The following is a 71333-nucleotide window of genomic DNA, read 5'->3' on the forward strand; positions in this document are numbered from 1 at the left end:
CAGCTCCAGGGGGATGCAAGTCTAACCGAGGCTACAATTAACAATTATTTTCATTACAAAGTTATTTGCAGATAAGTTTCTTGATGAATCATTTGGCCTATAGATTGTCAGAAAACAGTAATCTCAATAATGTCCTAAGGCTCAAGGTGACGTCAGCCAACTGCATGATGTTTAATTTGTGGCAGAAAAAAAGAAAGAAGATCCTCACTTTCGGTCTTGAAAAAGGATTTAAACAATCACTTAACAGAACATTTGCCAGTTATTGCTCTGTCGATTGACTAATTAATCCGAATTGAGATAATAAATAAGACAAAGTATAAAACTACCACAGAAAGCTGAAATAGTGAGAACCACTGCGGTTCTCGACATATTATAGTTATACATAAGTGGACTTACAGACTAAACTATCACACTCTGTCCTGAAGTCAACAAATGTTGCTGCAAGTCCAGCTCTGACTATGTTCTTGTAATGCCAGAGGCAGGCTCTGAAATCCACAAAGGCTGAGGAGGAGTGTCAGCCTGACGCAGTGCACTGAACAGACAGGTGAAAAAGATAAACAGATGCGAGACCGGTCTCTGGGGTGTTGGGTTCATTTGTTACCTAGCGAGGACAGACATATTCCTGTCAGACAAGCCGTGGCTGCACCAGATGCGAGGTCATTCTGGTTACGGAGAGAAAATCTTGGGTTAAGGACAAAGATTCTCACTTCACACGAGGGATGGCCGTGAGGTTTTATTTCCCCTGTGGTCATCTAGGATAAATGCTCATTCCACATTTAGCTCAGAGGAGCCAGAAAGTTGTAAGCTTATCTGTCATCGTTTGTCGTCTGTTTTAGTTTGGATTCTAGATGGATTCTTCCTCTCAAAAGAAAACCAGTTTCTCAACAATTAGAGACAGTGACAAGAGAATGTTTAAAATGTTACCACACCTTAATGCTTTTGTAAGTCAGAAATGTTTGTGAGCTTGTTGTTCAGAGCACCATTCTCTGTTTAATATATATGCCTCACACTGTGCAGGACAGACAGCACGGAAGTCTCTCATTGAGGATATGGGAAGGTACTTGAGACACACTGGCTCCTCACCAGAACAACTGGCGTCTCTCCTCCGCAGATGGACACACAGGTGGGCTCACAGGTGGAGAAGGAAGAAGGGGAGCGCTCTGCCAGTTTTGTGTCCTGCTTGGTGTGCGTGTGTGTGTGTGCAACATCTGGACGACGGTCCAGTGACATGCCAGCTAAAGTGTTCATCGGTGAAGCTACACTGCACCCTTCAGGATATCTGTAGAACAGCATGAACAAGCAGACACTGAACGTTCCTATTACCCTTATGAACAAAAGGTAAATATGTAGTTTCTTTTTCACATTTGAATAAATACATCTGTACATTGTGGAATCAGTAAGTATGTGTCCCCCTGCATGTTGAACTAGGTGATAATATGAAGGATCAAGCAGCTATTGTTTTGGCATATAACCATCTTCACGTGTCTCTTTCACTCCTTCTCTCAGAAATCTCCCCGATCCTCCTAAAGCCTCTAAAGATCTTACATAAATTATTTGTTCACATGAAAAAGATGGGCAGAACCAAACAATATGATTGCAGAAGGCACACAGACAAATAATATTGATCCCAGCAACAGAGAGACAGCTAATCAATGAATGTATGTCCTCCCCGCACAGGCTGCAAGTCTAGATCAATTTTGAAGACAGATGAGACATTGGCAAATAAAGTAAAGCAGTTCTGACGCATATCCTGCTGCTGCTGCTGCTGCGAAATGGAATAAATTCCCCAAACACGTGAAAGATTGACTTTAGCTCTGAGGCATGGAGATGCCGGGCCACCTGAACCTCAGAAAGGACAAACACGTTTATTGCCGTAATTGTAATAAATATTGCTGCTACTGTCTCCTGCTGTAGTAAGTTTATCTTTATTCTTGATGCCTGGCCGTGCACTTTTATATCACTCGCTCTTTGGCCTCACATCATGAACCGCCAGATGATTTATTGATCGGAACACAGCCTCCAAATAACCCGCGCAATTGTTTCATCACCTTGTCATTATTGCCCCGTGATGAGCCAGGTATCAAAAAAGTTGTCTAAGTCCCTCAAGTGTGCCTCTTTCAATACCGAACTGATTGGCGCATTAGTTTTCATGTGCCGCAGACTCATAAGAGGTTATAGGTTGTAACTGGCTCCCTGATTGCATGGTCTGCTTACTGACCTATTTCACATCCATTTCTCTTTAAAACTTTTTTTATTTATTTTTGTTGTGTGCAAAAAGCAGAAGTTACAGTGATCTTGGAGGATTTCAAATCACTTGTCGGCTTGTAGCAAATGTACAGGTTTTATAAAACGAAGATTACTGAGTAATGCAAATTATTAGGCACTGCAAAAATGATCACAAGCAAAGTCAGACTTCGTTTCTTTTAACACGTTCATCTACAAAGCGAAATCAAATATGGACTTTGAAATGCATCGTAGCTTATGATAGCAAATAGCACATACCGGGTCAAAGGAGACAAAAAAACAAAAAAACAAATAAGTCCAAGATTCAACCTCTCCATCTTGTCATAAAGCAAGACAGCCTGGGACAGAAATAGCCTTAGAGATTGGCCTGGCCCAGATGCTAAGTGAGAACTGCTATAAATAGGTAGTGTTGTTGTGATGAATCTAAGTGAGAACTCACAAATGAAACCCTGAAGCTCAAGGCATGAGTCCACATGAGGCTGCGTAGTGGGTCAAAACCAGAAAACATAAATATTTTTCAAATGGTGAAACTGCACAATTATATCTCAGCCTTACTTACATACTATCTTCTTCATTTTACATGTCATTAGAATCCACCATCATACGTGGATGTAATTTAGATATTTATTAATATGTATGGAGTATCTTTTGGAGGTCAGAAAGATTTTAAAATGCTGCTAAAATTTGCACGACAAACAAGGATGACCCACGTTACTACTATTATTATTGGCTTCTCTATGCATACTGTAATTGAATGTACTTGCTGCTTCAACCCTAATTTGAGAGAAGATCTATATCACCTCTGGATGATTTTCTATGATGTACTCTGACGTAGAAAAGTGGGGGAAAATTCACACATTTGTAGTTAACATTAAATAAAAGCTTACCTTACTCCATATAGAGAAAACCAACCAAACCATCACATAACAATCAATATTAATTGCAAAAAAATTAAATAATGGCAAAACATGGCAGTACTTATCAACAAATGGCACTAAGGCATATCATCACAGTAAAACATTCACATTACCAAAACCCGAACTGACAAAAAAAAACAAAAAAACACTGTACCAGTTAATGTTAGCTATACACCGATCAGGCATAACATTATGACCACCTTACTAATACTGTTGTGACTCATCAGAGAATGGACATGGGCCTTCTGAGGGTGTCCTGTGAATGTTGTTAGTGGGGGCCTTTGGGTCCTATGGGTTGAGGGGAGGGGCCTCTGTGGATCATCCCACAGATACTTGATCAGTTTGGGATCGAGTGAATTTGGAGGCCAGGTCAACACCTTGTGCTGTTCTTCATGTTTTGTGAGTTGTTCCTAAAGCGTTTGTGTGTGTGTCTGTGTCAGGCTGCATCCTGCTGGGGATGGCTGCTGCCATCAAGGAGCGTCATTGCTATGGGGTGGGGGTGCCTGGTCTGGTCTAGGTGGATGCTACATGTCTAAGTAACATCCACAAGTTTCCCAGGACAACAGGACATCACAAGATGATCAAGGTTATTCACTTCTCCTATCAATGGTCATAATGTTGTGACTGATCAGTGTACATTTTTTTTCTCTAAAATTCAAAAGAACAAAAAAGCCACAAAAATGTTTGCTTTTTTGTGAATGTTTTTGGACGTGGTGGTCAATGTATGTATAAGACAGTTTTGTTGCATTCAGAGTCAGCAAAGCATTAAAAATAGTTACCAGACACTTCAAACACACCAGGGCCTGAGAAAGCAGTTACCTGAGCAAGAGCAGGGTGAGTTGACACAAAACGAGAGCACATGCAGTTTGTAATGATTAAGCCTTAAACATTCATCCTGACAAGTCAGGCATAAAAACCGACTTCCTGAACACGTGCCGAGCAGAAAAACAGCCATTAGTGACATAGGAAGGTGGGATATCCCAAGTTTTTATGCTGCCTACTATCTGCTTAATGGCAGTAATGACAAGCTTTCAGTTGTCCTCCCACAGTACCGTCTGTTTGGCTTAAGGTGACATTCGAAGTGCCGTAAGACTCAAAAATATAACAAATTCACGGCAGACACAGGAAACGATACCTTGGTTCACAGTTTGTATAGTATATTCCCTTTGTGTAAATATGCGACTTTAAAGAAAAGCAAAGTAACTTCTAAAAAGCCTGGTATGACCAGCAGCTATGATGACCATTGTTAGCTAATGTCACACAGATACTGCTGTGCAATCAACAATGACTCTTCTCTGCTGTTGTATTACCCTTAAGTAACCCATAATTGTCAGTCAGCACAAGTTATATAGTGTCTCACTTTAAAAGACACTCACCTATGTTTCAATAAAACTGTCAAAAGATACAGAATATGCAGCATTCATTAGCTGAAATGAAATGAAAACTGTAACAAACAATTAAGATGAGGTTTTGAGCGTTACTGGGTGATGAAATGTGTGAAGCGATGTGCTGTTAAAATTTTAATTCCCTTAAAATGTTCTGTATTTTCTTCCAGGACAGTTTTTCTTTGAATAAACCTTTTTGTGTAAGGTTTCTAGTGTCCAAAAAAGAATTATTGTGAAGTGTGTCACACAGGCAATTTGGAGCATAGGTAAGTCTGTCGGTTCATTCTCTCTACACCCAGACAAAGTAGGCGATTTCATCCAGATCCACAGGGTAGTCTGTGAGGTGCAGCGGCTCCTTGATATCAAATCTCTCCCCCTTGTAGCTTTTCCAGTGGCCAGCAGGGAGATAGATGTCGCGTTCTTGCTTTCCAGGCTCTAAAACTGGGGCTACCATGAGGTCATCCCCAATCAGGAACTGGGAGTCAATTTTATAGGCCGTCTCATCACCTGTGGCAATCCACCACAAGGGGCGTATGATTGGGTCCCCTGTGTCCAGCACCTCACCAGCCAGCTCCAGGACCCGTGGTGCCACAATACTTTCATGGAGGGCTGTGTATTTCCGAGCAATTTCAACCACCTCGTTGTCGTACTCCCATGGTGGAATAGAGAACTGCATGGAGGGCATGAAGGCTGACAGCTCCAACCACCGGATATAGAGTTCCCGATCAGGTAGCACGCGATTTCCATCTGTGCGGTTCAGATAGGCATTCCCTCCGATCATGTCTGGTAGAATGAACTGATAGCCCAGAATGCTGATGGTGAGCACTGTGGGAATAAGAGATTTGAGACCCAGTTCATATCCCCACACGGAGTCTCTGTCAATTGGTCTGAAGAAACAAGATATGTTCTGGGACTGGTAACCACTGCGCAGCTCGGCTCTATCATTGTAAGGAATAGCCATTTCCGTGTAACGTCTTGTGAAAAAACTTGGATCCCGAATGGGAGTCTTAGTACTAAATTTCCATGGTAAGTAGTTGGTTTCCCCTGCATCAAATTTAAAAGAGGACACCCCGTACCTGGAGCGCAGAGAACGTAGCTGGGAGGAAAACCAATCACGGGCTTCTGGGTTTGTGAAGTCCAAAATGCCACCGATGCCATTCCACCAACGCACCAAAGCCGGCAGCCGCCCCGTGGGCTCTCTTACGAACAGCCCCCTCTCTACACATGTATGGAAGTTATCTGACTCATAGTTCACAAAAGGATGAATCCAAAGAGACACCAGAAATCCATCTGATTTTAACTTTTGGAACATTTCCGAGGCATTGGGGAACTTTATTGGGTCAAACTCAAAATCCCCGTAGCGGCTGGTGTAGCGATCATCTAGCTCTAAGTGGCTGCAGTTGAAGTTATGTTTGCGGATGTTGGCAGCATACGCCAACAGTTTTTCTTGGTCAATGTCAGTTTTATGTAATGCCCAAGTCGACCAAATAGGATGGCGAAACATGACTTTGGCAGGCACTTTGTTTGGTTTGTTGAAGTATCTGCGGACCATGTACTTGTGCATGGAGGTCACGTCCAAGCCCACACAAACTCTGTAGCTAAGCTCAGCGTATGGTGCCTCTCCTGGGTTTGGCTTAAAGGGACTATCATTGTAACGCGCCTGGAAGTACATGGTCTTTTCCGTGTCATTCCACCCCAGGTGGAAGGGCACAGAATTATTGATCTTAATGGCAGTAGCGTTGGATGAAAGCCAGTAACTCTCCAAAATTCCACCAAATTCATTGCGGTTTGAGTAGATGTCACTAGTGACAAAGGGTTTGGGAGCCTGTTGACCAGAAAGAGAAATAGGCCAGTGCTGAATTGCTGACACTGCACCGCCATACCAGTGTGCAAACTTGTACGTCATGGCATGCTCAACAGGAATGTCAGGAACCAACTCCTCCCAACGCACACGGTAGCATTGCACAGTGTCCTTGGGTCGCACCGTCATAATGAAGAAGTTTAGTTTTCTGTCAGTGGTGCGTCCACAGCTCAGAATCTCCCCTTCTTTAGAGCAGGAATCCAAATCAAGGGTCCCAGACCTGCCAAGATTTGAAAATAATCACATTTCCATTCATGCTCTCAACTTCACAATCCTGTCACATGACAAAAATGTTCAAGAAATGTTTAAAACAAGCATTTGTACATTTTCTTTTTAATTTACCAATGCATGTAAAATCATTATGAAAATGAATTTATCAAATTTCAATGATGACCCAAAAATACCAACCTGAAATCCATTCTGAAAACAATAGACCCTCCTTGGTTGCGGATAATGTAGCCATCTTTATTCAGATCCAGCAGCTGGGTCTTAAGCAGCTCAGCCTTTCGTAGGGAGGCTATGTAATAACACCACGCAGTCACGGCTGCAATCACCAGCACCAGACCGATTACTCCAGCTCCAACCAAGGGTCGAGTGTCCTTGCTGTGTTTCTGCTTGGGGATGACATCTGTAATTGTGCCCCCTGCTCCCCCTGGCACTACTTGGTACATGACTTGTGCTGTTCAGTGGGAAAATCCAATGGTTGATGTTCCACAGATCATCAAGAGGTTTAGCAAGGAGCTTCTCTCGTCGGGACAGTGTCTCGGATGTCACGGCTGTTTTTCCTCGCCTGTCATGAGAATAGGATAACAAACTTTGAATAAGTAGTGTTGAGGTCTCCATACAATATTTGCGTATTGCACATTGATGCAGGATTTAGGAAAAATGTGAATAAAACATAACGATTATCTGAGCTTTTGTACAGAATAATCAGAATATATTATTCTAACAATCCAGGAAAGGCCTGTCTTTCTTGTTTCGCAGTCAGTTTGAAGACTGCATTGCTGAACAAAGTCATGCACAGCAGTGAAAGGTACTCCACTGTCAGGACATACACTCCAAAGATGTGTTTGTGATTTAACCAGTCAAATCCACTGCCAAGTACCCAGTAAAAGGTAAACTGGATGTTCCCAGCAGTAATTCTAACATATGAGTCCAAGTGAAAGAAGACTTATTTGTATGTAAGGAAGTAGAGAAGCAGAAAAAGGGGATTTTGGCCTTAAACCTCTGCCAATGCCAGGATGTTGAGGAAAGAATACTAAACGTTGAGCTCTGTCAAGCCTTACTAACTAAAACTAGAAGTAATCTGGGTCTTTCTATCCCAGTTTGACAACACATTTCTGTTGCACGCTCGCTCCACTGTACCTCCCAGGAAATGGGTAATTGACTGGTTGACGCTAGTTATTGTGGCTTTGACTAATGAGAAAAGATTAGATTAGAGCGCACAGCAGAGCGGGGAGAGTTCAGTCCTCTCCAGCTTTCCCCGTTTGCCGACCAGTCCTCATAGCAACTGACCCTTGTGCTCTGCCCCGGCAGTAAGGGTCGATTATAATAAATAAAAAAAAATAATAAATAAATGCTGGCTATTAATTAGAAGTCTAATTGACTAATTCTGTGTTCAACCACCCTTAGTATAGATTTCCCCCAACAACAGGAGTGATAACATAAGACCACCATTAATTAACAGTGAACTAACTGCTGGTTCCTTAGAGATCGACTCAGTCTGCTGAACTCTGGTAAAGAAGAAACTGACCAGGAAAGTAATAATATGACCTACACTATATTAAATCTATTTCTTTCTTTTTTTAAAAAAATCTTTTTATTTTAAATGGAAAAGAAGCAAAGACAGATTTTGCATTTTTAAATCATTAAAAATTATGCTGCAAATTATTGTTTGTCTTTAAAAAGCCAGAAAATTGTATATTTTCTGATCAACCAACAGTCAAAAACACAGTTATTTCATTTATTAAACAAATATATTCAAGTGCGTAGCCAATGTTTTCTTGCTAAAATTAAAAATTAACAGTTAACCATCTATTTTAGTTCTTTTTACAAAAAACACCAGAAAGAAAAGCCTAACAGTGAGGCAATAACTTACTGTACATTTAATATAGACCAAAAAAAAGTTATTATCCAAATATTTTTCTGCGCCTACTTCAACGGATTACTTGTTTCAGTTCGAATTATAACTCGTTCACACAAATCAAATTAAAGTTGCCTTAGTTTTTAGGGTCTTCTTTCTCACTGAAGGTCGATGGAAAGCAGAAAATTTCGAGAATGATTCACTTCTTTGTTTATGCCGTGATCATGGGAGGGCTTATCTGCCGTTTCAGCCGTTTCACTATCTGTCCTTGCGTTAAAAAAATAAACATAGAAGTGCTGATTCACTCAGGCAGATCAGATCTCTGAGAAAGTCTCACTATCTCCGTAAAAGAGTGTCTGTGCCTGCGTGCGTTTGTGTGCGCGTACGTGGCTTGTTGCAGAGTGCTGATCACAGTTATTTTTTTGGCTCTGACACTTGAATGCACTAGAAATAGCAACAGGGCACAAAGGCAAACACAATTCTAATAACTGTGATTAAAATAATGTATATTTTCAACCACGTCCCCAACGCATGCATGCTGCTGCGATGTATAGAAAACAGTTGTTGTTTTGCGCCTTGGTGGGTGGTGCGAGAAAGTTAACGAAGGAGAAGTAACGCTCACTGCATGTGCGGTTTAATGATCCCTTTTGCACATTTAGTTCTCTCTCTGATTTATAAAAAAACAACAACATTGTTTTCACCTACCGATCAGCAGCGCTGTTCCCTTAGCGGACCAAAGTACAACTTGTTTGCCACAGTTCACAGAAAAGGAGCGAGAGAGGAACCACAGCGTGTTGTTGCGTATCCGCCTTGTCCACGCCCACAAACGCAAGGGAAATGTAGTCCGGTGACAAAAGCATCAAGAACTTTGCAGAAATAGTTCACACGTCACATTGTATAGAGAGAGGTGAATGAGCTATGTGGAGCTGACATCTACCTGTGACATTTAAATGACTTCATATATAACTGTCCACCATAAAGTTGGAATAAAATATTTTGTACTCTTCTCCTGAAATCATTCTGACAATGTGATTTATTCTTGATAGATACTTTACTGATCAATCTCCTCCATACATATAACTGATTACGGAATAAAAAGAGGAATGTGTCTGAAAACAAAATGATTTCAAAATTAGTCTGTGAGTCAAGTTTAATTGCAGTGTTTCTCTTTTAATCTATCAAACGTGCAACCAATCATTCCTTTTATCACATGCGGCGAATGATCTCTCTAACAGTAGATTAAAATTTTAATGTCACAGACGGCACATTGGGGCCTCGTTCAGTTTGATCATCACAAGCCCTCTGTGGAAGGATCTTTGCTGCTGATTTAGTACTAAACTGTAAAAGTTTCTCAAGGCGATAACAGTGGTGAGGATCACATTATTCACTCTTTACACTTTGTCTCACTGGGTTAATTAGCAGAGAATTGAAGAATGCTTAACTATCCCACATTATGCCAGCTTCCTGCAGGTGCCCTCAAGCACCCCCTGCAGGTCTTGGGTCCCTGCTTTGGAAGCCAGTGCTCCTGCAGTCCTAATACAGGCATTCAGACACAAACTCCGGGTGTATGATGTAATGTCCAGCTTGGTAGGGCTTCACCACATGGAAGCAGCTGTAGCAGCCGCTGTTGAGAAACCACAGGAGCAAACATTAGACTTCAAGGAAAGAAGTTACCGATGGCACAGAAATTCACGAGACGTGGAAGTGAATATGAACCTGTAATCCAGAGTGCTGTTGGAACAACACCTCTGATGATGCGTCCGTGAAAAGTGGTGAGGAGGATTGCTAGTTTGAGGTCTTCTTTGAAGGTGAGCACCTGCATGTTGCCTGTCAAAAACAATTCTAATTATGTAAAATCATAATGATAGTCAGTCATAGCTCAGGGGTTACAAGTAGAGGTCAAAGGTCATGCTTACCTGATTTGCTGTGCTGAGAGTGGATGGACATTCCTCTGATAATCCATTCCCCTGCAAAGAGAATCACTCTGTATCTATGTGTATCATAGTTAGCTTTGGACCACAGCGTGAGCTGGTTAATAACTACCTCAGAGGGTTGTCCTGGAGCTGAGCAGGAGGCTCCTTCAGCTGTAGTTTCTGAAGTGTGTCAGCAGAGGGCAGAGCTTGTCGTGCCGACGAGTTGACAGGGGGCATGTGCTGAGGTTTGCCTGCATTCACTGTGTTTAGAGAGTTGTCAGGACAAGTTGCAACAGGACTATGAAATGACAAATGTCTGACAGGGGGGAAAAGAGGACGGCCAGTGTCCACGGGGGGCAAGGGAGGCGGCGGTGCGCGGGTGGACCTGTAGTTGGACTGAAGACTTCGGGGAAACAGAAAGTCCTGGGGAGGCAAGGAAAAAGCGCACACTTCCACTAGATTTCTCTTTAAATGGACTGTATATAGTAGCTCACAGGTAAAGATTGGACAGCAAATGTATTATACAGTAGTTTGTGTCTTTATTCTAATCAACTAGAACTTGTCTGAGACGATTCCTCCCATAATTCGTATTGCACACCAGAATAGTAAGGATTAAAAAATATAAACAAACAACATTATCTCGAATGGCTTTCTCTGTTTTATTATTGTAATACACACAAGAAAAAAAAAAGAAATGTGACAAACTGTTGTGCAACCTGCCAGATTTTGCATCTATTAATGTGTTAATGTCACCTCTTCCCTGCATTAGTGTTTTGTTTTGTTGGTTTTTTTTTTTCTTTACAGCAGGGTGATTACATGCCACTCTTAGCTCTGTTTAATCCTGGATGAATAAACAGGCATTGTGGAAGTAATGAATAATAGATGGCGTATAGCTTTCACCATGCACAGCAAAATGTAAACAACAAGCCGCCAATTAGCATAAGACATCTCAGTATGGCATAATGAAGATCAGTGGACACCAGTCGGTCCTGCCTGAACTTAACTCACCATATATTATATTTTGCACAATTATATGGAGTGAAGGAGTACCACTTCCATATTTGTAGCTTGATTAAAAAAAAAATAAAAAAAAACATTTTTGCACATCATATGTAATTCCTTGGTGCACAATTCTGTGGATCTTACCGGCCGGGGCTGGGGGTTGTTCCTGCGGTGGGCGGAGGTTGGTCGAAGTTGTGCTCGTTTCGCTCGGCCCGGGGAGCCAAACTGCTCCTTGTACATGGTGATGTAGAGCTGGGGAGCCATCTTCACTTACTGCCTTATTGTTTTTCCACTGCTCTCCTCCAGCCTGCCTGAAAGTCGTTCAGCATCCTTCTCCTCCCCTTTTACCTGTTAGCTCCACCCCTCCCTTCATATCAGTGTGTCTCCTGTCTTTTTTCTTTTTGTTTGTTTTTTATTATCCAGCATGTGTTGTGTTTATTGTTGCTGATTTGTGCATGCCACCCATTTCACTGATATATTTTATTCATTCTATTCTTAACGTATCACAACATGGGATTTCTCCTGCATGAGTAGCTATAAATCATGTAGGGATCCTTGTCCGCTGGCAAACGGATACAAATTTGTTTGACCATAAGATATTGTGATGAATCGACTCTGTATTTATATACTTGCTGAAGCAGAACAACCTTTTGTGCTACCTGAGCACTGGGTCACTAATCCTCCTAAGCTACAAGCCCCCTGCAGAGACACACATACCTGGGGTCACTGCCCATGACCTACTTCCCTCCCATAGGTGCTCACAAAGGAGCCAGGAGTGATCTCAAACACTGAGGCTCTGCTCCGGGCTGTTTAGCGGCCTTGTTGCTAAAACGGACTCATTCTTATCAGATGTGCAGAGCTGGAACTAACCAGCGAAGCAATGGGACTTCTAAGAATCTCCCACCGCCACCCACCATCACCTCTACTCACTGTCAGCATGCCACATAAGCATTAATAATTCACCAAGCGCTGTAGGGTGCCTTTGTGTCTCCAGCGCACTCACTGAGTTATCTGTGACAGGAACTGGCTGTTCATCCACTGCAGTGGTTGGCCTTCGTTTGACAGCCGTGTGAAGCCCAGTCAAATCCATGTCAGCCGATGCAGAGCAGAGGACGTGGGGAATCATAGTAATGATGTGGCAGGAATCTCCTTCACAGGTCCTCAAATCAGATCCAAGCTGTGGCTTGTGTACCCGGCTTTGACACAAAGCAAAACTCCTTCCTTTTTTTTTCCCTCTCTTGTTCACAAATAACAAACATTTCTTTTCACAGTGCAGTGACTTTATGTATATCCAAAGGTACAAATATCATGAGACTAATACACATTTCAAAGCAAACACGTACTTTATGGGAGATGCATATCGATCCTTGTGAGAAAATTCATGTTGCATTGCTTTTATGTTCCGCACACCCGATGTAGAAAAAAGGCCAACATGTGCAGACTTCAAAGCGCCTTGCAAATGGACTCAGTGTTCGTAGTCTTGCAGTAGTCTTGCAGTGTTTACTGGTGCTTGGATTTCACTGCTACTTTCAGTTTTGTATAGAGATAGCCAAAATTCTGTGAAAGAGAAAAAACAAGTCTGACATATCAACTTTTTCATTTATAAATGTGGAGGGGTGTTTGCAGTGTCTATGGAAATTATATAAGAGTGCACAAACAAACCTGGATTGCGTAGTAAACAATCCCTAAATAAGCAGCAATGCAGCCACCGAGGAAGAGGTCAAAGGCAGCAGGTTTGACTCTGAAAGAAAATGTGCATCAGTGTCCAAATGTCTTTTGATTTAATTTAACATGTGCACAATCATATGAAAACACAACTGTTTACCTGTACATCACTATCGGTTGGTTCATTTGATCAAAAAAGGTGATGTCAGGATCCCTGTTTGAAGAAATATAATTAATCACTCTTCCTTGTGGGAAGGCTTTGCACAGCATTGTTTGTTTTTTTCTAATTGAACTACTGGTGCATGTGGCACCTCTTGTCCTGTCTGAAGGTGTGCCTGTGGACTTGCTGCAGGTAACGTTTGAATTCGTGCTCCAGTGAGTTGACCAGCAGGATGTGACTGGGTTCTTTATCCAGCAGCTGGGCGGCCCGAGGGACCGACGTCAAAAAGGACATCAAGCTGGAGATGCGGCCATCTTGGAAGTCCTGCAGGAAGGATAGAGATGGGGGGTTTGAAAAGGAGGATGTCATCATATATTTATACTTTATATTATATATATGTTTATACTTTAAACCATTTATGCTCCAAACATGTTTTAATAAATAGTACTTGATTTTTTCTTAAGACACAAACACTGTGTAATGACTATAAATGAACACCAGAGGTCAGCATTTTTCTGTGGATGTTGGTAAAAATCTGCATAAACATACCAGTTGGCCCCTGAAAACCTGGACATCCTTTGGTGAACCCTTGTCAAAAATAACAGAGTTCACACATTATCATGTCATAAAAACAGATCAAATTATGGATGCACAGTTTCGGTCTCCATGAATTTACAGTATATCGTGCTTTCATTTACCTTGTCGGAGAGATTGTACATGTACCGGGCCAGAGCTTCGGCTACGGTGATGCCGTTACGCTTCAGCTTCCTGAGATCCACTTGGGACCTAAGAGGTAAATAAATAAACTTGCCGTTCAAGGAGAACAAACACTTAACATAGCCATAAACAAACTTGAGAACCCACACTGTGTCAAGTATAGAGCCACGCAGCTCGGATTTAGGATCTTCCAGATGAGACAGAGTGAAGCCCTGGATCCTGCGTAAGCTGTAGCGCTCATGCTCCCACGCCACTGTTGACTCCACAAGATTGATCTTCTTGTGAACCAGTCCCACCTTCACCCATGGAAATCTGGAAGAAACCACCTGGAGGACAAACAGAGAAACATAAGCACACAAGGCCTCTGAGACTGACCAGGCATGTTCATATTTGCATACATGTGGTAGCAGTAAAGCCGGTTACCTCCTCCAGCTGTTGAATGAAAGAGTGCATGGGAGTGTCAGGCTTAGGAGGCCGGGACACATGCATGTACAGTTCATCGCCGTTGGCCACCGTGTCCAAACACAGAACAAATGCCACATTGTCGTGGAGCAGGCTGGTCTCTGGAGGGATAATGTTTGGCTTAAACAAAAGTCATATTAGCACACACAGGACACATTCCACACGTTCAGCGGGCCGCATAGCTAAATAGCTCACCAGCATGGTCGAGATTCTCTTCAATCCACCTCTTTGTGCCAAAGAAGTTGTATTTTCCTCCTCCGGTCAAGGAGAACATCAAATGATATCTGAAATGCAGAGAAAACTCTTAGAGCAGTCAAAAATTTTAGCTTCTAGCTCCAGTTAGTTTCATTTTCACTAAGGTAATAACAAAAAAAAAATGTTTGTGTATTCGAATAATTATCTTGCACCGTTGACTTTTCATCCAAAGCCACCCTCACAGAACTTCAAGCTCACATCATTTATTTACAACTCTTCTGTAGGACGACATATAGATCAAGTCATATATGCTTTGGTCTGTTAAAATGATCTAAACTCACTGTGGCCTGGTGCTGGGGTTACTGTAAAGTTTCTGGAAGAGACGTGCCAGCTCCAGCAAGATGACGACTCCACTGCCATTAGAGTCTGCTCCATATGACAGCCACTGTGTTACAAACAAACATACCAGTGCATGAGCGCACAATTATAGTGTAAGTGCTGACATTTTAAGAGGGGAATGGATCAAACACCTTAACGGGTTGGAAGTTTGGAAACTTACACCTCTAAATGAGGCGTATGACTCACCGGGGCCAGCCCATAGGAGTCATAGTGGGCAGTGATGACGATGGTGGGTGCATCCTCTCCCACTCCAGCAAGCACTCCCTGAAATAAACATCACCACACTATCTCATATATGGCGCAACTGAGGAGCAATCACAACTGACATTGTTCAAGGTTTTCACTCTTCTACGCGGCTAGAGAAAGTTTTTAATCCTGCACTCACCTCCAGTGTGACTATAGCATTCTCAGTGATGGCCTTTATAGCGGCGTTGTTGCTCACTAAGATCTGAAAGGCTGTAGCTGTGACCATACTCCGGAGCACTGCCAACACCCAACAGAAAGCTCAGCATTATTTTCTGTCTGTGGTGATCTCTTCACTCGTTAAGTCTTTTCCTCATTCTATGTTCATATTTTTGGTCACAATCATCTGTCATTTTCACTGAAATTATACTTCAACCAGTCCATCCCACTCGCCACACTGTGCAGCCATAAATCACGCTGCACTGTGCCTCTTACCCCGGACGAATATGGATGAGGTCCGCGTGGCTGCAGCCTGCTTGACCTCCTCATACATGTAAAGCAGCTGTTCATCCTCGGGCGCCACGTACACTGGCATGAGGGTCTCCTTCTGGAGGCTCTCGCTCTCAGTCACCATAAAGGACTGAGAGAAAAACAAGTCATTGTCGGAACAACATTCACAAGGTGAATATAAGACTATGTTACTGATTAAAGCCCTTCTACCCTGGAGTTTCCGGCACTGGGACCCAGCCACATCTCTTAGAGGCTGCCTAGTACTGCTGTGACTAAAATGGGTGTAGTCGTTGTTGTAATTTCATTCTGTTGCATCTTATTTGGTAGAGTTCCAGATGAACATTTTTAGAGCAGTCAGTGACTCAGTCTTACAAGGCAGTAAATGAATTCACAGTTTTGATTTAGTGGAAGCAAAGATGTCAGTTTTTCAGATCTAACTCTAGCCTGGAAATAAAGATAATAGAGTGTCTTTTATTTACAGTGCTGTTACAGATTCAATTTTGTGGGATTGTGGTCTTCAGGTGGAAATTTCAAAAATTTGTCAAGGCTGCCTAATATCTTCCTTTCTCATTTCTATTTGTGATGTTCCAAACAGCACTTAGACATAATAGTCTCGGATAGAAGAGAGCTTGTCTTGGAGCCCAAAAATGGTAAGTGATTACCTGTACGGTGTCATGAGGCAGGCCAGAGATATTTTTGGGCAGCAGGATCAGGATGGCAGCAGCGTTTTGTCTCTGGGCCTGCAGGTATTTTTCCGTGGTGAAGTCAGACACCTTCATGATGACGCAGCGGCGGGTCAGCGATGGCTCTTCTGCTGAGCGCGCCTCGGCCACAACGATGGCTCCACGGCAACCTCATCAGAGCAGACAAGGAGAATTAAACAGAAATATGAACTTTTTGAAGGGAAAAAAAAAAGAAAAAAGGAAAACGGAACTGTTGTGCTGCAGCGTTTTATTTCAAACAGAAAACCTTTTTCAAACTGGTCACTTCTCACCGGCAAAGTGAACGGAAACTATCATCAGTCAAGACTGTTCACCTCCTCATGGAGTTTTAAAGATACACAGCAAAATACACTCACTTCTCAGTTCTCTAGTGAAAATGAGTGAATTCAACATTACAGTTCTGCACTGTCAAAATAATAGATATGGCAAGTGAGTGTATTCTGCTTTGAATAATTTGCATTTAACATGGATTTTACAAAGTTGTCCAGCTTTTCAATAAATAGAATCAGCTACCTTTACTTTATTGAAGAATATTGAACAGCAGGGTACCAGACCTCCTGACTGAGTCAAATTAGTCTCCTCTAATGTCTGACTTTGATGGTTCCTAATGTCCAAGTTGCATTTAGAGTCACCATAGGCTTTAGATTTGTTGTGGTGAGAGAAATGCATGTTCTGAACTCAGATATAAGGTGAAGGAGAAACTGCCCTCGTTCTACGGATTCATTTGAAATCTAGCATAAAAAGTCTGAATTTCACAGTTTCATATCCAATCAAGCCACAATAAACAACTGCAGAGGCAATTTGCTCATATTGAACTTAGTTCTGTAGGAGATTTTTCTTCTAATACCATCCTATCCTGAGACTGGCACCTTAAAAACACACGCTATCTGAGCTGGGACTTAATTTCCAGGTCTGTCACGGTACATTTTTCTGGTAAGGAGTCCCAAACTTACCATACTTCTGCTGCGCCAGGTTGTACTGTTGCATCCTATAGGCAGTGAACTCATAGGAGGACACGGCTGGAAGTGCAGAGCTGTGCAGACACTGTACACGCAGCAGCAGCAGCACAACGGTGGCAACGCTCAGCAACATGATGCCACGTCCGGTTGTCTCAGTCTTCAGTCTGGTGAAGGAAGGTTGAGGTTAGACTTCCTACAAGGCCAGTCCACCTTGCCTTTATTAAGGACCCTTACCAGAGCTGGTAAGTTGAGAATTGGTGGCTGAAGATGAGGTATTATTCTCTACTAGAGACTGCTGACGTGGTCAATCATAAGGACACTTCCACTCCTCACGATTATAGTTTTAGTCCATAAGTATGAAGTCAACTACGCACTTAAAGTATCATTTTCATGATGGAAATGTTCCTCACCTGTCCTCCTTCAGTTCTGTCTCATGGGCCTTCTTCCTACGTCTTCCTCGACTTCAGTGTGACTGCTTCCAACGTGGACACACACTACGGTGAACTCCTGGGATTCGAGGCGTCTAGGTAAGCCGCCATTCACCATCTGCTTCCAGGGGATCAGCTCAAGGCTAATCACAAAAACCCAACCCCCTACCCCTCACACTCACTACTTCTCTTATCTATCCATCCCTCGCCATCCTGGCTTTAATGTCATTCACTTCAGCAGGTAATCGCCCATCACCAGCAGCGACTCTGTGTGTGAGGCAGACAAACTGTTTCATCCAGTAGCTATTTGTTTCATCTCCTGCCGGGACAACAGCGTGGGTCTGAAGACGTGTTGGAGTGGGGGAAAAAAAAAATGTATCAGCACCATTTGAAAAATACAAAAACACGCAACACCAATTGAACTTGACATATCTAATATTTATTTATTTTTTTTGATATGCTGCACTATACACAGAACTTTAACAGTTAAAATCTAAATGGAACCAGTTCACAATCGTCATAACAAGCATCGGACAAATTAAAAAGCGTCTGTCTGTATAGGAGTCATTTCCAACACATGGAAATAAATGAAAAAACACACAACTGCAAATAAATAGCTTCTGTTACAACGAATTACTCTAAACTCAAGAAGTCAGTGAAGCGACGCCCCAGTTTATATAACATTAGCCACAAGTATTGCACTCAGTAGAAGACAACCATATAATGACTTGTGTGCAAATCCCTCTGAACGATGTCCAGGAAAAAAATAAAAAATGAAGCACCGCAGTCAATCACAGTCAGTCTCAGTGTTTATGTACACAGCTACTGATCCGACAATCACCTCACCTACAGCTGCGTCTGCGGAATTTGAAATGACCTACTGTGCTGCGTTTATTTTAGCGTTCACCTACATGGCACCGTTATGCAAAAGAAACGTTAATATGTTTTTGAACGTGCTTGGACTTCATCCAATTCTGCAAGGGTGAGGGTTGTGTTCAGTTATAGGGAAAATATGAAATGAGATTAAAATGTAGTTTTCGCCATCCAAGTAGATTTTTAGTAACTTCAGCGCTATCCATAAAGGACCATTCATTATTTTGTTTGACTGTGTGAAGGAAGCAGGGAAGGAAGAAGTAAAGAAGTAAAGAAAGAATGAAAGAAAGAGTCGTCATGGCAACATTATATCTCACTTCTGATGTCATATAAGTTACTTTTGTTCTAGTCTCCATTACGCTCTATAAAACCTTCCAAATCCAAAGATTATCAATAACAGAAGGTTCCCCAAATAACACAGCCACGTGTCTAAAAAGATACTCAGAAGGAGACTGTTTCCTGTAGATGCACACAGTATTTCAAATCCCTTCAACCCCAGTCAACAGAATATTCATGGTATAAGTTCATTACTTACACCACAGTGTACACTCATTTACAACTGCAGCTAAACTAAAAAGCTACTGTATCTTTCCCATAAACTGGAGAGGAGATTATGAAAGGGAACACTTTTGTCAGTGTCTCGTGATCCTGGATGAAACTTCCATCGTCATTTCAGATCCACCCGTTACTGTCTACCAGGACAAAACTAACAGTGAATATCTGTGGGGGCTCTGCAAATATCTTTGCAGAAATGTAAACACAAACAAATATGAAAAATAAACCGTTTACATTCAGTACTTCTAAACTACTTCCTATTTAACTCTATGGCAAACACTGAATGGCAGAAAGCATATGGCAACACAAAGCTGTGTCTGGTGCTACATGTACGCCATGTACGGTTAATGTCCCGAACTCAGACAAATCAGTCATATTGCAGCTCAAAGAGAAATATGCACACATGAAAGCATTTTGACATCCTTCTGCCAAAAAAAGAAATCATCCAAGCAATATGGAATCGCATCATACACATTCTTCTTAAGGCGGTTTAACCAAAACTGCACTACTTTCGCTGGTATCTAAGAGATTTCTCAGCCTTTTATCCATCCCATTCCTTCCTTCGAGTGTATGAACTATGTTGTAACCTTCACTGGTGATGACTGCCTTTGTGAGCATCTTGAACATCCACTCACGTCGGGGCTAACGAGGACAAACACGCACACACAAAGTACACACTAACTCATGAGCTCGGTTCAGCCATTATTAGAATGTTTTTTCTACATCCGATATTAAAGTAGGCGTACCTAAATACGACGAGCTTTATGTTTTCAAAAGCACGCAATGTCTCCTCAAACAAGGATGTGGTTAGGGGTGATAAATTATCTGCACAGGCAGGTCATCAGGACACAGTGTTAACAGGCAACATGCATTTTTTAGCTTCTTTTAACTGAATGTAAAACAACAAAGCAGCGCAATCTCAGCGTAACAAAAAAGTCTGGATTACTACCTTAGTGTTGAGTGTGTACGCATTAGTGTTTTATCAGCAGCTCAATGGTTTAGCACTATTTTCCCGGGCAAAATCAGACACACTCTTTTCATGTTTGATACGTATATACACAGGAAGACAAAGCAGAAATAAGAACGGAGAGAGGAAAAACAATGGCCACTACGAAACTTGCAATCTTGTTTTCTCCCTTTTGTACGACCACGATCGTACAGGTGGAAGTCGTCCGCTCCTTGGATGGTGCACTGACACAGTTACGACACCTTGTCACCGTCACAAGCATGTGGTTGAGTTCCTCTTGGTCGTGTCTCGCCTTCCACGATGTCGCACAATCCTCCATGGCCCTCATAAACGAGAAACTCCACAAGCAGTTAACAAAAGAGAAGCAAAAGGTAACATGTTATCCTTAGAGGTAATGTTTCTGCCATCAGTCGAGTCCCTGCTGAACCAACAATGCAGAAGTAAGATGCACAGATCCTACCATAGGAGGAACATGCACACATACTCAATTCTTTTATTTTTATTTTTTTTTTAAATAAACCCTTGTTTTTCCCTTAGTGTCTTTGCCAGCCGATAGTTTTGCTTCCTTGCTGCCGCTCTGGTCAGTAGTTGGCCTCTCGGTGCAGGTGGCAGGCAGGAGGTTTGAGGGGTGGGAGTGAGTGGGGGGTGCTACTGGATTTGACAGGACGTGGAGGGAGCCGCCTGGCAGCACATGCAGGTGGGGTTGACCGCTTTTGGGGGGATCAGATCCAGGTCCTCATCATCAGGAATCTCATCGAGACGGTAGCCGTCTTTCAGGAGCTGGATGTTCAGGTCCTGGTTGATCTGCTGCAGAAGCCAAAGGAGGAAGATATCAGCAGGACTCCTGGGACTAGGAACGATTTGTTAATATGCTGATTCCAAACATATTAGTTTTCAGATGTTAAAAAAAAAAAAAACATAGTGGTTCAACTTAAATAGAACTGTACAAACAGCAGCAACACATAGGGGGTGTAATGTAATTGATAGCAATGAGTTGAGGCAAAAACGAAACATAATCTGTTGCAACAGGAAGAAATGAAGGACAACAAATCTAGTCACATGGAAATTATGGAGAAGTCGTTACAGGTGACTGGGACTGTGAATGTTTGGAGGATCCGGGATACATTTTTTCAATGGGTGCACATACACCTGGTGTGACAGAGGAACTGGGTGATCACGTGGTGATGTTTGTGGTTCCACCAAATGAAGCTGTGAAGCAATATAATATGTGTATAGATACCTGGTCCCTCAGACATCTCACCTCGGCTGAGGAGTATCCTGATGAGGAGTATCTGGACATGTCGAAGTCATCATCACTGAAAGACAGGAGACATCAGCAGTTAGGTGCTAGTAATGCGTGACATTAAAGAGGGGTTGCCAAACTGTTTGGTATCCAGCGCGAGATGAAAAACAAAATGGTCAAAATCAAAGCAGTACAGGTTGAGGTATCCTGTGGTGATGCATGAGTACGAGCAGGTTTTTAACATCTGCAATGTCTTGTATCAAAGCCAATCTGCACCACCAAACCCCAAGTCATACTATGACTTAATAAACCACCTAAATGCAACAGAATTGCAGAATTCTACGATTCCATGTTATATAGGAGTCTACTTCCTTATCTCTCTGCTACAATTAATTATTTTAATGTATATTAAAGAAGAGAATAAAAGTACCTTAAAATTTGATGAAGCGAACTGAGCTTATTGAGACAGACATATTATGTAGAACTTCAGCAGCTGAGAGCGGTGTGGCCAGTGTAGGTCGATTACAAATCTAAAATCTACCCTCACTCGCATGTTAATTAGGTACACAAGTGAAAACCAATGCATTCTAATAAAACTGTCAGTAAGAAAGGTGCTAATTCAACTGTATGATCATTGCGGCAGATATCGTTTGTGTTGCTGTTAAACTGGATTGAATCCAACAGAGAAGAGTTTCTGTTATTTAGGGTTAGCCCACTGTCTAAAATACTATTGAGATTTAGTGCAGCACTGTTACATTAGAATGCATTCTTTTTCGCTAGTGTACCTAATGAACTGACAAGTGACCGTATCTATGGGCATGTCTCATTTAAAATATTAAGTCATTATGCTACGGACTACAGGCAGCACTCTCTCTGTTGCTCTTCCTTGACGGCACGTTGTACTTGTCACATTAAGTGTGTTTGGTGGATGGTGGGATGGAATAATGACATAACGTCTGGCCAGTTGTACTCAGTGTTTCTATAAGTTATTTGTAACATGGTCGGGAACTGCTTACAGAAGAATAGCCTTACCAGCAGCCTAACATTTCTTCCTAGTGTGAGTCAAGGGTATGAAATGATACATCCTAAATTTCCTATAATGTAACTCATAAATGTGGAGCGAAATGCCCTCCCATTTTAAACTCTGAAAGTGGACTTCATGTTTTAAATATATGGACTTTAACAAGGTTATTTCATCTCCAGATATCCCTGAAGAGATAACCTGGGTTATTTCCATTAGACTAAAAAAAAGAAACTATGCAAGTCTGTTTAAGTTATGTACACCAATCAGCCACACCATTAAAACCACTGTAAAGTAAATAACAATGACCACCGAGACACATAACCACCTAGACCAGACCAGGCACCTCCACCCCATAGCAAAGACTCTCCTTGATGTCAGCAGCCATCCCCAGCAGGATGCAGCCTGACACAGACACTTATGGGCTTTCTTTCTCTCTCTTCCTTCCCTGCACTGTAAACATGTAGAACAAGGAGACATTGTGCAAAGGGTGTGTGCACAAATCTAAAAAGTGGACAATAAACAAACGTGTATCCTATGTTGCAGTGAGTCAGAAAGCGTGTTTACATGATGCAGTACATGATGTAAGCTTTGTTGGCTACCAGAGTGTTCAATTCACATGGGTGGGTTTGCCTCATGTAGCAATGCACGAGGGACACAAAGGGTGGCACTCATCTGTGTCAAATACGGACCTGCTGGTCCGGGGTGGAAATAAGCGCTCTCTCTGAGCAGCTTTTGCCTGTCTAAATCCTCACCCCGCTATCCACTAATCCTGAGCCCTGGGAGAGGCCCTTTTTAGGATCCCTTCTGTTAAGAACTATCTCAAGTTGCTTTGTGGATTATTGTACCATAATGACAGACAAAGACCTTCAAAACTGCAAGTTAGCCAATTTCTCCTTTAAGGTCATCTCCAAATGTTCCTAAAAGACGTGTGTGATATTTCTAGTGTTACAGAAGTCGACGTGGTGTCATGCACAGCGCCTACCTGTCAGTGTCCAGTGCTACCAGAGGCTTCTCGTCCGGGCTCTGGTCTAAGGATGAGTAACCTTTGTTTGGCACCACCAACCTATAAAGGAGCACATCAGAGCATCAGAGTATGCTTCTGTTGTAGAGGTGAACATTTGAAAAGGAACACAACAAATGTCCTTCACATTCATAACAAAGACACAGGAACGCATAACTGCCTGCAAATATATGACATACAGAAAACAAACTGCGGCTAATGTGACGCCTTCAGACTGCAGGCAGTGCTAGACTGTCTTTCTGCCTTTGAGGTTTTGGGTTCAGACTGGTGGGTTGCCTTCCTTATATTTCCACTAATCCACCGGGGAATGGGATTTAACAGATGAGCCAGTTGTGAATACCGTGGGCTGTACTGGGTTTATGCTCTGCGCCTGCGAATCTTTTAACAGCATTCATACACACAAAACATCATATTTTGTTTCTCTAAGAAGCCTTGTGTGCTCCGTTTGTGTTCGGCTGTAACATTAGGCAGTCTGATGGCGTCCCTAGCAGGCTGGCAGCAAATAAAGGCTTCAGAAGCAGGACCCACTGTCCTTGTGTTTTGCATTTCAGTTGGCTGTGGTACTTTGCACTGAATGGAGGGGGGGGGGGGGAAACATATCGCTTGTGATGCTAATGAATGCAAAGTGCAACATTTGTGGGTGAGTTGGTGAAAATAACAGAGAAACAAACAGGCAGTGAAAACCGCTACCTTGTCCTGGCATTCTTCTTGGGTTGCTGATTGACAGGACTTCCCACGGTGCCGTTCTTCACTGATCCCTTCCTTGCAAGGTCCCTCTGTTTCTCTGGGCAACCACAGGATGTGAGGTCATCAGTAAATGCATCAATTAGGCAAGACACATTTACTATTACTGGCAGTTTTATGAGATTGTATTTCTCTAAAAAATAAGACAGAGACGTTTGAAACAATATCAGGTTTTGAGTCGTCTCACAGTCTGCAACATTGGAGTAAATGTAAAATGGAAATGTGGTCATATTAACATGCTGAATGTGCTGCCACTTCTGGAGCCTGGTGACGTTGATACTGATGAAACTATCGGTCTTCATTTGGAAATCAGCATATTGATAGATGTGTCTTAGATCACAGTTGTAGAATTGATTCCAATCTCTGAGATTATATACGGCATAAAAATAAATAGGTTATAATGGATGGAATAACTTGACAAAACTGAGCAGGTCTGGGATATTTACTTGGCGATAGAGGTGCCTCAGGAATGCTCCAACAACTCTGACAGTAATGCTGTGGGTACACTATTTTCTTGACATAAAGCAGTTAATATCACGATGTACTGGGTGTTCTTTTAGACGAAGTCTTACCTTAGGTGATGCAATAAAGCAAACCTGCATGAAAAGTTTTACTGCTGCGCAAAAATGCTTCCCATTCTTTGCTACTGCTTACCGTTAAACCTCTGAGATCAAATGTGGTGTCATGTATTGATTTGCAGTGCGGCGGCTATGATACCTATTTGGACCTGCAGTGGTGAAGGCTTGTAGTTCATGGCCACACTCTCTCCTTTCGTGTCAGGCTCTGCCTCTGAGGTGGAGGATGCTGCTGGGTCCTAGAGAAAGAAACACATGGCGCAGTGCTTGTTTAGTAGAGTCTCAGATGTCTCACGAATACAAGGCTCTTGTTTTCTTCATTTTTTACCAAGCCTGAACTGTTTCCTAGTGATTCCAGTCACCATGTGCTATGTCACATAACACAGTCTTGAGGACACAATATTCAGAAATCAAGCTGAAACAAGGGAACTAGATTTGTAGAGATTCTTGAAGACGTTACCCCTCTCATCCAAGAAGCGTTCTAAAACAGTGGTGGGGAGCTGGGGTTGAAATAGAAACATCTGTGGGAGTAGTTCATCTGGATCTTGCATGAATAGGGTCTACTGAGAATGATCATCTCATGTATTACTAAATAACATAGCCCTGAAAATTAGCTCGCTTTAGAACCTGCCAACACCCTGGCAAGATCCTTGCAGCCTACTATTGCCGCCAGGGTTGCAGCATCAATAGACTTGAGTGTTCAGCCTGTGTCAGTGGCTCTGTCGCTTTCATGTATGAGCAAGCGGTGATGGCATGGGGAGGCGGCCGTGGAAGAACAGAGAGGGTTGCTGTTGGAGCCACGGTTTTCCCCAGACTGAGAGAGGGGAGCTGGGCCACGCTTGGCCTGCTCTGCTAACAGGGCTCCACATTATGTTGATCCTACAGGCCTGCCCTTGTTGCACTCCGATGTACTCCACAGGCCACATTAACCAAGGCTCACAGCCATTTGGCTTTCAGTAATTTCAAACTCTCACCAGAGAAATGGCTGCACACAATTAAATAACTGCAGTCGAGACACTTAATTTAAAGTTCAAAATTCATATAGGACCAAGACTGCTAATGAGATACAGTATGCTAATTGTAGAAATACGTTTAATAATTTAAAATAATTTCTATAACTGACTAATATCAGGTGTAGGCATGTTTGTGTGTCATAACAACACTTTCAAAATGAATACAAACTTCCGTGCCTTTGAAGACTGCATGAATGGATTACATAATAAATGGGTCTAGGCACAGATATGCCTCAGTGTATTTCATCAAGACCTTGTCATGTATTACTGAGAAATACTGCACCAATTCAGGCCAATTCATTGAAATCAAAGGATCTTATTCAATCTCACAAGAGCAAATAAAAAATTCATGAGTATTTAGCAGGGGCAGCGGAAAACTTTTCCACAACTCAGTTTCATCTCACACAACGAAAAACAATCTGCCAACAGCATAATACGACGAAACAGAAAAGCAAAGCACAGCGTGTGATGTCTGGTCAAGTTTTAAATAACATTATATTTTGCTTAATTCTTTTATATGCATCTCCAGCTGCTGCCTTTCAAATTCATCTGATACTGTGAACGAAAAGTAACCTCCTCAAATCTCCCCACTTCCCAACAGGAACTTCATGTTCACCTAGTGATGCAGCATTGTTCACTTAGATGGAAAAATTAATGAGAGCTGCAACTGTGAATACAACGCACACGTGAGCAGAGTTGGCGAAATCACAGCCCACAGATGAGGTATTCCCACTACAACAAGCGCAAACATTTTCTGTTCTGTGACAGGCCGTTCCCTTAGATCATTAGGCTTACCCACTGGATTCCCGTTCCTTGTTTCTTTACTCTTCCCCTACACTACAGAAAGATACTGTGACGGGGTCACACTGTCAAGTAAATTCCTTTGAAATTTTTCAGCAGAGCTGCCAGTGAATAATGAAAGGGATTCGGTATTAAGCTGTCTGCGACACAATTTCGTTCCACTTCTGGAAAATAAGACAACACACAGTGAGTAGCAAGTAGCCCAAAATAACCAACTAAAATCTCCTCCTGATATACAACAACTATAAAATACAGTGTATGAGTTAACCGAAAGAAATCCAAGTTAATGTCTACCTAAAAACTTAAATGAAAATTGAGCCGATTTGGGTAGAACACGAAGAATAAGTGTTCCTAAGCCCTTGCCTCATGCAAATTCATACTTAACGATTTAAAACGTACATAAAGAGCCTGTCGCTTCTTGAAAGACCCCATGCTATCAGCTGACAGCCTTTTGACTAATGATTAAAGGATGACCTATGACACTTGGGGCGACGCATTGATTGTTGTGTATGACAGTAAAACATGGCCCATCACCCTGACCTTCAACATGCATTCACATACACCTACACACTCTCATGTATACATACATACATACATACATAAACACATACACACACACACACACACACACATTAGAGAAATGACTACTCCATGTATCAGTTTCATCAGTCTGTCCTCCTCCGGCGACTCCTTGTGCCTCTGATGATGAAGAGGTTGCTGACACGGCATAAACTCTAAGCTATAGGTAGGATTATACTCATGGCCGCTCACTGGCCAATAGCAGTATAGACTGACACATCAGGTGACCATTAAAGATATGATAAGATATCCTTATGTATGACAGTGGTAACTAGGCTACATATATTGCAATCTCAGTGTGTTGCAATATGGCATCAACAGATCTATGGTAACCACTCTCAGATGTTCTCGTGCCGAATAATATGATGCACTGTAAAAAGGAAGTTATTGGAAATTCAGGTTTCAATGAAAGAAAAAAAAGGACAATGATTCAAATCCTTCAAAAATCTATATAAAGCTGTTTTTGTTTGTGTGAAATTGATTCTCAACAAAGACCCAGGTGCCAAGTGCATTCATGCGGTTTGGGAATCACAATGACGTTATTAGCATTCAAATACACAGCCACGTGTGCCACAGCAACTGGGATCCCGACGTGGTCAGATGCCGTGGAAATGTTAAGTGAGGCACTGTTTCAGAGGATTGGACCATGAAATAGACCTATAGATGTTGTTTGACTGGCAGAGACTATTACAGTTAAGAGATGAAAAAGAAGAAACGATATGTTTTTAGGAGTTTTAAGGTACGCCGTGACCACTGACACCCACTATCCAAGCGTGTGAGACAATTTCACACAAAAACATAATAAAAAATCCCACTGGATGAAACACAAGAGCAGACTGATTAAATCTTCATGGGGACAAGGCATAAAAAAAGGAGAGTTTCTGTGCAATGAAAGTATGCTCTTCTGTGATATCTGTCAGAGTTTTGCCTCCGGGGGAGTATGGCCGCGGAAGCATGGACGTGGTATGAACAGTAGAACCTGGAGCTCAGCTTTTGCCTAAACCCCTGAGGCAAACACTTAAAAAGGGGCAGCTGATGTAGACTGCTTTGTTTGAAGTGTAAAGAATAAGGCCGGCATATCAGGATTATATATGGTTCTAACGTGTTGCTGAAAATGAAGCTCAATTCAAAATTAAATGTAGAGATTAAAAAAAAAAAAAAGGATTAATCTTTGAAATCTAACAAAGAAACACATTCTCGCTTTTGATATGAGCAGTGCAAAATGTTAATGAGCATGATTTGCTATGGTTTGAGTATATCAAATTAGATTTTACTGACTTGTCATGTGGTAAACCATGACAGGATTGTCTTGGTATATGGGCCTGCTCAGGCTAGCTGTGATCATGGTTCAGTCTGCAGTATGGGTTTGGACACTGAGCTCCAATTCACGCGATCATTTGTTCACAGCTCATCCAAATAACACGTCACCAAATGACGAAATGTTAAAAAAAAAAAAAAAAAAAAAAAAGTGAGCTATGTCATCTATTGATGTAAACAAGCGCATACTCATTTTAAAGAATCCTGATTTTAGTGAAGTGCGTAGTTTGTTCACTGTGACACAATAAAGTGAACGTTTATTTGTTTATCAGTTAGTCTAGGTTTTATCTGTGTAACTGTTCTACAGAGATGAAAATAGTCGCTATCCCTTGCATTTAGAGATGATTTAGACACATCCCAAAGGTCCAGTCTGTCCCAAAGATGCAAATTGCTATCGGCTAGCTCACGACAAGATTATGTGGGGCAGCTGTCACGATAAACCGCATAGACGAGACAAAAAAAAATGTTGCCGTTAGCTTTCAATAGAGAATGATTTGCATAAGATGTGTTTTTGTCTTGAGACTCTTACCAAGGGCTGAGTCTCCCCGTTGACTGGAGGCACTTGGAACCTGTCGATTTCTTCCATCATTTTGGCAAAGCGTTAGAGAAACGATGCAGCGGTTTGGGATAAACGTTAAGATTAGTCTAGGTATGCCGGTTTATGATGCTCAGTAGTCGGGATCCTTCGTTAATCAGCATGATAGCAGTTCGTTTTCCTCCATCCTGACAGAGGTGACTCGACAGCAAAGCAGCAGTAACGCCCCACTTCCGGGTTCATAGAATATTCATGAGAAATCCGTCCAATCAGAGAGGAGATCACATGGAAATGCGTAGTAAAACGTATTCATGTATTTTAATTAAAAAGGTAGATTAAAGACAAACAGTTCTGCAGTTGTTTACATTTCTTTTGAATAATTTTCCTGCCTAGCCTTTGGTTGTGCTACTTCCATAGCAGCTTATAAATGAGGAGCAATGTTTTTATGTTGTTTTCAAGTTAAAGTTAGCAAGAGGCTTTCAGACTTTATATGTAGTATAAAGGGTTCATTCAATTAAAAATGGCTCGCCTGTGTAATTCACATTATATAAAAATAAATAAATAAATAAAAAATATGTTGGGAACTATATTGAGCGTTTCCTGAAGCTCTCTGAATCCTTGGAGTCACAGACCTGAACGGCTGGTTGTCTTGGCAACCTATATACAGGAGGAGGGAGGCAGCTGCAGGACAGTGCATTCCTTTCTGGCTCTTAACAGTTTAAATTTTTCTTTTTTAAGAGAAAAAAAATACAAGTTTATCTACCTAAATAAATTCCAGGCATTAAAATCGGACACCAAAGCGATGCCCGTGCCTAACATTAACACTGCTGCAAATGCAAGGAAGGTAAGAGTCAGTTCAGGTTAGCTAGCCTTGTTTAGCTAGCTAGCAAAGTTATGACGTACGTCCCAGAAACTCAACAACTAAAAGTAAAAAGTACCGTTAAAGCGATAATATACTGCTAACTGCACAACTAACATTTAGTTGGTTGTCATTTGTCGTCACGCAGGGCTCAAATGTTCAAAAGGTACCTGGTGCGAAATCAACCAAGGCTGCAAATAAGAAGAAGGTTGGTGAACGTTAAATCAAACCAGAAAGAAGTCGTTTCCAGTTTTAGAACTACAATCATCCTAACATGATGTAGTTTCCCATTTATTCGAGACGTAAATGTATCTTCTGTATATGACTTTGCAGGATGAGGAAGAGGCTGTGGATACGGGTGATGGATGGGACGACTGGTCTCATGGGAAAGGCCCCATTAAGCCTGCAGATCAACTAGAGCTCACTGAATCTGTAAGTGAAGGATGGGGACATTGTTCAACTTTGTCAACCTCGCTAGCTGAATTAAAGGAATGTTCTTCATTTTATTTTCTTAATGAGTTGTTATTCAATTTAATTCATGTCAGTCAACACCTCTGCCAATTGCTTCTTGCTTCTCTGCTTTATCTATAATCATGACTAGGAGCTGAAAGAGGAAATCACAAGGATTCTGACTGCAAACAACCCTCATGCGCCTCAAAATATTGTTCGCTACAGCTTCAAGGTAAATAAATTATGTGCAGGTCTATAAATTAATATAACTGTACTGTAAGCGTCGCTGCAATAACATTGATATACTAATTCTGTAGATTGTGCTGAAGCTTTACTGTCAACCCGTAACTAAACTACACTAGCTTTTTTTCTCTCCCTTTTATTTCACATTTTTATTTTTTTTCTTAAAGGAGCGTTCCTACAAGCCTACCAGTGCTGTGGATCAGATGGCTGTTCACTTTGTGTTAGAGGGCAGCCTCCTTTATCAAGACTCTGATGATTCTCGCAGGCTAAGGGACAAAGAGGGTCTCCCTGAAGGTAGAAACGGAAACATGCTACAATACAATACCTTCCTATGTTTACAGAGCACAGTAGCACTTTGTTATTTACAAATTCAGAACTAAGCATGTAGTTATATTTTGTCCTCTGGTGTAGTACATTTTTGCAGCCACAAGATGTCACTTTTTACTTGTTCCAAAAAATTTAACCAGTGTCCACAGTTGGCATATAAAATATGATGTATTCATTTTCTGCACTGTAATATTATGATCAAATTTCTCTGATGTGTCCAGAGAGTGCGACAGTTGACACCAGAGCAGAGACTGATGAGGAGAAAACAGGAACCCCGGTAAAATTAAATGTTGTTAAACTGAAATCAGACCACTGGTTTGTGTGTGTCAAAGCCTAAGACAAGATTTTAACTTGAGCTACAAACCTCTCTTTGACTTTTCCATAGGCTGCACCTGTAGAAGATGTAGGGGAGGTGGAGGAAGCTGGGGAGGTGGAGGAAGCTGGAGAGGAGGACAGACCAGACAGTGTTGCATCCAAAACCGACAAGAAAGAGCCGAAAGTCACTAATCAGTTCAACTTCAGTGAGAGGGCCTCCCAGACTCTCAATAATCCACTGAGGGTAAGAAGGAGTAGCATAGTCCGTTTTCTGCATAATGGTTGAGATATTAAATATTTACAAATGGCAAGTTTTAATATTGAAGTGCTTGAAAAGCACAGTATTGATGGGTATACTGAAATATTCACAGCCTCAAAAGTTTCAGTGAAGTCATTTTTATTTCCCTGCAGGAAAGGAGCTGTCAGACCGAACCTCCTCCACGCAGCAACTTCTCTGCCACTGCTAATCAGGTACTGGACTCCCTGATAGTTGAAAGATATGTTTACGCCAGGTTTGTTTTCATACTGTTGTGCATCGGTGAATGTTTGTGCTCACATGCGATGACTGTAATAACTCTGCTCTCTTGGCAGTGGGAGATTTATGATGCGTACCTGGAAGAGCTGCAAAAACAAGAAAAAAATAAAGAGAAGCAGAAAGCAACACCATCAAAGAAAGATAACGACAAAAGCAAGAAGAAGATGATGCTGACGGAGACTCAGGTGAATTGATTTAATATAACGTTGCATGCCATGCATAAATTATCATGTATTGTGTGTGGCAGGCAGATCATAGTGTGGTATCATCACATACTTCTTGACTAAACTCAATCGTTGATTGTCTTCTTATGCTATGATAATTTTATAATGAATCATAATTAATTAATCAAAAATATAGCCATGTTATATGTACAGTAGGTTATTGTTTTCATCCAATATTTGGCATGTTTCTGTTGCAGAGTGATGACATATCCAAAGTGGGCAAGGCGTCCAAGATCTTTGAACGAATGGTCAATCAGAATACATTTGATGACGTTGCACAGGGTGTGTTTCATTAAATGTAGCAAGTTTCAACATTTCATAATCAAGGAAACATATTCTCTATCCTCTGACTGTCCTCTTTTCATGCCCTTCAGATTTTAAATATTTTGAGGACGCCTCTGATGAGTTCAGGGACCAGGAGGGCACTCTTCTCCCCTTGTGGAAGTTCCAATATGACAAAGCCAAAAGACTATCTGTCACTGCCCTCTGCTGGTAGGTCAGCTCTTTAACTCTTGCTAACCTTTCCTCAAAATGTTGATTGTATTTCATTCATTTTTAAAACCCTGCTGCTGTTATGAATCAGGGAACATGACTGGTTTTGTCACGTGTCGTTAACAGGAATAACAAATATCAGGACCTGTTTGCAGTGGGAATGGGATCATGTAAGTACAAAGGATTGTGAGGAGTTGTAAAACATTTGACAGACAATTTGAAATATGTGCTGCAAAAATATGTGAGTTATCATGAATTTAATTAATTAATTAGAATCCTCCAATCAGTCAGTCATTGTGTTCCTCTTCTGCCCAGATGACTTCAGTAAACAAGGTTGTGGCATGCTTGCCTTCTACTCACTGAAAAACTCTGCATTCCCGGAGTACATCTACACCACCAGTTCTGGCATCCTCTGCCTCGACATCCATGAGCAACATTCCTACCTGGTGGCAGTGGGCTTCTATGATGGCTGTGTGGCTGTCTACAACTTGAAGGAGGAGGGGCAGGAGCCTCTTTTCAAGAGTACAGCTAAGACTGGCAAGCACACAGACCCTGTCTGGCAGGTGAGAGTAGGGGACATAGCAGACATTGATAGGGTGCTGAAAGAGTAGGGTGTATGTGTTGTTCGACTTAAATTCAGCCACTCCACATCTGCTATTTGTTTCCAAGTTTTGCCATTTTTACATCTGTCCCAACCGTTTAGTTTTGAGTGGAGTGGACTAATACATTGTAAACATTAATTTGCAGTGATGCTGAGTTGTAATACTACCCTCATAGATGATGCAGAATAGAGGAAATGTCACATGAATGTACCTACTTTGTTCCCCATTTGTCCAAATACATTTCAAGTGCATGTATTCAGATTAATTTTTTTATTTATATTATTTTCATTCAGGTGCGCTGGCAGAGTGATGACATGGACAACAACCACAATTTTTATTCTGTTGCATCTGATGGCCGTGTTGTGTCCTGGACACTGGTCAAGGTTAGTTGAAGAAATACATTTATTTTTAGGCATTAGTTCAAGTCTGTGTGTTTGTTCACATTTTTAGTTATTTGTGTGTTTGTTGCCATCGACACTTGAGTATATCTGCAGCTGTGTGTTTGTATGGTTCCAGAATGAACTGGTTTTTACGGACATTATCAGACTGTCAGTGAATGGGGCCATCTCTGAGGGACCAGAAAGCGCACAGCCACCTAGCAGTGGTGAGGCTTTACTCTTTATTTTACATTCTTTATCTCGTGTGTGCTGTTATCTTTTGTAAATGTAAAAGAATGTTCATATTTAACAGATTATTGATTATACAAAATACTGTTCTCTGCCCAATATACAGTATGAGGCTAGTGTCTGTAACAGTGTGTGTCTAATTTAATTGTTTGTTGCCTCTCGTACACAGCCTGCGGAACATCATTTGACTTCCATAAACAGATTGACTACCTGTTCCTGGTTGGCACTGAGGAGGGGAAGATACACAAGGTATGTCTGAAGGATTTCACTGAGCTGGTTTTGCTGGAGGTCACTTTTAATATCACATCACACCTGCTGACCCGTGATGTACATACATCAGCAAGTATAATGTCCAGTGAGGAAGGAAGTCACAGCATGACTTGTGATACCTTCAACACAGGCAAATCAGTGACACACTATACAGTATATGTTTTAATCAGGCAATGTGTCATTCACCTAATTGGAATCCATTACTGTATCAATTTTAAATGTATTCTTGAACATACAGGCAGCTGTGAATATTAGCCAATGGGCTGGATAATTACATGTGTCTTCATTTCATCATGCACAATCTGATTACCTCCAGCAGTGGGGTTGAGGGACATTACTTTGTCATCTTTCATTTGAAATATAGCCAATCCAAAGTACATGTGCTGTCATTAACCTGCATCTTGGTTCAAAAGTATGGGTCATGAAGTACGTCTGCAGCATTTCTCTGTCGCCTATTCGTTTTCCCTCTCTCTCTGTGTTTCCCCAGTCACACTTACAGTCACAACATACATTCACAAGTGCTGTGCAGACATAGAAAAGAGCTGAGGTCACATGGGGCACACGGACCCAGCTTAAAGTAGGAGAGTTAAAGTTGCTTTCAAGTAGGAGAGTAAAACTGCCTGCGTGTGGGTATTCAGTAGTTGATATGATTGCCGGTCAAAGCTTATCGTTTCAGCGCAGCCTTAAAACTTTCATCAGATAATTCCATAATTAGACAAATGCTGTATGTTCTAAATTCATACACTGTGCTACATGTGCAATGTATTTATGTTGATAGTGCACTATTAAAGCAGGTAATGTACATTATTATCTAATTGTTTGATTTTACATCTTTATATTAAACAAATTTTTCTTCTGCAAAATTGGCTTGCTGGATCCTCCTGTCCACAAATGGCTCCCTTCTATAATACTAAAACCAAGGTCATGCTCATTTAGTTTATTAGAATCACCTCTGAAAATTCATTTCAAAACGTTGCAGATGTTGTTCAGCAAAGCCTTCGACCTAAAGTGTGTTGTTTCTGTACCATCCTAAGTGACATTAGGATCGTCTTGGGGCTCTAAAATGTCTCCCAGCATCTGCTCTGAAAAATGGAAGCTCATTTTGTTTGTGGTGCACTTACAGCGATCCTGCTGGGGTTGCACTGCAGACGGTAAACAAGAGAGAAATTGTCCATTAATAGTGCTTCTGTGTGTGTGTTGGTTTGTGTGTGATTGTCCGTATGTGTCCATGAGGCCCATTGGGGGCCCTCATTAAGCATTTAATGTGTCTTTTTAAGCAGGGGCATTCTCTGTCCTCTACGGACAGCTGGTAGTTTTTGGCTTTCCCCCTTCCTTCTTTTCTTCCTCGTGTTCCTATTACTGCAGGATACTCATAAAAGTCTTATCATTAGTACTTACTGTGCCCTCTTTTTACTGATTTAATTGCATAGAAGTGTTTAAACAGCTCAGTGACTAATGCACACATCTTCAAAAGTGGCTGATCTTTATAAAATTAAACATAGTGCTGGAGGGGAGTCTATCACACATGGCCAGAAAAAGAAGCAAGATTATGGGTGTTGAGGTTCATTCCAGGCTGCTCCAACTGTAGCATATCACACAAATGTGACCCCCCCCCCCCAACCTCAATTCACATACAGACTGGTGCACATGCCTTTGGGGGATAGTGTTTAAAAATGAATGTTCATTCATTCATTCATTCATCTTCTGTACCCGCTTATTCCTGTTAAGGGTCGCGGGGTCTGCTGGAGCCTATCCCAGCTGTCATTGGGCGAGAGGCGGGGGAAAACCCTGGACAGGTCACCAGTCTATCGCAGGGCTAACACAGAGAGACACAAAATAGAATGTATTATCAATAAATTATTACATTTTATCTTCATGAACCAATTTTTAAAAAGGTTAAAACAAGAACTCATTTATTCCGCTAGCTGATCCTAACTGATGTCTTCTCAGTGTTGCACTTGCCAAATTTAAGCTAAGGTCCAGTACTAAAGAGCTTCACTGTCATCTAGAAACACATTAAACCATATAGAGGAGCTGTGCCACTGTTTAATATGTTGTACTTGGCACATAAACAGTGTTTTCTGGAGAAATTGAAGGTAGCAACTTGTTCAACTCAATTTCATCTTTTGACGTACTGTATTATCATATTTTAGTCATTTGGAGGGATGATAATGGGAACCCCATTTTCCTACCTTAGGATTTCTCACCTAGAAAATTGTAAATACACCTCTTTGGAAATACCTCTCAGTCACTGCATTTTGTATTGTAATCACACTCTTTTGAAAATAATTTTGATAGGATGTAGAGAGTAGAGAGATGACTCACACCTCTAAAACATCCTTACTCACCTCCCTCTCCAAGCAGACTTGCTGACAGACACAATCCCAGTATGTGTGATAAAATATGCTCTGTCTGTCACCTCAAGCGTCAGGAGCACTGAAACCTCGGGAGAGGACAGACTAAGAATCTTTCACCTAGCCGCAGGTCAACAATCAAACTGTCAGCCCTTGGAAAAGCAACCGCTGTCCCCACAGCCCATAAAGCTGTTTTTATCTGGGAATGTCTACTTAATATATCCCCGCAGTCCATCTCTGCTGTGGCTTTGCTACTTTAGTGAAACCATGTTCTTACAACGGCCAACCTGGGGAATTTAATATTGAATCACCATGCATTGCTGGTGTACAGGTTTGAAAGTAGCAAGCATATTGTACTTTTAGCTTTACTGCAATGAGAGGGTTCAGCACTAAACATTTCCATCAGCTGTCAATGGAAAACTGTGCCAAGGTACTGTATATAGACGTAATGTAATTTATGGTTTACTACAAGTCAAAACCTCATGTTTAATTATCATCAAAACTATTTCTGTAGTGCTGGAGGGAGATTTGTCACATCATGATGATGTTACCAGAGCTAGGTACTTTAGGCTTGGATGCTCTAATTTTTAAACACAACAGAAACACAACGCTTGTTACACTGTATTACAAACTGGAGACACCACTGGGGTTTAAAACAGTGTTACTGAGTTGCTTTATAGAAAGCATGGGACAGTTTTGGCGCTTGTTGCTTCTAAAGTGACTAAAAGGTAAAGAAGTCCCTGCTTCTGCTGCTTAAACTCTGAACACACCTCATTAGATAAATGCCAAATAGTTTTACTTAAAAAACAAAATAATTGCTGGGAATTCGAAAAACACAGATATAAAAGATTTTTTATTGTCTTTTTCTTTTCTTTTCATTTGACTGGGCCTCTTTCTCCTCAGTCCAGTTATTCGTTGATTTCTGTAAATGTTGACTTACTGTGCAATCTGAACACCAACAACAATGACTGATCTTACTCACCTTACTCACCTTTTTGCTATAGAGTGCATTACAACTACTGTCCACTGTTTTATTTTTGTGTCTGAATTCTTACTGTGTTCACTGTTTTAATTCAATTCAATTTACTTTTGTTATTTATATAGCATCAATAACAATACAAATTGTCTCAAGACGTTCTACAAAACCCGCCGTGAAACCTGAGATTCCCTGAGCAATCGCTAAGGCGACAGTGGCAAAACAACCTTTTAACAGGAAGAAACCTTCATCACAATCCAGCTCATATGGGGGGAACAATCAGCTTGAGGCCAGCCATGTAGAGAAGGAAAAAGAGAGAGAGAGAAGAGAGCAGCAGGAGGAATGAGATAAACATCTGCCAAAGATACATACAGTACATGTTACTAAAGCATACATATAGAATCTGATCATGATACAAATACAAGATATAACTGATGATGTTACATGAAAGATTATAAATGAGTATAGACAAAAGCATAGGGGAATACAACTGTTGGTGACAATAGTAATTCTATTAGAGGGGAGTTGGTTGGTATAATGATTGAAAGGGGAGGGAAAGGGAGATGGGGAGAAGGACACACAGCTATTAACATGCAAAATAGTGGTATCACACAAATGCATGAGCAGTAAGAGAGAAGAAATGAGATAAAAAAAATTAGAGGATAGCAGCTCTGTGCAAGAGAGAGGAAAGCAGAGGACAGGCGCTCAGTACATCATCCCTTGGCAGCCAAGGCCTATAGCAGCATAACTAAGGGATGGTTCAGTGTCACCTCAGCCGGTCCTAAATATAAGCTTTGTCTAAAACTCTTAAGCCTAACCTTAAAAGTGGAGAGGGTGTCTGCCTCCCGAACCCAATCAGGGCGCTGGTTCCATAAGAGAGTGCCGTGGTAGCGCAAGGTTCTACCTCCCATATTTTACAGTGGGAGGGGAAAAAAGATTAGTATGTACACTACTGTTTGCTGACACCCTGAGAATCCACATTTTATAGTTTAGATTTTATGTTAAAATGATTGTAGAATGGCTCAGCAGCTGATGTTAAGTGCAGTAAGTCTTCAAAGTCGCAATTTGTCAAATGTGTGAACAAGTGTGTGATTTTGTGTGTTTTCACAACTGTTAAACTAGCAATACCGTTGCTTTCTTGCAAACTGTTGTTTTACATGTCCCTTTATTAAACCTTTAATTTATGGTTTGGTAAAAGCACATAGTCACATTTATTTAAAAAAAAAAAAAAAAAAAGTGGGTCACCAGCATTATGTTAAAAATATTGACTTCTGTTAAAAAAAAGTCTTTGCCTTTATCCCCTAGTGTTCCAAGACTTACTCGAGCCAGTTCCTGGAGACGTATGAAGCCCACAGCATGGCAGTGGACTCTGTCAAGTGGAACCGTTTCCATCCAGAGGTTTTCATCTCTTGCAGTTCAGACTGGACTGTCAAGATCTGGGACCATACCATCAAGTAAGAGTCAAGCAACCTGATAGAGTGAAAGAGGAAATACTTGCATCTGCTGTAGAGATAGCAGAATTTTCACTCTATACACTATATATTTTACCACAGTTACAAAAGTTCTCAATATATTTTTTCTTTTTATTAGAACTTTGTCAGACAAATGCGACTTCCATTGGTACTTCTACATGTGTTAATCAATCAATCAAAAACAACAGTGTGCCCATAACAAACAGGGTACTGTTACAGTCATGCTCGCAGAGACTGGGTCTCCACCTCTGTCATTGCTGGCTTAACTGGTTTAGACACAGTTGAGTGTTTGCGTGGGAAGCTGTTGAGAGATCATGTAGTTGTTGCTGTGTTGGTGACTCCAACAGGATGTCTAGAGTGTGTTTGCAGAGGTGGTAGGTGGTATCCCTGGTGAAATACGTATTTTCTCTGTCTCTTTGTGAAACTCAACAGTGGGTAAAAAGAACTAGCTTAACATCTTGTATACCTTCACATGTATTGGTGTCAAAGAAGATGTACAAACAGTAAAAGTGTTGGAGATTCAAGTCGGTAGGTGAGTAGTTAATTTCAGACGTTGCTGCAGATTTTCTTAACATGTCTCAGTTGCCCTGTTAACACAAACCGAATTAACTTTAAATGCAACATTGTAACATATTATGTCAATTAGTCTTCAATCGAAAAAAAATATACCGTAAAACTCGGAATATAAGCCGCACCGGTATATAAGCCGCAGTCTATTTTTTAGGGCCTCAAACTGGGAAAACAAGGTTTTCTATTGCTATTTGTTAATAAAACATTACACATGTTATTTCAACACTGTTTCCATTTATTTTAATTTGAAACATTCAAAACATAACCTATTCAGCAGGTTTACTTTTCAGATTGCAGTTTTTCAGTTAACTTCTTAAGTAAACAGTAGTACAACATCTAAACCATGAGCTTAAATTAACTTAAACATTCTTTAACCAAGTACCTTAAACTCATTTTCTCTTTTTTTAATAACAAGACTGTTTACCTTATTACATTGTGGAGGCTGTAGCTATAAATGCTTACTAAAATCCCAAAAACTCTTCCTCAGAATCGTCACTGTGTCCAAACATTGTGACCAAGTCATCATAGCGCTCTGCCAGCAGATTCACATCACTGTCCTCCGACTCGGCGTTAGTCCCAGTTCCAGAGTCAAACAGAGCGTCGTCCTCGGTGCCATCCAGTCGGTTCGAAATTGAGCATTTCAGGAAGGCCCGTGTTATAAGCTCTGAGGGAATGTCCTCCCAGCTGTCTTTTACCCACCCGCACACTGTGGCCAGTGCGGGTCTCTTCAGATTACCCCGCGGTGTGAATGCGTGATCATCTCTTTGAAGCCAATCCACCCATTTCTGCCGAATCCGGTCTTTGAATGGTTTGTTCACTCCGACGTCCAGAGGTTGCAAAATCCCGGTCATCCCGCCAGGAATGATCGCCACATCTGTTTTCATGGTCTTAAGCTGTTCGCGCACAGACTTGTGTAAATGACCTCTGAATGCATCCATCACCAGAAGCGCCTTTTTCTTTAGAAGTCCACCGGGTCTTCTCCCCCAGACAGTTTTAATCCAGTCAATCATGCCCTGAGATAAAAAATTGAATAAAATGATATTATTTTTTTCATAAAAAAAAAATTTAAAAGCACAGCGCAAAGACATGGTTTAAAACAAACTAATAACCTACCGTTTCCTCCATCCATCCTTTCTTATGCACTCGTACACAGACACCTGCCGGCATGCGCTCTTTGGGAGCCGTCTTCCTTTTGAAGATGATGAGTGGCTGTAGTTTGGTGCCATCAGCGCAACATGACAAAACAACAGTGAAATGTGATTTCTCGTGTCCCGACGTCTTGATCTGCACTGTTTTTTCGCCTCGGTTATTGACGGTGCGGTCGGGCGGCATATCAAAGCACATCGGCACCTCGTCCATGTTTCCAATTTGGCCGAGTGCATATGAATTCTGCCGGCGCATTTTAATAATGAATCGCTGGAACGTTATCATTTTTTCTTCATAGTCCATCGGCATCTTTTGTGAGATGCGAGTTCTTCTTCGAAGGGACAGTGCTTTTCTTTTCATGAACCTGTCACACCAGCTGAGGCCACCACGGAAATCAGTCTCATCCAACTCTTTCGCTACCTCTATTGCTTTCATCCGAATCATGTTTTTTGACACGGGGACTAGTTTGCTTCTTTGCTCAGCGATCCACTCAAAAACGGCATCTTCCACCCGTGGCCACAGACATTTTCTCCCTCTGTTAGCTTTCTTAGTTTTCACCATGACTTCAAGTTTAGCTTTGTTTCTCCGCCACTCACGAACCTGTTTCTCATCAACATTAAACTCTCTCCCCGCGTGGCGATTTCCATTCTGTTCCGCAAACTCCACAACGTGGAGTTTTTGGGCTGCCGTGTAGCTCTTTCTTGTAATTTTCCCAGGCATGTGTAGTCGTACTGTCGTCGTGTCGGTGTCGTGCATGTGTCTGTGATAAAATGGCGTCTTACGCACACTGGCTGGCTATATGACGGCGCTACGTAGCTACGTAGCGCCATCTTGTGGGTCAAATTTACAATGTCAGCATTTACCCTGGTATATAGGTCGCACCGGTGTATAAGCCGCACCCAACTTTTTAGATGGAAAAAAAAGGAAAAAAAGTGCGGCTTATACACCAAATTTTACGGTAGTTGTGAAAGCACTCTTGTGTCTCCCAGCTAGAAGACGATGTAAGATACATTTGTGATTCACCTCTAATGAGAAGTAAATTAGTTACAGATTAGCAGCTGTAATTTGCAAATTAGCACCACTCATGCTCTTGCACACTTACATTCAGTAAAGAAGGTGACAAGGTAATCATCATTCCTGTAATATTTCCATAAAGTTACAATGTATTTATCTTTATTATCTTCTTTTATTCATCGTGAGCCCAGAATATTTTTTCCTTGTTTATTTGACTAACCCACAGTGACTCCCACTTCTCGTCAGCGCCGGCGGCTTGACTGAATAATGACGGTAATCATCTGCCCATTATGAGAGTCATGGTTTTCAAGTGTGATCTATAACTTGCTAGAGATATAAAACTTATTGTTTCCAGGACAAAACAACATGGATCAAACAAAGTTTCACAAACTTTGTCACACTATTCAGAAGTGTGAAAACTATGTTTTGTTATTTTCCTGAGGCATATATGTGTATGTGTGTGTGTATATATATATATATATATATATATATATACACACACACACACACGTGGCGTACTCCGATGCCACTGTGGGTTCTACAGCAGAGAATCAACCAGAGAGCGATGACGTTTAAGTTGCTTTATTGAGAAACACAACACTTCCACACAACAATCATTGTCATTCGCAGGCTTACACTCGTTTCTACGCTGCCAACAGCTGTGAGTGTGTCTCTCTGCATTGCGTCTGGTCTCTTCCAGGTCCAGCACGCTACTGTGTTAAAAGGACAGAGTGATTAGTCCAACAGGATGCAGGTGTGCCAATCACTCTCACCTGGTGCTGCTCTCCTGAGCCCGGAGATGTGCATCAAGTACATTAAGCATACAAAACATTTGAGAATTTGAACCTGTCTATCACTAGTTTTGATTTTTTTTGACTCTGCAATCACAGAATGTGCTGTGTCATTCTGCTGTAAAACATCTCTCTTAAATTAGATATACAAATATTTCTATACATGTACATGTTATTTATTAAACTGCACATTATTATACATCACAGCAGCACTGAAACACATTGTGTCAGTTTAAGTGCATCTCACAGTGGCCGAGAGAGCTCACCGCATTGCAACTTGAGAAACCGTGCAAATAGACAAAACACAAGCAAATGAGAAAACAGTTTCATCTATGTGACAAAAGGTGCACTGCGAATACGTGATGGGGAGAGTATTAAGAGCAGTTGTGTCAGGATTTTCAGGGTGAGTTAGACCCAAACGCTGGACACCAGGCGATGAGGCAGGAGTTGGAAAACAATGAATTTAATTAAACCAAAAGTAGTGATGTTACGAGACGTGCCGAGGCTTCGAAGCGTGTGTCGAGTAATGGAGGGGGCGTTTCCGCGAAGCGCGTATCGAGGCTTGCTTCATTTAGGGGAGGGGCCGAAAATATTAGGCGCGTTCGACTTCATGCAGATCTGTGCAGATCTGACTTGACGTGATGCATGCTGGGTTGAACAAGTTCATTTTAACCAATCATATGGGTCTATGAGCATGAACAACCCAGCATGCATCACGTCAAGTCAGATCTGCACAGATCTGCATGAAGTCAGAGAACGTCTAATATGGGGAGAAGTTCCACTCTCACTGAACTTCCGGGTTCTGAACTGTTGCAGTTCCACTCTGGTTCCATATGAGGGCGCTCTCAGGACGAGTGCAGAATGAATGGCGGTCTATGGAGCAGTACCCCTCAAAATCCACTTTTCTCAGGATATAATTTTTTGTGCAGTAATTTGAATATTGAATTTGAAAGGAGATGCAAAGAAATTACACATTGCTGGGTGTTAGATTTTTTAGAGTCACTTATTTTGCTTTAAAAAGTATTTTAAAATGTCAATGACGTCATACACATCGTACGACCAGATACTGCTTTACGGCAATCCTTCAGTCACTGCTTTGGTGCTTTCGCGCTCTGTACTTTCTTTTCTCTCGAGGCATGGACAACACAGCTGACACGGGTAAATAATCGTGCTAGAAGAGTTTCTGTTTCGTTGTTTTAAAAGACCGGGCCGAAAAAAAAAAAACTTGGGCGAAAAAGTCCGTCTTAACATTCTGGTCCCGCTTCGGATGCCACGATGCCGTCAAGCGGGATCTGGTCGTAATCAGTCCATCACTGACCAATCAGCGTTCATTAGCACAATGCTAGCGTGTTATGGGCAACAACAACTCAACCTGTAAGAAAACGAAAGGACATAAGTTCTCGTTCATTCAACTTTTGACCTATAACCCATGTTGAACTTGCAAAACCTACAATCAAATCTGAGATTTCTCTACGACAATCGGGTGAAAGAGACACATTTAGCCGTTTAGCTCCATAGAGTCCCATCAGAGAACGTCTAATATGGGGAGAAGTTCCACTCTCACTGAACTTCCGGGTTCTGAACTGTTGCAGTTCCACTCTGGTTCCATATGAGGGCGCTCTCAGGACGAGTGCAGAATGAATGGCGGTCTATGGAGCAGTACCCCTCAAAATCCACTTTTCTCAGGATATAATTTTTTGTGCAGTAATTTGAATATTGAATTTGAAAGGAGATGCAAAGAAATTACACATTGCTGGGTGTTAGATTTTTTAGAGTCACTTATTTTGCTTTAAAAAGTATTTTAAAATGTCAATGACGTCATACACATCGTACGAACAGATACTGCTTTACGGCAATCCTTCAGTCACTGCTTTGGTGCTTTCGCGCTCTGTACTTTCTTTTCTCTCGAGGCATGGACAACACAGCTGACACGGGTAAATAATCGTGCTAGAAGAGTTTCTGTTTCGTTGTTTTAAAAGACCGGGCCGAAAAAAAAAAACTTAGGCGAAAAAGTCCGTCTTAACATTCTGGTCCCGCTTCGGATGCCACGATGCCGTCAAGCGGGATCTGGTCGTAATCAGTCCATCACTGACCAATCAGCGTTCATTAGCACAATGCTAGCGTGTTATGGGCAACAACAACTCAACCTGTAAGAAAACGAAAGGACATAAGTTCTCGTTCATTCAACTTTTGACCTATAACCCATGTTGAACTTGCAAAACCTACAATCAAATCTGAGATTTCTCTACGACAATCGGGTGAAAGAGACACATTTAGCCGTTTAGCTCCATAGAGTCCCATTCATGTTGCACTCATGGCGATCGCCCCCAGTGGAAATCTGGTGGAACTGCAACCAAAATTCGTTACAATGGGACTTAATAGAGAGTGGGAAGGCTCTCCGTAGACGGGCTCTGGTCCCATTCATGTTGCACTCATGGCGATCGCCCCCAGTGGAAATCTGGTGGAACTGCAACCAAAATTCGTTACAATGGGACTTAATAGAGAGTGGGAAGGCTCTCCGTAGACGGGCTCTGATGAAGTCGAACGCGCCTAATGACGTCCGAAGCCTCGCTACCCGGCTGTACCACGTGACTGCTTCAGCAATATAAACCCCTCGGGGTTTTTGATACAGAGTTGCGGTCAATTCAGAGTTTGGATAGAGTTTTGATAGTTTGGATACTAGAGTTTGGATAGCGTTTATGTAGTTTGGAGATAGTTTGGAGAGTTTAGGGAGAGAGAGATATGGTTTGAAGATTTAGGAGAGTGAGGAGAGAGAGATAGGTAAGAGGATAGAGCCAGCTAGGAAGAGACATATTCAGTGCCCTCTTCCTAGTTCCACAAGCACTTTCACTTTCCTCTGCTTGCTTAAGCCCATGTCATTTGCCTAAAGTGACAGAAAAACATTACACAACCTGCCATATCATATGATACTACCATTTTGGGAAAATTTACACACAGAATACATTCACAAAATATTTTATTATACATATATATATATATGATAATTTAAGTAGAGAAATTATTTGGTCATACATTTTTTTGTAATTCATAGTCATTCCCAAGAGCCATTACAGACACAAAAATTCAATGCGTCACACAGCATGTTAAGAGCTACAGGTGCCTGTGATTATACACCTGGCCAGTAGGTGGTTTCGTGTGCACAGGAAGCTTCGAGAGATGAACCCTTTCTCGAACCAATTGGCGCAAGTGGTTCGATGCCTCATGAGGCTTCATCTCACCATCACTAACCAAAAGTAAAACAAAGGCGCTGAATAAGGTAGGAGATTCAAAAACAAAAATCAAAACCTTCAAAAAGACAAGAACGTAACATGACAAGACTAGGGCTTGAAAATACACAGGGAAACAGTAGAAAACAGTATGACACGACAGAGGACAAAGTAAAAGGCAGGATATACACAAGGGTAGGGGAGACACAGGTGAAAACAATCAGGGCGGGGCAGACAATTACACAGGTGGGAAATCACAGGACAGGAAGAAGGCAAGACAGGAAACAAGGAAAAACTTAACAAAATAAAACAGGAAACTCAAAAACATGAAACATGAATGAAACTCAAAACATGAACACAGGAAATCAAAATGCAGAACCTTGACAAGTTGACTTTGCATTCAGATTTGTTTCTATTGCCAATATTAATATGACTAATATTACTAATTGCATTCAATTTGTGTAGTTTTGAAATAAAATATACACTGAAATATACACCAATCAGGCATAAGATTACAACCACCTTCCTAATATTGTGTAGGTCTCCCTTGTGCCTCCAAAACAGTTGTGACTCATTAGAGAGTGGACATGGGCCTTCTGAGGGTGTCCTGGTGTCAGAACAGAATGTTCTTAGTGGGGGCCTTTGGGTCCTGTGGGTTGAGGGGAGGGGTCTCTGTGGATCAGGCTTGTTCCAGTGCATTCCACAGGGAATTTTGAAGCCAGGTCGACACCTTTTGATGTTTTTTGAGTTGTTCCTAAAACATTTTTGTGAGTCATTGCTATGGGGTGGGGGTGCCTGGTCTGGTCTAGGTGGGTGGTACATGTCTAAGTAACATCCACACGAATGCCAGGTCCAAAAGTTTCCCAGCAGAACATTGTGTTGTTAAATGCTATTTACTTCTCCTGTCAGTTGTCATAATGTTTTATCAGTGTATGACGATATAGAAGAATATATATGAAAAATAAAAATAATGAAATAGTATAAAGTTTAAACAAACAGGGGATGTGGAGTTAAGGTGTTTGTCTGTGTGATGTGTTTATCTTAGCTTGTGGATGGAGGATATACTGGACACTGAACACAGATGTTTAGATTCTGCTTCTCTTGTAGAATGTGCAGTTGCCCACATACCACAGCGGGAAATTGCTTTCTATATAGATCAAGTCTGCTGATCTGTTCCTTTGTTATCAAAGTTAAAACCGACTGAAAGTTTTTCTCCGTCTCTCTCTTTAACACACACACAGACACACTCCTCTCATTATTTGAAGACTTCCTGTAATTGTCAGGTGGCAGCTCTTAGAAATATCTCATTGCTTCATCTTGCTTCCGGTAGTGTTTCACAAGTTAATAATGTGATGAAACTGCACAAAACTGACTTCATATGTCTGTGTGTTTTTCCAGCACTCCAATGTTCACCTTTGACCTGAATTCAGCCGTTGGAGATGTTGCCTGGTCTCCGTACTCCTCAACTGTATTTGCTGCTGTAACAACAGATGGAAGAGTAAGTCTTTCTGATTATGTTTTCTTAGATTTTTCATACCATGACTTAATAGTTAAGTATTTCTTTATCTTTATTTGGTTGTTTTGCCTTGAAAATATTCAGGTATAATATACAGTGTATGATTTTAATCCAGAATGTTGCATATACAGTGTTTTGTGTTTACAGTGATATCAGTGAAAGGTGATTTTGCAACATCTACACACAAGACAGAAAGTGGAGTTGAGCATTATCAGTGATATAAAAGGGACAATATAATAAAAACACCTGTCAGTATAATGCAGCAAAATGCAGCTTCTTAAATGACTATACAGTTCAATCAACACTTTTTTCACACCAGTTTTTCTTCCACTAAGACTAAAAGTTGTATCACCAGTGTTCTCTATTTTGATATCCTGTCAAAAATACAAGTACATTTGAAATATAAGATATTTTCATGGCTGAAGATGATAGAGGCTGACCAAGAAACCAGTCTCTGTCATATATAAGGGACTTTAGGATGCTTGTCTGAAGGCTACACATCCGTTGTGTACGTCAGATAACATGAGCTTGACACTTGTCTCAAGATGTGAAATACCAAACAGCAGCACAATCTACCACCTGACACCTGCTTGATTATTTTCCTTTTAAATATAGTTATAGACTCAGCTGGCTAAACCCATACTACCTTCAGGCTAAGCCTCAGATTAATGCTGAACAGCCTCAGGCAATCAACTTTGTTCAAGCGCTGTATCTTGTAACAAACGGGCTTCCTGCTCTGCCAGTAGTTATTGATTCTGGCCAAAAGTAATTTCAGTGGATGCTGTGTTGCTTATCTCCACATATTTTTCTAGTATGGCTGCAAGCTGTCCCCATCTGTTTGTCTTCACAGTCTGTGCCACACTTGAAAAGTCCAGAGTGTTGTGTCTGACACATTTCCTGTCCAGTGTGCCAAGTGTAGTCAAGTGAGAGTGACGAAGAGGAAATGAGAGCTGAGCAATTTGAGAGACACCTTATGTGATAGTGTGTGTATGTGTGTTGTGTCGTCCCCGCTGCCAGAATTCAGTCAACACAGACACGAGGCGGGCTGTGGTATGCCCACCATCATTATGCAGATTATTTCACGGCTAAGCATTAGTCTTGAGGAAGTGAGGAAACAACAGATTTCAAAATTGCTTACAAGATGCAACTAGTAGTAAATAAATACATTATTTTAACTGGTTCATTTTGAATATCTTCAACCAAATATATCTAATGAAATTACTTTTCTAGAAAGCATATGAAGTCTCATGTTTTGTTGTAACTTATTCTCTAAAACTAGATCAAAAGCAGTTTTCAGCAGCTATTAAAAAACTCATTAAAAGTTGGTCCATTGGCATACATCTCACAAGCACAATATCCTCTCCTTTCAAAGCAGAAGGAAGGACAAGATTAAAACTGGAGTCGATCAAGGTCAGCGTGGCTGGTCCATTTATTTTCTCGGTGTGAGCTAACTGTTAATTGTTAATTGTCACTGTGCTGTGTCTCCTTTTGTAATTTTGTTTTTACTTTTATTCTTTTCTAATTCTCTTTGTAACATAGGTTTTGGACAGCGTTATATAATTACAATTTCACTTTATCATTTAAATTAATAAATAATATTTTCTACATTCAATCCAAGTTGAGGCTAAACCCTTTCTGACATTTGTTCACTGTCAGATTTTAAAGAACGTCAGAATATGAGCAGATAATCACATTGAGTGGTGCCATCTCAGTGCATGATGTCATTCGGTATAATCTTCCCCAGGATAACAGTCTTCTTGCAGTACATTTGTCGTTTTCTGTGACTGAGTGTCTGATAGAGCTCGAGTGACTCAGCATGAGTTGTGTGCCCCTTGATGTGTTGATGACAACCTGGCCTGCTGCTGCTGCTGCCACGCTGCAAAATGTCAGAGACTCAATTCAATGGCGTACGTGTCTGTGTGAGTGTGTGCGTTCGTACTTGCTTGCGTACGTGTGTTCATAAGGATAATGACTTGCCTGGCAGGCTGAGGTGTAAAATTGACACAGAGTTGTGTGGTGCAAACAAATATCTCTTCGTTCTTTCTGTCCCTGCCTCTCCATCTGAGCTGACTGTTGAGGAAATGAAGTGTCAGGATGACATAATGAGAAGTCGAGACATATCCCCGAGTTATTAGTCTTTAAACCTATATTTGCTCTCTGTGCAGCTCCTCTTAACCTTTTGCGCACGGACTGGCACTAATTTCATTTAAAAAAAAAAAAAAAGTTAAATGTTTAGAAGCTAGAAGAAATCAAAAAATGTTTTATCTCCCTCACTAATTTGGGGGTCATATGAAAATACATCAACTCATTATTGTAAATGTATGTTTGCATGTTTGGTATCATAACCTCCCAGCATTAGTTAAACTATTGAAATTAAAACTATTCAAAGGCATCACAATGTGTGATTGCCTAGTCAGGCTAAGATGGGTTTGGTACACTATAAGCATCATTTTATCACAGTAAAATGTCTTTCTGCTTCAGCTTCTTGCACGAGTTACAGATGTAGTCAGTGTGCACTGTAATCAGCTATGACTAATGTTACATCAGTGCTTATATATGAACAGCAGAAACACTGTAGTTAATGGATGTAATGACAAGAGGTTACAGAAAGTCATACCCTGCTAGAGTATGGTGATGGGTTGCAAATGATGACTGATGCTTTGTGTGGTGCTGATACACACAGACAGTGTTCAGGCACAGTCATCTTTCTGATAGAAGGTGTGGGCTGTGCTTTGCAGCGGACTCGTCTGTTGTCAACAGATTGTCTAACTGCACTTAGGCTGAAAGAAGAATATCTTTTGTCCGGTTCCTTCAGGATGAAGGTGCCTGGAAAATCACAGGTGTCTCGAGCCTTCCAACACACACGCACACACACACACACACACACACACACGGACAGCATTAAATACTCAGTGAATCACCCTGAACGCCACAGACCGTATGTACTTAACTACTTTGGAGTTACAATCTAAAGTCTTACACCCTCAGTCCCAAATAAAGTGGACATTTTTTTTTTCATAAAAGATTTTTATTCACACTTTCACACATTGTTGTGGCAGTGTTGTAACACTGAAATGTCAGTTCCGTTAGAGGGTCAAAACTAAACACATTAACTGATGTGATGACTCTTACTTTTCAGGTTTATGTTTTTGACCTCAGCATCAACAAATATGAAGCCGTCTGCCAACAGACAGTGGTGGCCAAAAAGAAGACCAAGCTGACTCGCATTGAGTTCAATCCCATCTATCCTATCATCATAGTGGGGGATGACCGAGGCTATGTCATCAGCTTTAAACTCTCTCCTAACCTCCGCAAGAAGCCCAAGGTAAGATTCTTAAAAAGTTTGCTGCCTTGTCTTCATAATTGGGTTCCACTGACGCAGCATCTAAATCACAAGTGTCAAACTGATCTCAAGCAGGCCTGACTACTAACATATTAGCATAATAGCCTATAAAATCACAGCTTTTTCCCAAAGAAGTACAAGTACATTATGAAAATGTATACATACATACATACAAACCAATTGTGAACAATCTTAAATTTCTTAAAACCTCTAGTGGACAAATTAGGAATGGGTGGCAGTTTCATTTTACAAAATTGCAGTTAATGTCTTCTGTGTAATTTTTGCACTTTGCAAATTCATCCTGCGGGCCAGATTGAACCCTCTGGCTGGCTGTGTGATCTAAATCTTCTGCCAATGCTGTGTTGCCATTACACTTGGAGAATTTTTTGTTTCCTTTATTGTCCTTCCTTTATATATAATATACAAATACTGTATATCCTGTCTGTAAACAATCTGGATGCATGCCCACACTTTTGCATTATTCATGTCTGAATAATGCACTTGTTCCACATCAATGAAAGCAGAACAGATGATTCCGTCATTGCAGAGAACTCAAGCTTATTTCACTAAATAACAAACCCCCACACCATTGGCATCACTAACAGCATGTTTTTCATTTTTCTCTTGCTCATTTACGCCAGTTAACAATTAGCCACAGAGTCGAGTATTTGTTGTAATTGATTCATCTCAGTAGAAGCGGTAACTGGAAACAGAAGCGGAACAGAGTTGTTGTTTCTTTAATTTTAAAATGATTAAAAAATAGAAATACAATGCTGTAGATTCAAGGGTGTGTGTGGTGAGAGCATGGATCTTTTCCATGGATCTTTCTCTTCTTGTTGCCTGCCAAATAGTGCCCAGGCACAATGGGAGGAAAATAGTTAAAATAAATTTTGCATTCAAAGCAGTTTGTAGCTATACAGTGAAACAAAATTCCACTTTCGTCCACTCACAATTGATGAGTCCCTGAAAGTCTTGCCTTAGATGACAATGGTTAATGAGCTGTGGGGTAATCAGAGCAGTACTTCTAAACACATGAGGAAAACCAATGGCACACTGAGTCACAGCACTTTAATCAGGGCCCATTTAGAGTCATCTCTGCAGCCTCTTCAGCTTTCCTTTGTGTCGTGCATTTAAACTAGAAGAAACTGTAATGACCAGAGTAACATGCATTTATTTTCACAACACGCTTCATTACACATGATATTGTCCCGGCAGGGTGCAACACACATAAACAGTTCTCCTTCTGTGACACACATGACATAGTTTATTTGGATGCAGCATAACAACACATACAATACACACACACACACACTGCTACCCCATTAGCAACCTCAGACTGCAGCCCTAAAGCATACAATTGGGAAATAATTGCTTAGTTCAGCATCGCTGCCAGTGCTCAGGGCATTTTGGAATCTAGTGTGGCAAATAAGCATGAGGCACAAACACCCACAGCAATTTTTTTCAGTAATATGTCTTTGGCATCTCAGCCTAAAACAAGCACAGTGAGCAGAGTGGCCCATTGATATACCCAAAACCATGACACTGTGGCCTTGTAATTGGAACCGTAAAAATAAGTGTGTTGTACTAACCTACTTGATAGACATTCAATAAATCTCAAAAACCAGTCCAGCCTTTTGGTTTTCATACTATAAACTGGTCCAACTTAGCCTCTCGTGTCCTGTTATATTTTGAGCTTGCTAAATGAACTCTCAGTACTCGTGTCGGAAAATAAATTCAGAAATTCTCTGAGCACTTTACACTCTCTTATTCTTTACTCACAACAGTGACTAATGAGATTGTCACTAATGTCAACGAGATGAGGTGCTATACGCTGTTAAGCTGTGCCTATAGAATTGTATGTGGTGGGTTGGTGTATGTGCTCTAATGTAATGTCCCAAAGTGATTCATCTTGATTCTGGTGCGGAGGTGTGTTTTTACATCGTGTGTGAAATGAAAGTGAACAAAATCAGGAACTTTAAATGACCCCTGCCTATGTTGAAACACACTGTTATGTTAGAAGCGTGCAACTTTGATGTGTTCATCTCATGTGTTCTCTTTTCAGCAGCCTCATTCTTTGTTCAAATCACAAGTGGGAGCTCCAGTATAAAAGCAGCCTATTTATCTTTATCGCATCCCAGAATATAACTTACATAATAGCATTCATGTTTGTATTTGTGTGTGGCGCCAGAAAATGAGCAGACACAAAATTCTAGGCCACACAGCAAAGGTGAGAAATTTGTATTCATTACTGTGAATCCAGAGGACGTCTTACAGACAGTACAAGTCTGGCATTTTACTGCTGTGGTAACTAACAAGCTAGGAAAAATAGGATTTGGAAAACAAATCGGAGCGCAGGTTGACATCTTAAGGTTTTTTTTTATTATAGTAATCATTTTAAAAGTTTTATTAATTTTAGGTGTTGGTTTGTGCACAGTCAGCCTTTCTCTCAGCCGTGGAGAAATATTTATTAAACTCCTCGTTGTTGCAGGGATATAATGTTGCCCTGAGATTCATCTTAGGAAACACAGCTGTCTGTTTGGATTAGCCCCTTTGCTGTATCAATTTCAAACTCCCACATAGCTTCACCAAAGTATAAATAAACACTTTATACTTAGCTTAACAGCAGCTAGCTAGTCACATGTAATTTGTACTATCATGTTGTCGGGTGTATTATCCTTTCAGGATTCAAGACAAGTCACTTTGTTCTACATCCATAAAAATAATATATAAAGTAAATTCTATACTGTGGTGTAACTTATCAAGCTTCTACATTTACTGCTAACAGGGTCATATCCTTGTTAGTAAAACTCCTTGTTAATAGTACTGCTATCTATTAGCAGGATATGGGTTCAATGAAAAACTCCAAAATGTAATAATTGAGTGTCTTAGTTGGCATATTTATTGCTCTATCTTGAGATAACAATTAAATAACTCCACAGCAGATATTATGTGAGATCTTAGTAGGAAAAGCAAAGTTGTATGCAGCTTGCTTTATCACTAACAGGACTCACTGGGACTGTAGCTGTAATGCATGTTGCCTCTTAGAATCTAGCAGCCAAACATGATACAGCTAGCGAGGCCATGTTGAATTCTTTAAGTTTTTTTCAAATGCACTGCAGCCCTGCATTTTTCTAGATCTCCTATGTGAAAATGTAATGTGATCAATCAAATGGACATAAACAACCTTCATCGTGCCAGCTCCTTGGTAAAAGATCTGTGTAAAATCCCACTGAGAGTGTGTGTGAGCAGAGCAGGTAAATGTCTGGAGAATGTGCCATGTCCTGCTTCCTGAATACTCAAGCACCACCTTTTACCTAAACCAAACAGAATGAGAGTGAGTTCTGGTTGTGAGAAAACGACTGACTCAGACAATCGCCCGCTGTCTGCTACACGTGTGAAGAGGCGACCCCAGACAATGTCCAGACCTGATTCTCGTGACATTGTTTGGAATTCATGTGGAAAACATTTAAAGTTTTTATTTAGCTTTGTAACTAAAGTTGAACTGGCTTTGATAACGATAGGCCTGTTAAATATCATCTCACAGAGGTCACATTATATGGTTCTTAAGTGACAATGCACTTCTACTACCCACAGGAGGGTCTAATGTGCTCACAACGTAATTTTAGAAGATCTCTTTGAATTTGCTCTTTGCAGTTATGCCCTTTCGGCAGTAACTCCATGTCTTCATAGCACATTTCACAATATGGTGGCCAGAGATTATTATATAATGGAGTAATATAAACACTGCTACTATTGACCTCGCATCAGTTTCAATTTCTGTCTGCTTGTGTTGTCCTCTTGTTAACTGCCTGCCTTCTGGGTGTGTGGTTTCCATCAGTGCTTTGTAAGCAAAAGATCAAGTCATCTTTGCTTTCTCTTAATCTCTCTCTCTGTTATTGTGTGTGTGTGTGTAGGGCAAGAAGGGTCAGGAAATGCCTAAGGGTCCAGAAGTGGAAGTAGCCAAGATGGAGAAGCTCCTGAGTCTGCTGAGGGAACCGGAGCAAAGCACAGTTTAACATGGTTACCTTGGCTTCTCTGCACAACATAGCAATGTGGTACAATCTTTTATTCTCATTCAAGTCCCACTTCTTTGTTCAGTATATGCAGCATATACCATAAATATACCAAGATATGTATATGTTGATTTTATCCCCTGAGGCAACTTAGGATGTTAATAAATTATTCATGTTCTAATAATAACAATATGTTGATACTGCAGTACTTGGTATACATTAACTGGGCAACATTAGAATTCTACTGACTTGGCTGACCTCCTCTGCAGGGATTTATCGAACCCATTCAAAATGTACTGTACAAGTTGATTAAGCTAAAAAGTAAGGGAGGGCAATGCTGTAAGTACGATAAATTAACGTAATAGATGGAGCACTTGTGGACCCCATCCAGACAACTGATCTTGGCTGGCACACGCTGTCCTGGGCACCCGTCCAAGGATGAACTAGTAGCATTTTAATATCCCATTCATAGGGAGAACTTTGCTTTGATTCACAGTGCCATATGTCTTTATTTTGCCTTTGTCTTGACTTCTCTGTGACTTAATGGTCATGTCCTTTAAGGATTACCCAGTACCCTAAAAGTCAACAGGAATTCTCTACCACAGAGCTCCTCTGCCCTTCTCTGCCTCCATGTGAAAACATGCAACAGTGTCTCAATTACATGTCACACCCTACTTCATTTTTACAGGGGTAGTTGAGCTTTAGCAGGCTAATCAATCTTCTTTTTTTTGCAGAAAGTGTATAATACAGTAAATGACTGATGTCATGTGGTAGTAATGACAATGCAGCTGCTGTTATACTGCATTGTTGTTGTTTATGGGTTGCTGTAGATACATGAGTTGTCATTATTTCAGTGTACATTACCTCTTATAATATGTCCAGCGAACATTTTCAACCTTTGGGCACTCCTATGTATGACCAGTTACTTGATCAGTTTGGGATCTAGTGAATTTGGAGGCCAGGTCAGCACCTTGTGCTGTTTTTCACATTTTTTGAGTTGTTCCTAAACTGCTGCTTCCTGCTGGGGATGGCTGCTGCCATCAAGGAGTGTCATTGCTATGGGGTGGTCTATGTGGGTGGTATATGTCTGAGTAACATCCACATGAATGGATTGATCTCAATGGTTTTTTTTAATCTGGTTAAATAAAGGTTATAATAATGCCAGGTCCAAAAGTTTCCCAGCAGAACATTGTATTGTCACAAGATGGTCAATGTTATTCACTTCTCCTCTCAGTGGTCATAATGTTATGCCAGATTGGTGTGTATTCTGAAGCCTTCTCTTTCCTAAATCTTCTATCTAGAAGGCTGTAAAATTTGTCATTCATACCCTTTTGGTGCCATATTATACCTTATGTAGTCTGAAATTGCTACCTGCCAAGGTTAGATGGGTTAGAGGTTATATGGTTAGCTGTTGATCACTTGTGAGGTGGGGAACACAGGCAGTTATTTTATTTTTTATTTTTTTTGGTGACCTGTAGGATTCCTTGGAAGTAATTGCTCTGTATGTGAGTCTTCCTTGATTCAGTTCAGAGTTAGTGGACCCTGACAGACAGTCACAAGCAGATGTCACTGTGAGGGCCGTATTGAAGAGGACAGAAATTTCAACTAAGCCTCTCTAGTCCTTATGTAACACCCTCAGCAAGGCGCTATGCCTCACAGTTCGCTGATATTTATGAGTGACAATGACACACACACTCCACACAGGCTCAAGTCCCTGCTCTCAGCAACAGACTGGCTTTCTTTTTTTTCCCCAGACCACAGTATGAAATAAGAGGATATATTTAGAAAGCTCCAACAACAGGCTAGTCGTTCTTTGTGCACTGAACATTTCTTTCTCTCGGTCTCTTTCTCTCAATGTAACCTGCATCCATCCTTGTGGCCATGTCTTTTTTGAGGCTGTGTCATCCATTTATTCTCATCAGCAATCCCCCATTGCGTTGTCAAACCAAGGACCAGAAGTGACGGCCGTTTAAAAACAGTTTCCTCACTCCACCTCCTTTCATCTTTGTGAGAAACAGCCACTTCTGACATCAGACTGGCAGCTGACTTCAAAAACCCGGAAAGGACAAGCCTTATTATTGCTCGTCTGTCCCAGTGCTCCTTCAATCCCCTCTCCTGTGGAGGAGTATGCTGAGGCCACCGCATGTTGCTACATTTGACTCATCCTCTTGCAGTCAGGAGGTCAACAGGTACTTGTGCTCGTTCATCTGCTGGGTTTCGGCTTCACTTGGAGCCAGTACTGGCAGCCTCTCTGGGCTAGAAGGGACCCTGCAGGCTCGATAAAGGATTAGACAAAGGAGTAGAAGGAGGATGGCAACAAATGTATTGCAGCCGATTGCCACCAACGCTGCAGTCGAGAGTCCTGTTGTGCTTTCTTCAGATTCCATAATTAAGACTGGACTGCAGTGTCCACTGTCAGTCAACTTAAATATAAAGTTTTAAGTTGGTTCCATGATGTCCTCAGGGAAAAGGCAGGTTGATCATCAGCAACATCTTCATTTGAGACTTATCTTACCCATAGGATGATGATAGCTCATGTCCACAGATGGACCTAACTTGTTGTACTCCCACCTTCCCATCTTAGGTGAAAAAATCCTTCAAGTATTGTGACTATACAAGTGGAGTGTCCTTTGCCACAGTGTATTCTATGTGCTGCTGAAAATTTAGATAAGACAACAGCAGTATGTCTCACTGCAGAGATGACTGTTTACTCCTCAAGGCTCTGTTCTTGATAACTTCTTTTGGGTGACGCACCACCACGTCGCCGTACAGATTAGCCTCACAGCACTTTCTTGCAGGGATGATTTCACAATAGTCTGCACTACATCAAAGCACTGCGTCTGATTCCAGTAAATTTGTGCCAGTGTCTGCAAAAGAGGAACAAATTGAACAATTAGGAATAATTGAACACAAGCAGAGTATAAAATGGGGTGTAAGAACAGGCTATGTGTCAGTCAGCCTGCATATCAGTCTTTCCAGTTAGTCCCTAAATAATATACTTTCCCCCCACTGTTTAGTTTTTTATTAGTTGGCCTGGTAGCAAGCTCGAACATCTCACGGCCACAGCATGTTTGTGGGGAAAAGCTCCGTTGAGAACTGGGAAAAGATCTGTCACCCCTATCAAAGTGTTCTGGTGTGCCTCGACAAAAAAGTAACGCTGACATATTCATACACGTCATCTGAGCTCCATTGAGTTTAATTTGTTAATGGTTATGAACCTCACTGGTTGTAGGACTATCCGATTGCATGCAACTATGCATTTTTTTTTACTGAAAAATGTCCCATAATGAAGTGCAATTGGCGTGTTACCAGTTTCAAGCATTTCAGTCCTGGGTGATATGGCAACACCTGTAGTTACTGGTAGTAACAGCTTTTATGGTTTAATACTACAGGTCACAGGTTTCTATTGCTTAATAAGGAAGACAGAAAACAAAAAGCTTTTATACATCATTCTGTAAGAATTTTTTTAATTGTATGCTGTACATACACTGCCTGGCCGAAACAAAAGTCGGCACCAAAAAAAAAGGTCACACACTCTAATATTTCATTCGACTGCCTTTAACTTTGATTACATTGTTTTGAAAAGCTTCTGCAATGTCATTTATTTCCATCCAGTGTTGCATAAATTTCTCACCAAGATCTTGTATTGATGATGGGAGAGTCTGACCACTGAGCAAAGCCTTCTCCAGCATATCCCAAAGATTCTCAATGGGGTTAAGGTCTGGACTCTGTGGTGGCCAATCCATGTGTGAAAATCATGTCTCATGCTGTCATCATGAATCCTGGCATTGTCATCTTGGAATATGCCCGTGCCATCAGGGAAGAAAAAAATCCATTGATGGAATAACCTGGTCATTCAGTATATTCAGGCTTGTACAGTAGGCACTAAGCATGATGGGTACATCACTTCATCTGCCTCTCTTCTTACCCTGATGCGCCCATCAGGGTATGTGTCTTTTGACATGGTTGTTTAAGAAATGAGAAGCTACTCATTGCATCAGTTGGGGTTAAGTAACTTGTTGCCAGCTGAAAGATAATCACCCATGCAGTAATTATCTAATAGGAGGCTTGTACCTATTTGCTTAGTGAAATCCAGGTGGCAACTTTTTTTTTGGCCACGCAGTGTAGTATTAGTTGCGAACAGCAGGGCATAGTAAAAAGAGTCTTAAAGCGTCACAGCATTTTGTCGTCTGTCTTTTATGGGGTTTGTATATCAACTTCTTACCTTCAAAGAAACAACCACAAGACTGGTCATGTGGAAGTAAAAAAAATAAATAAATAAATAAAAAATAACTAAAAGTAATAAAAAAAATATCTTTCTTGTTCCAAAGCAACAGATTGGCCTCTTTTGAGATAGGATGCTAGCATAAATATTATAGCTCTTTTCTTTTCTTTATTTGCTTTAACCATTCCTGTGTTTTATATATACAGTCAATGTTCGTTCCAAAGTGCGGGGCTGTGTTGCCTAATATCTTTCAGGATGGGCAATAAAATGATGTCCAGTTCCACAGTGATGCAACATGCAACTTTGAAGCAGAAAGACCACTTTAGTTACGTTTCTAATCTCAACCCCCCATAAGATGGGAAAGTCTAAACTATTTTAACATGAAGGCAGGTGTTAGTTGTATACAAACCTATTAGAAAATAACAAAACATTATAAGTTGCAGGTGTTTTTTCTTTTTCCATTTTGTACCTGTCCATGCATGAAGATGGATACCATGCTGCTCAGTTTAAAGAGTAACGTTTTGCTTCTGCATTTTAAACACCTTCTAATCGGCGGCTGTGGCTCAGTAGGTAGAGCGGGTTGTCCATGAACCAGAGGGTTAGCGGTTCGATCCCCGGAATGTGCCACATGCCGAAGTGTCCTTGAGCAAGACACTTTGCTCCCAGTGCGTGGCACTGGTGTGTGCTTGTGTGAGCGAATGGGTAGATGTGTGTCTATGACTGTAAAGCGCTTTGAGTACCAATAGGTAGAAAAGCGCTATATAAATCAAGGCCATTTACCATTTACCATAATCTCCAATCAAACTATGTTTTACCAAGGCGATGAGCATTCCAAACAAAATTGTCAGAAAATCTCCCCACCGCCAAAAATTAAGGAGTGTTCGTTTTGAAAGACGACGTAATAAAAAAAAAAAAAGATCCTCCCATTAAAGAAAAAAATACTTTATTTCCTCACATTTTACTGGCATAACCCAATCACCAAGTAATTTTACTAATGGGTTCTTCTCTCCTACTGGAAGCATAATTTTGCAGTGTAATTGGCAAGGCTGGATTATTAAACATGAAGAGCAGACAAGGGCCAGGAGCAAAAAGGTTTCAGTGACTTAGTATCAAGACAGGCCTGGCATTGTGATCTAATTTTGTGGTCTTTTTGTATTAATCTTTGTAAAGACAACATTATATCATGCTCAGTGGGTGCATTTATCTTAAATCTCCAAAGTTTCCCAAAACACAAAAGACACATTAAGAATCAGTCCAGCTCAGGAGTAATGGACTGGAATATGATTAATGTAACTGATCTGGCTCTAAACATTAGTTTGAGGATATCTGAAAGCCTTCTTCTTCCGCTTGAAAGATTCTTCGGGCTGTTTGAAGCCAGAATATTTATGCACTGTTTGTCATTTCTATTTGGAGTAATGTGCATTTTCTAGCTATGCAGAGTAAAGCCCACCAGATCCACTGTGGTTAGTTTTGTTGAATCGTACGCAGCCATGGTTATGTTGCTGTATTTTTTATGTTGCAGTAGTTTATGCTGACCTGACCTCTCTGGTCCGTTAATACAGCTGTCACCACGTGCTGCTTTTAAAGCAGAGATTTCATTTCTGTGATGGTTAATAGCCCCAAACCACTTCCTAACATAACCACTGTTAATGGATTTCTTCCCATCCCATTCAGTTTATGCTTGCACCACTGGTGTGTTACAAGCACACTACACCCCAGAAATACATACTTTACACTATGCACGCAAGTGTTATCCCACTCTTCCACACACACATACTTGATGTGCTCATTTGTCTTCCTAATCCTTCAAATTAACATCTGCAGTACAGATGGACCACATGCTAATGTGGATGCACAATATCTAGATTGTAAATTTACTCCCATTAGTTCTCCATTTAGTAAATTACCATATTAGTAAATTTACATTGGAATAGCACTTAGCAGAGTGAATACGTAGCTATGGACCTCTGTTGCAGAGGGATTTCCTGGAGAGAGCATATTTTAAATTCATGAAGAACACCCAATCAACAGAAAAAAAGTACTTTATTTCTGAACACTTTCAATAATTTTCAAATGTTTGCTTTAAAATCAACCACTTGACCACCTGCCATTTCATTTTGTTTACTATCACGGCCATAAATAGACATAATGTTGGTCAAGTGATGTTGCAGCACTATTAGTGTCACTGATCTTGTTATTCCAGGCAAACGTTCTCCACTTTGCAAATTCTAGAGAGCATGAGTGTAGCTGCTTCCTGTGAAACATCTTTACAAAGCTAGTGAATTATTCACTCAGCTCACTTTCTGCCCATCAGTCTATCTTTAATCTATTTGTCTCTTTTCCTAGCTGGGTTACACACCGCTGCCACACACACACACACACGCACACAAAGCTCCACCTAACTGTTGGAAAACCCTGTGCGCTTAAAAGCTTTCAAAAACAACACTCTTAACATCTGCATGTAAATCACAGCTCTATCACACGCAGACATGCAATCAGTCAGTCTCATCTGTTAATTAGGTTCCCCTGCCTCGGCAAATTTCATACCCCACAGCTGTAATGGGAGACCTGGCTAGCCCACAGACTGTGACAGGTGGATCTGATAAAGTCACAGAGCATTTCGTGTGGATTCGGTGCAGCCTTCAACTCTGAGGTTTTTCCACTCTTAAGTGATTACGCAGCAATCACAACTATTATGTTAACACTTAGTTTTCTCACGCTGTACTGTTAAATGCTAGAGCAAAGTCTTCCATTTCTACTAGTTGCACACTTACCTGATAGACTCAGCCAACTGTTTGTTTTCTGAATATACATCCCAGTGTATAATTTAGTCATCTTCCATTCTCCATTTCTGTTCACACACATAACAGTTCTCTCTTCAGCTGTCTGCAATACTCTTTCCTCTTCTCTCATCTCTTCCTCCGTCTCCCCCTCTTCCTCGCTTTCTCCATTTGCTCCGTTGCACTACACACATGACCGACGACGAGGCAGGACTGCACACTGCCAGAGAGAGCACTCCACTAACAGATACAGATACAGAGAGAGAGAGAGAGAGAGAGAGAGAGAGAGAGGTGGAGGGAGACAGAGAGGAGGGAGCTGTGGATGTCAGCAGTGTTATCAAGCGTAGGGGAGAGGGGAAACGGTTCGGATGTAATTACACAGAGCTCCTGCTGCAGACAGGAGGAGGGGGAGTGGAGGTTGTTTCACAGAACAAGCAAAGCAGCCTGTCAGACAAAACAATGACTTCCACCTTGCATGGCAGTGCAGGGTATAGCCAAACAAATTATTTCAGCTGTTCAACGCAGGGCAGAAAACAGAGGGAGTCACACTGTGCTATTATGAGAAGAACCCAAATTAAAACTCAGTCAAGAAGATGGCATTCGCTACTAACAGGCACTCTGAACACACAGCAAGATTGCATACATCCTCCCAACTTCAAACTTGTCCATGTTTGTCCAAGTCTTACAGTGGTTTCTTGCTAACGATGTACCCTTTGCAGTAGGACAGTGCTCAGACAGTGAATGGACACTTCCCCATCATTCATCGTATTACAATGATGAGTTTGCAATGTTGCAACTGTGCAAACTGAAAAACAAAAGAGTAGACTGTCTGCTTAAAGTTTACTAAACTCAAATCTTAAGACCTGCTCTTTAAATTGTTAGATCAATAGTCAGTTTATGTGCTGCAGAGCCATTATTGTGGCAGTGTTTATGTCAGTAACACTACCATATAAACTGCTTTAGCACAGAGATCGGGGCAAGGCTGAGAGCATCTGACCAAGCAGAGAGTAAAACAGTACTGAATCATTCATGGAATGTACTGTTTACTCACACAAAGTTGCTCAATGTGGAGAATGTGTTCTAGTACAAAGCAAAACTATGACTATGTTTTCACCTGCGTTTGCTGTGGTAGATTTTGTAAAATGCTTTGTCTTGTGGAATAGTTTGGGGTTACTTTAAGTTTAGATTTATTGGGGACAATAAAAAAGTACTCCTGACAGGTATATTACACCTTTAACAGATCTGATCTAATTTTACTGTTTACTATTGATGACTTAAGTTGTATTGTGGTGGCTTGTAGATAAAACAAAATACTGAGGAGTAACCAGCAAATTGCTGTATGTTAGTCTACACTAGTTAATACATCTCAGTCTGCTGAAAGACAGATAGAATGCTGATTTTATGTCTTTGCATACAGCCCACTACAGGGACAGTAGAACACTTTGCTTGAGGCCCCTCTGGAGGCTATAAATAGTATTACAGGCTATAGTTACCATTACAGGTTAGTGCAGACCGGCTTTAGACTGTAACTTTAAACTGACTTCAGAAAACAGCTTCCTATACTGTCACTAGAGTTTTGCAATGAATACAGTGAGCATGGATTTTAATGTCCATGCCATTTTCCTAAATTGCCTCTTTTCCTATAACAGTCCTGTATTGTACAGTTCTGCATTTGTCCTCTTACCCCCTCACACCATGACCACTAACCTGGAAAATGGCTAAATATATTCATTAATTTACACATATAGCCAATTTTGATCTAGAATTTTCTCATGTTGTTCCTGAGCCAGGCGGCACAGTGGTGTGGTGGTTAGCACTGATTCCTCACAGCAAGAAGTTTATGGGTTCTAATCCATGGGCCGACTGGGGCCTTTCTGTGTGAAGTTTGCATGTTCTCCCTCCCTCTCTCTGTGTTAGCCCTGTACCCCCGTGTACCCACGGACGACAAGTGGTTACAGAAAATGGTTCCCTTTTCTGTTGCTGTTTATAATCTTGAGAACCCAGAATAGCAATGCATTTTGGTAGACAGTCTTTATGAAACAGTCAACATAAGGTTACATAACGTTCTCTCGCTCACACTGTTCTTACCTGTGGCTTCTCCACCTCCTTTTTTCTGTGCACTTCCTGCAGCTGTCCCTTGGACTTTGCCAGCTTCACTGTGGCTAATATGTAAATACTCTTACTTCAAATGCACATTTTCTTTCTGTATCTGTCTGTTTCTAAAAGCCTAATCATAAGTTTACATGAATAGATGCTAAATTATTTTCTTAGTGTGAGTACTGTAAATTGGGTGAAGTCTAATATTTACATTTATTTATTTAGCTTCCTAAACTACTTTTCGAATAGTCAGTGATAGGGAGCTACAGTTGATGTGATAGATATTTAAAACAATTAATTAAAAACAAGATACTCTCTTTAAGGAAGAACAGTAAGCTCCATCTGAGCTTGGCCTCGGTGTATGGTATTATCGATGACATAGCAAGCATACAAAACACTTGAGCATTAACAGATATCAGTGTGATTGATATATGCATTTTAAGACATGACGTGATTATATTGATAACCCTTTTGTCACATTTAAGAGGTAACACTGCCCTCAGTGGATATTTGTTTAACTTGGTGTGTTCTTGCTTTATTTGTTCATAAATTGAGTTTATTTTTGTATCCACTCCTTTTACTTGAACTCCACAACCTTGTTCAGATGTGATAACCAGTGGTATTACAGCATGATTAATGCTCCAAAAAGCTTCTTGTGGTGTCAGGAGTGTTTCCCTTTCTCAGCCTTCAAGTGCTTTCAAACAGTAAATGTTCAGTCTGGTTTAAGTCAGGTGACTGTGGAGGAAAATCTATTTCTGTCTGCACCACTTGGTCTTCATTGGTCATTTAAGTAGTTCATGCAGAGATTTGAAGTGAGTTTGGGCTCATTATTCTGCTACAGTATGATTCCTTCTCCACACATATGAAGATCAGTGGTCAGTTTCCTCCGTCGAGTTTCACTGTTTAAGTTTTTTCTAGCCATCCACAATGAAATGTGGCTGCTGCTAAGCGTTTGGTATTGTTCCCCCGATAAGTGGTCTAGAGACACCACTCAGCCTCTGAGTATTGTGTTTTTAATTTAGCAAATTGTTTATACGTGATTAAGATGCTTTTCTATCTCTTTTCGAGGAAGCCTTGATGTGCTGATCCTCTGGTGTTGTGATTGCTTGGTGGGGTGTGGCTGATTGTGCTTTGGATACAGCTGCTCCAGTTCCCAAGTGTTTTATAGTTCCATGCTCTGTCACCTTAGAAACCTTTAGTCTAGCCATGACTTAACCATGAGAAAGTTCCTCTTTGATTTACTATTAGACACCTTCACTTAATGTTGGCGTCAATTTTCCTATTATCACTGTGTTACATAGTAAGGAGTGTCCAAAGTTGATTTACTTGACCGAGCCCTTTGTGAGTAGAGCGTTATCTGAACACAGCTTCAATAGAGGGATACAGCTCAATGAAATCTGACTTGTGGTACAAAGGAGTTCACTTTTGCTTCCGTCACATGGGAACAGAGAACAATATGAACTGTCTTCATCATTTTAAATGTCTCTACTCCTTGTGTTTTTAAATGTTTCTCGGCCCTCAATCTGTCTGATGAATGACAGATTTTTAATGCGGACCTCACTATATGTTTCTGTATGGCAAATAGCCATCATCTGTGTTCTATGTGATCACAGTACACACAACAAGACCATCATCCATCCATATCGCTCTGAAGCAAAAGTCGTGACCCACTTTCCTACCGTGTGTGTTTTCAAAGGGCATTCCTGTCATACTGAAGACAAATTGCAGCAGGTCACAAAAGGATTTCTATTTATAACAATGATCTGAAAATATATCACCAATAAAATATTACCAAACAAAGTCAGGTAGAAAATAGGCCAAAGACTTAGATTCTGTTTGACCCAAATGTTTTATTAACCAAATAATGAGAATAGCACAACAACACTTTCACAGTTCTCTTACACACAGGTGCATTTCTATTAGTGTGTATGATAACCAGTAGTGAGCGCAGGACAGAGATATGGGTCAACATAAATAATACTGTATTTCACCAATCCACTACATTGACAACAAGACAAATGGCGCAACAATAAATATGACAATATAACTACAGTGACCACGGTGAGACTAAAGTATAGATTTAGATCTGTTGTTAAGTTTGAATCCAATATAATCAATAGTTTTATACTAATAATGAATCATACAACTAAGCGTGAATGATCTGAGTGGCTTGCAGAGATTAAAGTACCAATTATCACCCGGCCCTGCAGTTTATTGGTTTAGTTTTTACTGTTCTGCTTTACTCTCCCAGCTGTCATTGGCACAATTTCGAGAAACAGGCACCAAAACTGCTATGAAAACCCAATGTTCTCCACCTGCCTGCACAAAACAGCAGACTGACAACATCATTCACCGCTGCCTGGTGAACAGAGCGGAGCATTTCACAGCAATGTCAAATATATTTATCTTTATGTAAAACCAAAAACTGAGCTGAAAGGTTTTGGCAATTCACCTGATGGCAAGAAACGTGGCTCCAAATTTATGCTACACATACATTGCTCCATGCCTACTGAATGTGTTAAATGGGCAACTTTTTGACAACACATTTAAAATAGCAGCTTAATTAAAGTGAATAATAAAACTAAGATAAAATGTGTTTAATGCAGCTTTAACAAAAGAATACATCTGATAGTATATTTAAGAGCAAACTGGGTCAAATCTAAAAACAACAACAACAAGTGAATTGTGAGGGTGGGTTTAGTTTCTTGGATATCAGGTGTCTCAGTGAATGTTTCTCTTGCTCAGCTTCCTCTGCATCATTCCCACACTTATCCTCTTTCCAACTGGTTATCAAACTGCTGCTCAATGAGAGGAATGTGTCATGGGATATTGTAAAATGACGGTTAGCTGACGTAGCCCTCACCCGTTGCTTTGCTGATTAGACTTAAGTTCAGACACGCTGGCGGTTGTCCAGTAAAAGACAGAGACGATTGGAGTAAAGCTCAGAATTTTTATATAGGGCAGTTTCCACAGTGCATAGATTTGTGTGGTTCTGGAATACAACAAAACATTACAATAAACAAAGTTAGCAATGCAAAGAAATGTCACAAGAACTCTCAATCACCTTAGCCTAGCATGAACTGAGCATGGAGCTACACTAGGCTAACATAAAGTAGGCTAAACCTAGCAATTGAGCTAACCAAGCTAAACGTAGCAATTGAGCTAGCAGAAACGGTTCTATTACTAATAGCAACAAAACTTACATTTACATAACATATAGCTACAATCACATTGCACACACATATCGAAAACTGATTACTTACAATTTTCATGCACGCACAACACTTTTGGAGAACTTTCAGCCCTTTTGATGTCAGTAATGGCTGCCATGTGTCTCAGTCATCAAGATGGATGACAGCAATGGTGGGCGGAGCCATACCAACTAAGAGTGTAACGTGATTGGCTGGCTGTATTGACTGATTGACAGCTGAATTAGCAAATAAGGAACTGCTAGACAAAAAGCAAGGATTTACATGAGGTAAAATGGGCCTTTTTAACAGCCGCCCCCAGATTTCTTATGGAAATCTGCACATCATCATAGAGGCCCTGCAATTAGGGGAGATCCTACTCGGGCAGTGCAGGAAGGTGAATGATACGGGCCACTGGGCGCGTGTAGCTGCGGTCCCCAACTTGCACTGTCACAGTCCGGACCCGATCATCTGATCCAGGGAAGACTTGTGATATCCGTCCCACTGGCCAGAGTGCTCGAGGCAACTGTGGATCCACAATCATGACCGGGGTGCCAACCTGTGGATCTGGTGCTTCTATTTGCCATTTCTGACGTGCTTGGAGACCGGGTAGGTAGTACTTCAGAAAGTGTCTCCAGAAATGGTCTGCCAGCAGCTGACTGTGCCTCCATCTCCGCCGACTCAACATTTCTGACTCCGGATACACAACCGGTGGGAGTGACGCGTCTGGCCGCCCCATCAGAAGAGAATTTGGGGTTACCGGGTCGGGATCACTGATGTCCGAGGAGGTATAACCAAGTGGTTTTGAATTGAGGATCCCCTCAATCTCAATGAGGACCGTCCTCAGGACCTCTTCTGTCACTGATTGAGCTCCCAGAGTGACACGCAGAGCTTGCTTGAGGGAGCGGATCTCCCTTTCCCAGCAACCGCCAAAGTGCGGTGCACTCGGGGGGTTGAAGGCGAACTGGATTTGTTGGCTGGCAAGTTGAGCTTGAACTTCAGGCTGGAGAGCGGCGAAGGCCTCCTTCAACTCTCGTTCTCCTCCCCTGAAATTCGTCCCCTGGTCGGACAGCAACTCAAACGGTCTGCCTCGCCGAGACACAAAGCGCCGGAGTGCCATCAGGTAAGAGTCGGCATCCATGCTGGTGAGGAGGTCGATGTAGACTGCACGCGTTGTCATACATTTAAAGATGATGCCCCATCTTTTTTCGCTCCTGCGTCCGATCTTAACTTCGTAGGGGCCGAAACAGTCTACTCCAGTCGAGTAAAATGCAGGCTTGTGGAGTCTCAGTCTCGCAGGTGGCAGATCAGCCATTCTAGGAATCTGGGGGGTTCCACGCCATTTCCGACAGTCGGCACACCCTCGCTGATGACGTCGTATAGCTTGCCTTCCATGGATGACCCAGTACTTGCGACGAACCTCAGCGAATACTCGCTCTGGGCCGGGATGCAATAGTTTCTCGTCAAAGTCTTTGATGATCAACTTGGTGATCCAATGCTGAGGGTCAAGCACGATCGGATGCATAGTGTCCTGGTCAAGTAGAGTGCTGTGTCGCAGGCGACCTCCCACCCGGATCAATTGAGTGGTATTGTCGAACTCGGGGGCAAGGGTGATCAGGCGACTGCTACTGGGTACCTGCTTTCCTGCTTTTAGTTGTGCCACTTCAGTGGCAAAGCAATCCTGTTGGGCTTGCTGGAGAAGAGATATCTCTGCCTCTTTGAAGTCGCTGGCGGAGGGACTTCCCTCAGCCGCCCCGTGCTTGGAATGTGCCGTAGCCTTCAGGAGATCGCCGAAAGTGGTGAACTGACTGGCTTCTGGGTTTTCCGGAGCCGGTGCTGTTGTGGTAAGGCCACAGACGAGGGTTTTCCGGAGCTCCTCTCCTTCTGGAGGTGGAGTATCTGGCTTCTTAGCCCACTGCTCAGGAGACCCTTGTAGGAATGCTGGGCCTTGGTACCACCGACTCTGCTTTCCTAGCTCGGCAAGAGTTTTCCCACGAGTAATGTCGTCGGCGGGATTACTTAAGGTGTCCACGTAGCGCCAAGCATCCCGGTCTGTCAGGTCTTGGATCTCTGCGACCCTCGTGCCGACGAATACCTTGAACCTGCACGAGTCTGACTGGAGCCACGTCAGAACGGTGGTGGAGTCGGACCAAAAGAGGGTTTGGCGGATGGGTAGAGAGAGCTCTGTCCAAAGCACTTTAGCTAACTGTGCTCCGGTAAGAGCAGCACATAGCTCAAGGCGGGGTATTGATTGCTGCCTTTTCGGTGCTACCCTCGACCTAGCAGCCAGGAATGCCACCTCGACCTTTCCGCTGGAGTCCTCCGTTCGGAGATAGGCCACCGAGCCATAAGCTCTTTCCGATGCATCGCAAAACACGTGTATGTCTCTGGTACTGGTGGAGGAATCCATCTCTCGACTGCTGTAGCACCTAGGAAGGGATATCTGCTGCAGGTCTGGCAGCTCACTCTGCCATCTTCTCCATGCCTGGAGGAGATCCTCAGGTAACTGGGGGTCGTCCCAGTCTCGCTTTTTTGCCCACAGCTGCTGGACTATCACCTTGGCCCTTGTGGTATATGGAACGATATAGCCCAGCGGGTCATACTGGCTAGCCATGACCTTGTAGATGGTGCGCATGGTAACCTCAGGACAGTCGAGAGAGCGGGACTTGTATGACAGAGTGTCGGACTGGCAGTGCCAGTGAAGCCCGAGTGCCGATTCTTGAAGGTCTGCTTGCCCTTGTGCAATCCAGCGTTCAGCGCTGTCCGACCTTGCCTCAGGGGGTAGATGGTGGATCACCGAGGGGACGTTGCTTGCCCATTGACACAGGTTAAACCCTCCTTCAGCTAGAAGGTCCCGAAGCTGGTCCACAAGCGCTTTGGCCTCCTCCTCCGAGGTCAGGCTCAACATGCAGTTGTCCACGTAAAAGGCCTTCTCGATCGCCTCGCCGACGACGTTTCCTGGATGACTGCTTTCCTTGGCATGTTGTTGAAGGGCGAATGTTGCGCAGCAGGGACTGGATGTGGTGCCGAACGGGAGGACACGCCACTCGTAAACGCTGGGTGGTTCTTCGCGATTCATATCTCTCCAGAGAAATCTTAGCAGTGGCCTGTCTTCAGGGAGGAGTCTCACCTGATGAAACATCCCCCGGATGTCGCTGCTGATCCCAACTGAATGTTCTCTGAATCTGAGAAGGACTGCGAGCAGCGATGGACTCAGGGTAGGCCCAGGGAGCAGAAGCTCATTGAGGTTGTTTCCTCGGAACTGGAACGAGCAGTTGAACACTATTCGGTTCTTGCCGTTATGTTGCACCATGTGGTGCGGGACGTACCAGCTGATGGCTGTGGTCTCTTCAGCACCAGGTGCCAGTTTCACCACGTAGCCGGCTCGCTCCAGCTTCCGGATTTCAGCCTTGTAGGCTTCAGCTTGGTCAGGTGCCTTAGCAAGCCTCCTTTCAATGCTCCTTAGCTGTGGGAGCACAGCTTCCTTTGGGGCTCTTAGCTGAGGCATGTTCTTGGCATGCAAGAGGGGGGTCGCGTACCGTCGAACTCCGTCCACCTCGACCCTCACAGTCTTGGTCTCGAGAAGATCTATGGCCTCCTGGTCTTGCCGTGATCTGACGCTAGCCTTCTCACTACGCCACGGTAACACGTCCATCTGCCACAGTCGTTCGACCTGACTGTACAGGTCCGTAGATGAGGGGAGGGTGGATGTAAATAGGCACTGCTGCTCAGTAGAACCATGTTTCAACTCCTGTGCAGGACCCTGCAGCGTCCATCCAAGGCGCGTCTTAACGGCAGCCGGCCCTCCGGGTGGTCCAAGACGGACTGGCTCCACTGGCGTTAGCAGGTGGGGGTAATCCGATCCAATGAGTAGCACTGGCTGAGCCTCGACGATGGGCTGCAATGGAAGTCCCTGCAGGTGGCGAAACTTGCGTTGCAATGCACTGACGGGGTGAGTGTGCTTGGCAAGGCCCAACTGTTTTGCAGTGAATGCTCCTTGAATGTGGTACATTCTCTTAGGTTCTGTAGCAGGAGAGATGGTGAATGAGACTGCCGCCCCATGCAGGACGTGTAGTTCTTGTCGCACTGTGCGGAGGGTTATATCTTCTGACTGCCCCTTAAGCCCAAGTTGCTGTGCAGCTGCATGGAGGAGAATTGTGCGTTCTGATCCGTCGTCCAGGATCGCGAAGGTCTCCATGGTTCGGTCTCCGTTCCTCAGCAGGACCTTACTGAGCTTCAACAGCACCCTGCGTCCTGCAGCCGGCCGGTCAACATACAGCATTTCACTAGTCGTGTTGAGTAGGACAGAGTTGGCAGCATCAATGGGATCCGGGGGTTTCTCCGGCCTTTCCGGAACCCTATCAGAGACCTCGTGGAGCACCAGTAAGTGTCGGCGGTTGCAGGTTTTGCATCGCATCTTGAGGTTGCATTCCCGTGCGTGATGATCTCGACCACAGCGCCAGCATCCGTTCTTCTCCTTAACCCAGCTCTCCTTTTGTTCACGGGTTAACCGCTGAAAGTTGGAGCATGTATTGAGCGTGTGGTTCCCGTTATCACAGTAGGGACAGTACATTTTCACCTTCTCTTTAGTGGCAGAGGATTTCGGTTGGGCACCTGGAGGCTTTG

The 71333-nt window shown here is 41.8% G+C and overlaps 4 protein-coding genes across 6 annotated transcripts; 1 reads left to right on the plus strand and 3 right to left on the minus strand.

The window, feature by feature from the left end:
- Positions 1 to 1179: 1179 nt before the first annotated feature.
- On the minus strand, positions 1180 to 9561 carry myorg (myogenesis regulating glycosidase). The gene is made up of 3 exons (XM_084542608.1): positions 9196 to 9561; positions 6816 to 7183; positions 1180 to 6627 (listed from the first exon to the last, which is right to left on the minus strand). Exons 2-3 carry the CDS (start codon positions 7076 to 7078, stop codon positions 4836 to 4838), a joined length of 2055 nt encoding a protein of 684 aa, XP_084398734.1. The 5' UTR covers positions 7079 to 7183; positions 9196 to 9561; the 3' UTR covers positions 1180 to 4835.
- A 3128-nt stretch (positions 9562 to 12689) lies between these two features.
- LOC311486349 (BOS complex subunit ncln) lies at positions 12690 to 17983 on the minus strand. The gene is made up of 15 exons (XM_084542160.1): positions 17372 to 17983; positions 16359 to 16549; positions 15682 to 15826; positions 15389 to 15486; positions 15190 to 15267; positions 14946 to 15049; positions 14605 to 14693; positions 14371 to 14510; positions 14095 to 14273; positions 13929 to 14016; positions 13780 to 13818; positions 13382 to 13554; positions 13231 to 13284; positions 13068 to 13146; positions 12690 to 12962 (listed from the first exon to the last, which is right to left on the minus strand). The coding sequence occupies exons 1-15, from the start codon at positions 17508 to 17510 to the stop codon at positions 12906 to 12908; spliced, it is 1653 nt and encodes a 550-aa protein (XP_084398286.1). The 5' UTR covers positions 17511 to 17983; the 3' UTR covers positions 12690 to 12905.
- Positions 17984 to 18187: 204 nt separating this feature from the next.
- On the minus strand, positions 18188 to 29338 carry fam219aa (family with sequence similarity 219 member Aa). Of its 3 annotated transcripts, none has more exons than XM_084542515.1 (6): positions 29047 to 29338; positions 24950 to 25046; positions 24179 to 24272; positions 23450 to 23530; positions 21462 to 21516; positions 18188 to 21007 (listed from the first exon to the last, which is right to left on the minus strand). In XM_084542515.1, the coding sequence occupies exons 1-6, from the start codon at positions 29104 to 29106 to the stop codon at positions 20849 to 20851; spliced, it is 546 nt and encodes a 181-aa protein (XP_084398641.1). In that variant the 5' UTR covers positions 29107 to 29338; the 3' UTR covers positions 18188 to 20848. The 3 variants fall into 3 exon arrangements, with proteins under 3 accessions (XP_084398641.1, XP_084398640.1, XP_084398639.1); XM_084542514.1 differs by having other exon boundaries at positions 18188 to 21004; positions 21441 to 21516; XM_084542513.1 differs by having other exon boundaries at positions 21441 to 21516.
- A 406-nt stretch (positions 29339 to 29744) lies between these two features.
- On the plus strand, positions 29745 to 57386 carry dnai1.2 (dynein, axonemal, intermediate chain 1, paralog 2). Its single transcript, XM_084543318.1, has 20 exons — positions 29745 to 29896; positions 30060 to 30119; positions 30245 to 30343; positions 30513 to 30593; positions 30772 to 30898; positions 31153 to 31208; positions 31317 to 31490; positions 31658 to 31717; positions 31838 to 31966; positions 32203 to 32287; positions 32380 to 32497; positions 32624 to 32667; positions 32813 to 33060; positions 33393 to 33482; positions 33616 to 33703; positions 33895 to 33974; positions 38631 to 38779; positions 46944 to 47043; positions 50201 to 50386; positions 54319 to 57386. The coding sequence occupies exons 1-20, from the start codon at positions 29855 to 29857 to the stop codon at positions 54418 to 54420; spliced, it is 2118 nt and encodes a 705-aa protein (XP_084399444.1). The 5' UTR covers positions 29745 to 29854; the 3' UTR covers positions 54421 to 57386.
- The last annotated feature ends 13947 nt before the right edge of the window (positions 57387 to 71333 follow it).

The sequence above is a fragment of the Chelon labrosus genome (genome assembly GCF_963514085.1).
Source record: "Chelon labrosus genome assembly, chromosome: 4".
In the NCBI taxonomy this organism is placed as follows: Eukaryota; Metazoa; Chordata; class Actinopteri; order Mugiliformes; family Mugilidae; genus Chelon; species Chelon labrosus.

Excerpts from the sequence above, each read along its gene's own strand:
- myorg (XM_084542608.1), bottom strand. The coding sequence starts at position 7,078 with ATGTACCAAGTAGTGCCAGGGGGAGCAGGGGGCACAATTACAGATGTC. Across the intron at positions 6,628-6,815 it reads GTTTTCAGAATGGATTTCAG|GTCTGGGACCCTTGATTTGG; the intron begins GTTGGTATTTTT and ends AAATCTTGGCAG.
- LOC311486349 (XM_084542160.1), bottom strand. The coding sequence starts at position 17,510 with ATGTTGCTGAGCGTTGCCACCGTTGTGCTGCTGCTGCTGCGTGTACAG. Across the intron at positions 15,268-15,388 it reads ATGCTATAGTCACACTGGAG|GGAGTGCTTGCTGGAGTGGG; the intron begins GTGAGTGCAGGA and ends TGTTTATTTCAG. Across the intron at positions 15,050-15,189 it reads ACTCCTATGGGCTGGCCCCG|TGGCTGTCATATGGAGCAGA; the intron begins GTGAGTCATACG and ends TTTGTAACACAG.
- fam219aa (XM_084542513.1), bottom strand. The coding sequence starts at position 29,106 with ATGATGGAAGAAATCGACAGGTTCCAAGTGCCTCCAGTCAACGGGGAG. Across the intron at positions 21,517-23,449 it reads GTAGCACTGGACACTGACAG|TGATGATGACTTCGACATGT; the intron begins GTAGGCGCTGTG and ends CCTGTCTTTCAG. Across the intron at positions 21,008-21,440 it reads TGAGATGTCTGAGGGACCAG|CAGATCAACCAGGACCTGAA; the intron begins GTATCTATACAC and ends TGGCTTCTGCAG.
- dnai1.2 (XM_084543318.1), top strand. The coding sequence starts at position 29,855 with ATGCCCGTGCCTAACATTAACACTGCTGCAAATGCAAGGAAG. Across the intron at positions 33,975-38,630 it reads AGGAGGGGAAGATACACAAG|TGTTCCAAGACTTACTCGAG; the intron begins GTATGTCTGAAG and ends TTTATCCCCTAG. Across the intron at positions 38,780-46,943 it reads ATCTGGGACCATACCATCAA|CACTCCAATGTTCACCTTTG; the intron begins GTAAGAGTCAAG and ends GTGTTTTTCCAG.